The sequence below is a fragment of the Camponotus floridanus genome, unplaced genomic scaffold, assembly GCF_003227725.1.
Source record: "Camponotus floridanus strain SB8 unplaced genomic scaffold, Cflo_v7.5 scaffold5, whole genome shotgun sequence".
NCBI lineage: Eukaryota > Metazoa > Arthropoda > Insecta > Hymenoptera > Formicidae > Camponotus > Camponotus floridanus.
Window position 1 is genome coordinate 4,343,941 of NW_020229658.1, and position 72,089 is coordinate 4,416,029.

The 72,089-nt window shown below is 30.7% G+C and overlaps 4 protein-coding genes and 2 long non-coding RNA genes across 11 annotated transcripts; 4 read left to right on the forward strand and 2 right to left on the reverse strand.

The window, feature by feature from the left end:
- Positions 1-520: 520 nt before the first annotated feature.
- On the reverse strand, positions 521-38,515 carry LOC105258030. Of its 3 annotated transcripts, none has more exons than XM_011269081.2 (8): positions 38,253-38,515; positions 35,903-37,078; positions 33,799-33,942; positions 25,717-25,894; positions 7,541-7,740; positions 4,307-4,398; positions 1,602-1,794; positions 521-1,270 (listed from the first exon to the last, which is right to left on the reverse strand). In XM_011269081.2, the coding sequence occupies exons 2-8, from the start codon at positions 36,885-36,887 to the stop codon at positions 990-992; spliced, it is 2,073 nt and encodes a 690-aa protein (XP_011267383.1). In that variant the 5' UTR covers positions 36,888-37,078; positions 38,253-38,515; the 3' UTR covers positions 521-989. The 3 variants fall into 3 exon arrangements, with proteins under 3 accessions (XP_011267383.1, XP_025268026.1, XP_025268027.1); XM_025412241.1 differs by having other exon boundaries at positions 4,307-4,419; XM_025412242.1 differs by lacking the exon at positions 38,253-38,515 and adding an exon at positions 38,173-38,236 and having other exon boundaries at positions 4,307-4,419.
- LOC105258029 lies at positions 18,641-20,373 on the forward strand. Its single transcript, XR_889710.3, has 2 exons — positions 18,641-18,845; positions 19,555-20,373. It is a non-coding gene; the product is annotated as an uncharacterized LOC105258029 (long non-coding RNA).
- Positions 38,516-43,052: 4,537 nt separating the features above from the next.
- On the forward strand, positions 43,053-47,712 carry LOC105258032 (arrestin domain-containing protein 17). Of its 2 annotated transcripts, XM_011269082.3 has the most exons (8): positions 43,134-43,425; positions 45,195-45,350; positions 45,553-45,776; positions 46,013-46,198; positions 46,336-46,544; positions 46,836-47,068; positions 47,324-47,452; positions 47,536-47,708. In XM_011269082.3, exons 1-8 carry the CDS (start codon positions 43,200-43,202, stop codon positions 47,550-47,552), a joined length of 1,380 nt encoding a protein of 459 aa, XP_011267384.3. In that variant the 5' UTR covers positions 43,134-43,199; the 3' UTR covers positions 47,553-47,708. The 2 variants fall into 2 exon arrangements, with proteins under 2 accessions (XP_011267385.2, XP_011267384.3); XM_011269083.3 differs by lacking the exon at positions 46,336-46,544 and having other exon boundaries at positions 43,053-43,425; positions 46,918-47,068; positions 47,536-47,712.
- A 689-nt stretch (positions 47,713-48,401) lies between these two features.
- LOC105258035 (longitudinals lacking protein-like) lies at positions 48,402-52,441 on the reverse strand. Of its 3 annotated transcripts, none has more exons than XM_011269086.3 (4): positions 52,251-52,441; positions 51,424-51,657; positions 51,149-51,338; positions 48,402-50,646 (listed from the first exon to the last, which is right to left on the reverse strand). In XM_011269086.3, the coding sequence occupies exons 2-4, from the start codon at positions 51,610-51,612 to the stop codon at positions 50,639-50,641; spliced, it is 387 nt and encodes a 128-aa protein (XP_011267388.1). In that variant the 5' UTR covers positions 51,613-51,657; positions 52,251-52,441; the 3' UTR covers positions 48,402-50,638. The 3 variants fall into 3 exon arrangements, with proteins under 3 accessions (XP_011267388.1, XP_011267390.1, XP_011267389.1); XM_011269088.3 differs by having other exon boundaries at positions 51,125-51,338; positions 52,251-52,440; XM_011269087.3 differs by lacking the exon at positions 52,251-52,441 and adding an exon at positions 51,900-52,198.
- On the forward strand, positions 52,393-67,426 carry LOC105258034. Its single transcript, XR_003123347.1, has 3 exons — positions 52,393-52,547; positions 65,447-65,587; positions 66,986-67,426. It is a non-coding gene; the product is annotated as an uncharacterized LOC105258034 (long non-coding RNA).
- LOC105258033 (CCAAT/enhancer-binding protein) lies at positions 55,460-58,199 on the forward strand. Its single transcript, XM_011269085.3, has one exon. The coding sequence runs from the start codon at positions 56,013-56,015 to the stop codon at positions 57,060-57,062; it is 1,050 nt and encodes a 349-aa protein (XP_011267387.1). The 5' UTR covers positions 55,460-56,012; the 3' UTR covers positions 57,063-58,199.
- Positions 67,427-72,089: the final 4,663 nt, after the last annotated feature.

A 72,089-nucleotide genomic window follows, 5' to 3' on the forward strand; every position in this document is an offset into this window, starting at 1 on the left:
AATCAGGTATATCCATCTGTGACCTTTTTCCTGTCGAGGCACGTTCCCAAGGGATACATTGCTTGAGTGTGTTTTACAAGGCTTAGTAATATATACGTATATTTTAATTCGTAATTTATTAAACCCATCACGAAGACTCATCTATTGCGAATAATATTAAATAATATTAAATAATAAAAAAAATTAATTTTATTATCAACGGGTCTTATTTTGTAGTCATTTATATATCAACGTATAAAAATAATATTATTATACTTTATGAAATTTATTTATTATAAAATTAAAATTTTTGTGAGCTGATAATAATTAAAGTAATCGTAATTTTATTATTAAAAAATGATATTTTCTGATGTATATAGTTACAGAAAACTTTAGTATTGTTAATATGTTTTAATATGTTTAGTATAGTTTTAATCTTTTTCATATTAGAAAGTCCAAAAAATAATAAGAATATTTCATAAGATAATTTCTTTGCCTGTATCTCTTCGTCGTTTATTTCATTTTAATGCCCAATTCGCAGAAAATTTAAAAGAAATTAATGATATATAAAACAAAGTTTTGTATGTGTTTGATATCAATGCGAATTACTCTGCAGGTGTACGATAGAGATACATCGGATAATGTCAAAGATCTATTGCAGGAACGCGCAAGAACAAAGATCTGAATAGAACGTATACGACCTATGGGTCGTAACAGCGACTCCTTACCAGGACACATAATCAGTGCGCAAGCCGTAAAATCGTTACGATCTTCTAACTGGCAAAGTTTTGTCCAAATTGGAGTGGCATAAACCTCATAATATCCGCGAAGATAATAAAAAATGAAAATGTCAATGTATAACCTTCGCAGAGAAGCGTCGCGTTTACCTCTTCGATCTCAATTAGCATTCGTGTTTCTGCTCGAGAAACATTCCTCGAGAAACATTCCTCGTAAAAGGGATCCTTTCTTGTCATTCCTGCTTTCCCTTCTCTATATCCTGTCGCAATATTTCACAGCACGTGTAAATTCTCACAGCTCTTGCTCTTACTATCATTTAAGCACATCTTGTTGAGAATTTCCCTAGCAAGATTCAGACTTAGAACGGTTTTGCTATTGTGTAGCCTCGACAATAGCTTGCTTTTGCTGCCCTGACGTCGAAGTTTCTTTTCACGGGTCTCTCTAAGGCGGATTTGCTTCAGAACGCCGACCAGAAGCTCGTCCACATTATGCTTGAGCCCGCTAGATGTTTCAATAAATTTGCATTCGCGCGATGTGGCCAACTGCTTCCCGTCTTTAACAAATTGCAATTTCAAAATAATTGAAATTCCACGCAAAAAATCGATAAAATCCGATTATATTCAGTCGATTTTAAATTACTTATGCAAAATCTAAAGAGTGGATAAATCTAATAAGAGAGAATATATAATCAACATACACAATTATTTATAATTATAAATTTCAAATACTCTTTTTTTGCATGTAATTCATATTAACATTATTTACTGCAAATTAAATTTTCCATTTCTTAAATTAAAAATTATATATAACAAGCAAATAAAATAAAAGCATAGAAATGAAGTAAAAGCATTGTCTACAAATTTTATTCGCAGTATTTTTTTTACCATTTGCCGAAATTATCCGACTTCTCGCGAGGTCAGACTTGTTGCCAACAACGATGACTGTATGTTCCTGAGTGTAATGTTCTTGCCACAGATAATTTAGTATCTCTTCAGCCACTTGAAAGCTCGTACGTGAAACAATTGAATAAACCACGATGCAAGCATGTGGCTCGTATGTCGACAAAGAGTTTTCGACCTAAGAGATTTTTAAAAAATTTTTATATATATTCTGACATTCATCACATAAAATGAGATTAAATGACTTTAAACGCTTACAGCTATAAATATTATGTGAATGTCTTCTTTTATAAAATTATAAATAATTTTATTTACGATGCTATCTCTTTCTCTTATTTTTTGTTATTTAAAAAAATTTAATCAAATTAGCTGTTAAAGTCATAAGTTAAAATAATAGATTATTAATCCACATAATATAATTCAAAATATATTTGCAATTATAAGTGACAAATAGCATTATAAGTTTGATACTGTATTCATCTTCAGTAGATCTTCGGAAGAAATTGAAAAAATGCATGACAGAAGATTTTAAAGTTTGACTGAGTTAAAACTTCAACCGAACAAAACTCCTTAATCAAGTAATAATGCGACAAGTTGCAATATATTGTAGACGAGAAAACAAACTCGACAAAATGTTTAGTTTAAAAACTTACATAAATAATAACTAATAAATAATAATTTTGCGAAAAAATATTTTAACGATTGTTTCAATGATTTTTATGACAATAATCATTTTTATCAATCAAATTTTACATATTACACAAAGCAATATAAAACTTTCGAATACTTCAATTATGATTTATATATTATTCGTATAATAGCTTTTTTATATTGTAATTGTTAAAAATTGCCTTTGAAATTGTCTTTGATTTTCTTATCAATGTCGTTATTTATAATATCTATATCGCGTTAATATAATATCTATATCGCTTCTTGCAAAATCAAATTGCACAAATACAAGTAATTTAGTGAACTTTGCAACTACAATATTAAAGTTACAATCCTCGTCGATTTACGACTTGGTACATGAAATTCGCATTAACGCACGCTGAGCGGACTTGGATAGGTAACTCGACAAATCCCGAGAATAATTCAGATTAAGAAAGTCAATTTAACATGGATGTCGAAGTATAATTCAGGATGGATTTTGTTCAAAATTCAATTATATAAAAGCAAACTTTTAGAGAAAGTTAATTTCGTTTGTTACAATTAAATTACAAATTATTAATGCGCGTTTATATTTAGTTTTAAGAAATTACATCTATTGATATGCTATTGTGACATAAAAAAAGAGAGAAAAACGAGGTAATCAACAAAAATACATTAATAATTATTTTCTCTAAAAAGTTTCAACTTTAAAAAAATTTGATATTAAAAAACCACTTTATATTTACAAAGAAAAGAATGGTATTCTTTAAAATAAATTATAAAATGCATCGCTTTTGCAAAAAATTTCTCGCAATTTCTTTTGCGTATTTCTCTGAATTTGATTCAAGACTATCACTATATTTTATGTTATTACTCTCTAATTCCATTCTTTGATCTCTTATCAATTTTAATGAGTTTGCTTTTATCTAATTTCGTAGCAATTACGTAAAATAATCTGAGAATGTCATCCTCTCGTCATCGCGATAAGAAATAGAAATAATTAAGACATTCTAAAGGCAAATAGAATAAAGAACAATTTTCACCAACAATGGTAATGGCAATAACTTTGCTTCTCTCACCGACAAAGTACATAATATATAACTAAAATAAAAAAAATATTACTTAATCTCTTAATTTGACTTGATAAAAGAAATAATCGTGTCTTTAATTATAATGAAAACTATAAATAGAATATGAAGTAATAAAATTTTAAACTGAAATCGAAAATCTTCAAATAAAAATTAATTTAATACATAATAAAGGAAAAAGAAAAAGAAAGAGAGAAAAAGAAAGAGAATGAAAATACAAGTATAATTGATAAGAATAATATATCCTGTACATATATTCACTTTCTCTTTCTTTTATCTCTTTTGTATTATATTTTTTAATTATAAAATAGCACACAATTATAATGCGTCGCATTAATATGAATTCCAGAAAAATTCGCCTGTGACACAAGAATTGCGAAATACACAGATACAGCAAAATTCATCATGTTTAACGAGAAGAATTTATTGAATGACATTCTCAGTCATATATTGTATGAGAAACAATTCTAAATATCACCACGAATCCTTCATTCATAAGCAAAATTATACATTCCGACAACACTGCACAATATATTGAGTTAATGAAAAGATTCTGCTTTGCAGATAATGCGTAAGATACTTTAAGATATTAAAATCGAAGGAGTAGTTTAATATGCTAGCAGTCAATATTTATCTAAGCCCAAGATTGATGAAATTGTAATGCTATGCAAAATTTTCCTAAGTTCTATAGAGTTTGTTAGGTACATTAGAATTAGAGACAAAGGTCTACCTCAAGGCTTTATATAAATATTAATTAACTAAAGATATAAGAAATTATGTGCATATTGTACATATAATAATAAATAATGAATAAATAAATTTAAAAAAATATATATACATAGATATAACTTTATTATACTAATACTGCTATAACTTTATACGCATAATATAATATAATATAATAAATAATAAGATTATTGTTTATATAAATTTTAAAAATAATTTAATACTCACGCTCATTTCAACATGCGGATGATCGATAAAGATCATTTCCGATTCCTCGCCATCTAACAAAATAGAAACGGTTTTCTCTCCGAACTCATCATCTGCAATATAAAAATGAAAGTCTGTGCTAAATGTTGTTGAATATTATTTAACTTGTGATTCATGCCATATAAAAAGAATATATCAAACATTAAAAAAGTTTTCATTCTATCTCATAATCTTTCTATGCTATGTAATGTTTATTTAAAAATATATTATCATAAATGTTTATTTAAAAGTACATTATTATTCATTATATATTATCATTCATTATTATTATTCATTATATATTATCATTCTAAATATATACGTACTCATTTAGAATGTAAATAATTGTAAGCTAATGATAACCTAATTTGATATCATTAGATGTGCTTTACAAGTCAAACAATAGTAATTAATATAAAATTCAATTATTGTTCTTATATATTGTTCTATTCAAGTTATTTAGTGAATTTTAAGTCATTTAATATACGTATATCTTATATAATTTCTAATAATAATAAACAGATGTCCACTTCTAAATAATTAATAAATAATTGAAATTTTTAATTGATGAAATCTCTTAATGATCAAGATTGTATGATATACATACATAAATATGCATTTAGGTCACACAAATAAGCAAACTTGCTTTTTGAAAAATCTATTTTATTAAACTGGTAGACACATTTGAAAATATATTATTATTTCTTAATTTGTGATAATCTTAACCCACGATTCATTAATTTTTCATAGAAAACGTTCAGTTTGACAGTAAAATAATTTTATCTCTATCTATAAAGGATCAACCATTGAGTTGAACTATATTTCGTGAACTATTTCATTACTTATAATGATGGCAAATCGATCACAAGAACTCTGCAAAAAAATAAATTGCACTGAGATAAATATAAACTATTTTGATCTTAATGTCGATTTTAATTCAGAGAAGGAATTGAAGAAAAAAATGTTCATAGAACAAGAAAGAGTGAAAAATAAAACATAATGAAATACTGCATAAAAATTATCATATAAATACAAATTTAGAATAGAAATATTTATGAGCTTATTTTTTTCTACTGTAATATTTTTATTTAAAAAAGATACAAAAATACATACAATTATTATTCATAATAATTATAGATAATCTCTTTTTCTTTTTTTAGAATATATTCTAGAATATATTCTAAAAAAAGAAAAAGAGATTATCTATCAAATTTTGTCCGTTTTTTTCAATTTGTAATAAAACTAAAATGATCTTGAACTCTTTCTTAAAATAAAACTTTATCGTATAAAATAATTATCTAACTAAAAATATTTAAATAACTTACATCATAGAAGACCTAATGGAACTGATTAAAGTTTGAACAAGCAGCAAAAGTTTCAAGGAGGAATGTCAAACTAGTTTAGTATAGTTAATATGCTATACAAACTTTACAATTTGTCGCATACAAGTTTAAACATCATTAGCGATCCCAAATTATGACTTATTTTTACGAATCCATATTTTCTCATTATTCCCGATCGACCCGAAATATAAATACGGAATCAATATACAAGGTATTTTGAAACGATTGTGTTAAACAATTTAAAATCTATCGATCATATCTAACCAGATACGATATATTCTCCTTTATTTTCCAGCATTTTCTTTATCTGAGAAAAACGAATCTATCATTGATTGTTTCTCCTTAAACTTTTACATTTCCAGATAGCGATAAATTGAATTTACTTGTAACAGACTATATGGAGTATTTTGAGTATATAAAGTAGATAAATAAACACGCAAGGAAAGAATATAAGTTGCATTTCAGCTACAGCAAAAGAGATTGTACAGATGCACTTTATATAAAATGGCAAATGCAGGGAATAAACATGTATTTTATTAAATTATCAAAGTATAGAAAAATATGATATTATTTGATTTACATTTCTTGTTCACAATCATAATTTTAATAACAGACTATTCTTCTCCTAATATATCTTTTTAGAAAATATTCTCATATGTATTAAAAAAATATTAATCTGTCTTTTATATATAGCAAAATATTTAAAATATTATAAAAGAAATGATTTCATAATTTTCGCTAAGACTTTTCATCAAACACAAATCCAATAAAAACGAAGAGATCTTGCAAATGAAATATCATAAAAACATTACATTAAAATAATAATTTGAAATAAAATCTTTCCAATAAAGTTATTTAAAGGTTCGACAATGACTCATGTAATGCGAGGCTCTTGAATAACCAGGATTAACATGATGAAAAGTTGCATGCGAGAGGGATGCATCCTCGTGAACTCTCGATATTGCGCACCGCGCGTTCTTACACGTGGCGTTTATGCACGTGTATGACCGTTTGCAATCACATAAGGGAATGAATATACGAAGCGCAGTATTGCGCTTGTGTGCAAAACCCCGCTTCGTACACTGGAAATTATTGGTGCTGCAACATGCTGTGACCGGAATTGCGTGAGGACGCAGAATTGGCCTCTTCATGCAATGTGCCTGTCGAGTTTCAAAGCCGCGCGATCCAGCGTGGTGCAAAACGAGTAAAGTGAATTTTTCTCTCCGCGTTATTATTAACTACCTTTGCTTTTCAGAGAAGTGGGCGTAACGTGTCTGCGCCCCGCGCAAACCGAGAGATTGGTTACACCATATGTCTTTAAGCACGTTAGTTTTAATTAAAAGTTAATTAAATCAGAAAAGGTTAATTAAATAGCAAAAGTTCCATTTGATCGATTCTATTTTATTATCGCGCAACAAATTTGCGTGCAAACGAAGTATAAAAATACAATAAACATTGGCGATAAACTTCGAGAGAACAAAATCTTATCTTTATCAACTGGCATTATTATCTTAACAAAGGAGAAATTGTTCAATATATCTGTTCTGGATGTGTATTTATGTAGAAATATATAGGATGTTTTAAATTTCTTACTTTTTTGGTAAATAATAAAAAATTAAAGAGAGAGGGAATTTAAAAACTTCGATAAACAATTACGTCTATTAAAAAGAGAAAGAATTGCTTGAAATTATTCCAATGCATAACCATCCTTTTGAAACACACTTTCAAGTGAATTACATCAAGCGTCGTGCTGCAAAATCCTATATCACAGGTAGAGGACAATCTATCCTTTTAATGGAAAATCTTAACTCCCCACGTTTCTTGTTGAAGGATATCGCGGTATTGTTTTACGTGCGAGGATGCACAAACTTACCTAGACTGGCATCATACGTATTTATGTATTCACTCGTCATGAATTGCGAGACCAAAGCGGTCTTTCCCACACCGGAGTCTCCCAGCAAGATTACCCTATACTTTGAAATAGTTTCCTCAATGTCGCTATCGGTGCTAGCGTCTTGCCCGCTACAACAAGAACCTTCAAATGGTGATTTCTCTCCTGACACGTTGCTATTTCTGGAAACAGAAGGAAAAAAATATTGAGACTCGTGATAATCACATATAATGAAATATTTAAAATATTAATGGAGATAAGTGTTATATAGATTAATGCCAACATCATCAAAATGAGAAAGAAAATTATTTTTCTAATTAATATCTATTCGCTTGTAAAAAAGAATAAACAAATTTATTCGTATTCTCGTAAAACGTAAATGTTCTTATAAATAAGTTTTACAATGATATCAATCTTATCAGATAGAGTTCTTTTTATTTATAAAATAACGATTTGGAGAATATGAAGTATATAATCTTTCTCGTAGTAAATCTTCATATCTCTATCTTTATATCATATGTTTACTTATCACATTATTTAAATTCATGCAGAATTATTTTGCTCTTGCTTTTATCTCTTGTATCACGTCGAGAATATGAAAAATGCATCCTCGTTTTTTTCTATCTTTCATATCCCTGCCTTCCACCTTTACGTCTTATGCAAATTTGTCCGCAAAAGAAACCTTTGCTAATGTATAATATGATTATGTGTATTCTTTTGAACATAGATATACATAATATACATAAATAATAATTAAATTTTTTATTTAGATAATTAATCGTCACGATTTTCTCTTCAATCTTTTCAGAATTATCGCATTTTATTCGTCCGCTAATGTACAATGATATATGAGTTGCTTCGTGTATTCCTTAATACCTATACATATTTATCAATGTATGAAAGTATATACAACTAATGCAAATAATGTGTTTTTATATACGGGTAGATTGTATTCGCTTTTGTTAGAATAAGAATTCTTCCTCAATATTATATCACAATTTTAAATAATAAAGGAAAAAGTTTTTTCTCGAAAGTTTCAGCGTCGTTTAATCCTTAGATTTTTTTATTAAATTAACTACATTAGTCTTTCAAAAATTAACTATTTTGACAAAGTCATTAATTCTTTACATTAATTTTTCCTAGGAGCCTTTTAAGTATTTTGGAATCTCATAACCATTATATTCCTTTATTAAGTAACATTGTATACATTTGGCCGAACATCGGTTTAATCGCACAATAAATGCTATTGCAATAAGCTACCGTCTATAAGCATACATATATACATATAGTATACATATGTACATAGGTTGCATATAACATCATTGTTCGAACAATACCACAACTTCGAGTTAACTATTGGTGCCACCTGTAATAATTATCGCGTTTTACTCGTTTGCCAGTGTACAATATCAATCCGATGGATTTCGGCGTCCTCCAATGGCCGACAAACCGAAGCTTAACTTTGATAAGTTCGCAGATTACAAATGTCAACCGTAATACTCGCGCAGAAATGATATGCAATTATTCATAAATCAAATTTTGAGAAGAAAATTTAATTGTGCATACAATCAGTGCAGTATATTTCATAAATACGTATTAATAATCAATCTCGCGATTATGAAACGTTTTATATGATTAACATTATTAATTATTATTTTACAGAATAAACTAAAAAAGAGAGCAAACAGTAGTTCAATTTATAGTAGAAAAATGTAGTTCAATTTATCGTTAAATCGCTTGCTCGTTAAAGTTACAACATGTGTATATACCCGAGACTATATACAAGAGCCATCGTTATATTTAAAATCAGACAGTAGTACATAAATAACACAAGTGCTGATGTTATATCAAAGTTCCTACACGGGATTATTCTCAATAATATGCTTGCTACAGTAAGAACACGGAAATAGAAGCAAAAATATGTCTGTTATCAATCAAAATAATCTTGTCGATAATATCTTAAAATGATTCCTCGTTAAATCGTTCATTTAAAGTAAAATTCCTTACAAACATATATATATCGATCATATTTCATCATGTTTTAATATTTTAAATCTATTATAAACTTGCATGAGAAATATAAATATAAATATATAAAATATAAATATATAAAATATATATAAAAAAAAATGTGAAATATATATTTTCTAAAAAATGTATTTAAGTAAATATACATTTTAATATCTGCGCATATCTATTTATTTAACCATGTTTAATAATGATATATGTATAATGATATATGTATTCTATTAAAATTATATGTTGTTACTTTATATAAATCTACTATAATTTACGCATATTTTTGCAATTATATACTAGAGATTAGATTTGCTATTATTAGATTTGCGTACAAAACGTCAAAAATAATATTGTTAATTTAATTATTAAATTTTTATTCTGTGAGCAACAATAAATTTTATTTTATCTTAGACAAAACATGTATTAAAGTATCGATAACTCGAATTTAATCGATATAATAAGATTATGAAAATAATTTCTAAGAATTTACACATGCGAAGCCAACACTTAATTTTCAGTTATGAAGTCAAGACTACAAATCTCAATGAATTTACATTATATTTCCAAGAACATTTTCCGCCTGATTTTCTACCCATGGCACATTTTCTGCTCATGGAAATATCCAATTACGCGATTTACACGCAGACAAATCGAAAGATATTCACATTTCTCCAGAAGCTAACAAGGCTGTGTCCCTTCTCTTCATCACTGCTGTTATTCCGAGCAGATGAATATGATATAATATCTCAAAGTCATTTCGTTTTACGTAATTTTCTTTAGTGCTTCCCTTAAAGAATCAGATAATATATATATCAAATATTATTTTTGGAAAAAGTGACGCGAATTTTTACAAAATAATAGATGCAGTAATAAATTAATATTAAAAAATGGAAATTAAAACAATATAAATTGTAATTAAAAATAATTTTGAAATTGTGTTTTATTTCTTATTTTTTATTTTTTACATTTTTTGCATTGTTAATTTTTGTAATAAATAGAATGAAATTCCATTTTTTTTGTAAATGAATGAGTTTGTAGATCAGATTTGTATAAAAATAATAATAGAAAGTATTAAATAGAAAACTCAACAAAGCTTAAAAGTAAACATTTTTCTAATGTCTTCATCAATGCATTTCCATCATTCTCGCAACATTTCTTTTCAAAAAACCTATCTCGAGGCAACAGCATATTATCCACACCAATATTATAACTCATCGTAAATTAATGTTAAATTATTATAATGTCGGAATAGAAAGCTTTGTATTGCAAAACAATGATTTTAAAATAGTTTTATATTTTCAATTTTTCTCTATCAATTTGCTATTTTGTTATAAAAAAAATCTATTTGAATTAAAAAGAAGAATGTGAAATCGCGTCACTTAAGGAATTAAAGAGAAAGAATTAAAGAGAATTTTGCAGATTCCTTCAAAAACGATATATAATTTTTTTTCAATAATTCGCAAATTCATGTTAAATTAAAATCCCATATTGTTTGCGAGCATAAAAGCGATGTTTTTCCTAGTGACTTCACATCAATGCACTGACATCAATAAAGTTTATGATTCAACTGCGGAAAAATTCTTCGGAATATCTAAATAGCGTGAAGAGTAATGGTGTAAAAGCTCAGCAGAACCCTCGATCAAGCCTCACAGGTATACGTCGACCCGATCGTTTGCCTCAACTGAAATCAATTTTTCCTACAATTAAATTTGAAGATCACGAAGTACATTAAACATTTATGAGTTTCTTGCCATAGACACGATAAGTGAGTCAGCAGAAAGAGCCGAATTTCTCTCCCGGAAATATATTTTGTTACTCTGCGCAGTAATGATCAAATCTGTATATTACATATGAGAAAAACCGTTATAAAATATTATAAAATCAATGTCAGTGGTAATATTTAATACTATTTTATTAATTATTTATTATTTGATTAAAAAATGGTAATATAAACTATCTTTGTCAAACGCGAATACAAAGAAACAAAAGCGCGTATATAGATAATACGAATTACACGACTGCATGAACATCTATTATTAATCTCACTACAAAATCAGAAGTAACAATTTCATCACTCACCGTAAAATAAAATCTCTTGTGAATATTCACATGTGTTTCATTTCGGCGAATTCATTTCGCTGTATGCGTAACATATTGTTACAATAACGATTGTCTCTTCGACTCGGATGTAAAACAAAAGAATTCATTTTTTTGTTAACAAGACCACTAAATAAAAATGTCGGATTTATTGAATATAACGTTGAAAGTAGAAATAATTCCTGAAATCTACCGATTGACTTTGAAATTCAATTAAATGTAACCATTACGTCATTAAAATCTTGTCTATAAAACAAGTTAAGTTGAATTTTTTGCTTATCTTGAGATTTCTATTGAATATTTTATTCGACATACACACACAATTTCTATTTGTATTAAAATAATATTAGCGTAATATAATAATAATCTTACAGTTATAAAAGAATTTAATGAAGCTATTAACGATCTTTGCAAGAAGATTTTAAAATTCAATATAGCATAATACTTAATTTAAAAATAAGCGATTTTTTTCAGACATTACACTGATGTTATCATAGATCGTGCGTACAATTTTAAAGAAATTATTCGAGCAGTAATTTATAATTAGTGGCAAAACCTGATACTGCAACTAAAGAGATATGCGATATAGTTAAATTTCACCGTATTTCCTCGCTAAGCTCGCTGATCCGTAACCGCTGTACAATCCAAAAAGGCTATTACTATAGAACCCCCTGGGCTGGATGGGTTATACGATCGCCAATGTCCATGACCCGAAAAGGTCGCGCGGTTGATCTATTGTTCGTGAAAGTTACGAGTCCGAAGCGATCTATGTATATTGCGCGTCAAAAACCAAGCGTGTGCTTTTACAAATGATTTGTATCGAAAATATTGCACAAAATAAAAACTTCAAATTTTTTATGAGAGAAAATAAAAATATAGGGGAAAAATCTTTCAAAATATCAAACAAAAGTAAATTCTTATTGAACGATTCTTAAAGTCTCCCAACTAACGAAAAATATATTATTTAATCAATAACAAACTCTTAAAAAATTATATTCTTATGAAAGTTTGTCAAGTATATATCATGTGGTCAAGTATTATATCATATAGGAATTTAATAGGAATAATATATATTTGGGAGAAAGTATGTAATTCAAGATGCAGATACTAAAAAATATTATTTTACAATTTCATTTTCCTGTTAGATAAAAAAGAAGCGTACCTTTGAGAATTTCTATCACAAAGCGGAAATGTTCAGCACACTCAGATTACAAATTGATTGCGCGTATCGGATTAATTTTTTTTTACTTTAATTTTTTTTATCTTTAATATGAAACATGAAGAATTGTTGCCCATTGTTGCTTTGTGTGTGTAATGTTATCAATTTTTATTCACTTAAAATAGAAAAATATATAATTGTAAGGAAAAATCTTCTAAAATAAAAAATTGTATATCATTAGTACTAAATAATTAATGATGTTAAATGATTATTGATAATATAAAATAATTATTGATGTTTAATGACGTAAAGAATCTCCACTGCTCCTAAAGCAACTCTATTATCGAAGGTTAATTTCGCTTCTAAGAAAATAGTGAGCATGGCTTTCGAAGGTTACCGGAGGTGGCAGATTAATTATGGCTCCAATTAAAAGACGTTGCCCGCCCTCGATGCACTACATATCTTCTGACCTCTAGTTCATTTAAGAGTTTTCTGGTTAAGTATAAACGCGTATTTCAGCCAAAAACAATTCGCAGCAGTTATGCTTGGCACGTGGAAACATACACGTGAATATGTGTACTTGAGCATGTCAAAGTATATGGAAAGAAAAAGAGGAAGAGAGAAAGATGGCAAAGAAAGAGGAGAAAACAAACGCAAATATTTATCTCGTCTATTTGGAGAGACGTGGAAACGCATCGGCAAGAACAGAAAATCTGCGCAATATATTAAGCTTGAAGATAAAACAGCTGTCGTTCAAAAAATTTCTTTCATTTTAGCGTTGGTTACAGAAAAATCTTATTTGCAATGGCAGATTGTATATTTTAAAAGATTACATTTTATAAAATATATTCGATGAAATTAATATTAAATTATTAACTTTTATAATATTAAGTTTTCACATTTCCAAATTCGATGTTTCTTAGCTTTAATTAATTAAAAGAATATCATTTTACAGCCTAAATTATGTAAAATTTATAAAACTTCTTTGGAGATAAATCTTTAATATCATATAGAGGGTGTATAAAAAATACCGGGACGGTGAAATATCTCGAAAACTAAGCATTTCAGAAAAAAATGTTTCAGATAAAAGTTGTAGGATTTCAGAAGCTCTATTTACTGACGCTATGAGTTTAACCTTAGGTGGCGTCGCCAAGATCAGAGCAAGATTACATAGAATTTTTTAAATGGGATCCCTTATTTTTTATTGCATATTCTTGCAGCTTATCTCGAGAGTTTTCCAAAACACTATAATTAAGTTAGTTTTTATTAAATACTTTTCGAGTTATAAAGCTTGAAATAATTTCTTAATTTTACATAAACCGTAAAATATCTTGTAAAATATTCATTTTTCGATTACTTTACCTTAATACTTTTATGTACAAAATAATGAGAGGAATCAATTGATGTAAAGAAAACACATAGTTGTTTCGAAGAAAAAATATATAATTTGTAACAATTACCTGTTAACAATTACCTACTTTTTCTTCAAAACAACTATGTGTTTTCTTTACACCAATTGATTTCTCTCATTATTTTGTACATAAAAGTATTTAGGTAAAGTAATCGAAAAATGAATATTTTATAAGATATTTTACGGTTTATGTAAAATTAAGAAATAATTTCAAGCTTCATAATTCGGAAAGTACTTAATGAAAATTAATTTAATTATAGTGTTTTGAAAACTCTCGAGATAAGCTACAAGAATATGCAATAAAAAATAGGGGGTCCCATTTAAAAAATTCTAGATGACCTTGTTCTAACTTTGGCGACGCTACCCAAGGTTAAACTGATAGCGCCAGTAAATAGATCTTTGAAATCCTACAACTTTTATCTGAAACATTTTTTTCTGAAATGCTTAGTTTTCGAGATATTTCACCGTCCCGGTACTTTTTATGCACTCTGTGTATAATTTTCTTATGAAAACATATAAGTTATATATTTGTTAAAAATATATAATTGAATTATTATAATTAATTTTGTAAATTAATTGTGAGATTGAGGTCAACTTATAATTTTACGCCGAATGGTGATTTTCTTTTTATTCAATGAATTCGTGAAAAAAAGCTTATTGCACAATATAAAATATAAAAATATATATCGTGACGTCCATAGAAAAAAGAGGATTAATGGATGATTTTAACGCAAAAGAGAAACGAATAATAAATGATTGAACAGTTTTTCGTGGAAGCGACTACAATAAAAATGCCTTTTAACGCTTTTATGAGTTAAAAATATTTCTTTTTCAGCTTACATCTCACCCGTACAATGAAAAAGCCGGTCGGTAATAAAACTGAGCTTACAACGAGCACCGGCAAAGTCGTGACTATTTTGAGAGACGCGCTAACGAGATGTTACTCGCTTCGTAGCAAGGCTGGTGATGTTCGCATACCAGAGGTTGGATACAAGACGAAGTGGACGTGACTATTAAACATGTAATTTTTTTGCGCACTAAAAAAGTTATGGATGAAATTGCTATTGTATTTTTCCCTTAAAAAATATTATTTTTTAAAATAGATGTAAAGGGTAACATTGGAAAAGTTATATTGCTGTTAATATTAGCCGTTTAATCGTTTAATCTAAGATTATTGTAAAACTTTGAATTACAATTGTAATGATAAATTTCTCGAACAATTTATTAACAACGATATGTTGTTAGAAAAAAAATTTGAGATTTTAGTACCATTCGCTGTTTGTAATATGCTATATTGATTTATAAACAATTTACAGCAATCTCGCAACATTAAATTCTTTATAATATAATTCAATTCTTATGATATAAATAAATTTGCAACCTTCAGTACCAAGATAGCGCATTGCTACGGCGAAGTAAGCCGAGCAGTTTATCTCACAGTTAGTGTCACCTGCAAATTCCGCCGAGAGAAAATCCACAGTTAGACACTCACACGTCGAAATAATGACTTGAATAATTATTATATTTCTCAACATTAGCTAACCGCAAGTGGCGTCGAAATTCATCGTCTGCATCGTAACACTATTTTGGACGAAATCCATGACAATGTCAAATTTTCTAAGTTAAAAGTTCTCTCTCTAGTCTTAGAATTCTAGTATCTGAATCATCGATGACGATCGCTACGCGAGACTCTGTTGAGAGAATTGGCAAGAAACAGTACCGTGAGTCATCCTTTCCCGGGAAAGAAGAGTGATCGAATCAATGATCATTGAGTCTTAAATGGACGATGACTACAGTTTTGAAAAACCGCCTCACACAAGAGAACTCACCCATATATTTTCATAATGTATTATAAACACTCAATGTAAGATCGCATTAAAGAGTGACAAACAAATCCAAGCGAGAAAATACAAGTGTGACTATTGATTCATCAGTGACGTTTCGCAAGTCAGTGCCAAGAAAGCTGCGAATACACAGTACAATACACAATATACACAGTATAATTGCTCAGTTTGAAAGATGAAATGCATATTTCGCATAAATGATATGCGCATACCGAAAAAACTCAATTATCTTCAAACGAACTATTCTCTCTATAAAATACAAAATATTAAAATATTTATTTTATTTCTTTTTACCAAACCTATCACGAATTGAAAAGAAGCTTGCATACGTGTATTTTAATTTTTCATAATGCCATTTCTCCTTTCCATGCATTTTAAAACTACCTTTTTGTTAGAAACTTTTGTTAAAAAAATGATCTTTGTTTTGAAGCTATACATAATTTTCCGCAAAATTTCCCTTTACATTGTATGACATTTACGTGTCGTTAAATTTTAAGCGCATCATCATCATATGCGAAGAGAATATCTCAAACATTCGTGATAGCTCCGCAAACTCTCCGAGCGCGATTGAATTCTCGCGGATTTGCCATAGTAAGGACCGTTTAACGTGTTGCTTTCTATTCTGTTGACCGACGCCGTAACTTTTCGCTATTATATTCAATACAGAAGTATGATATCCATGAGCTTTCGTTTCAAAAAGCGTGCGATGCGACATGACCGCTTGTTTACCGAAGAGATTTTCGCGGCACACGTATATATTGTACACACATACAATATATTTATTCTCTGGCATGTATAACTCTACGTTGCATTTTAAATGCGTTCTCTATTATTGAGAAAAATAAAAGTTTTAATTTTGTTATTAAAATTTAGCTCTATCAAATTTATTATTAGAGATTAATATGTCAGGAAAAAAATAATGAGCAATTATTACAAAATTTATTTTTCTCTATACAAAATTTATTTTTCTAATAATCTCGAAGCATTACAATTAAAATGTAATTTCCTGACGATGACGAATTATATATTTTACTTTACTGAGAATCTCTACATATTATATATTTTACTTTACTGAGAGTCTCTACATATTGATTTTTATAAAGCTTCAAGCAATTTTTTTTGTGAAATTCCTATTATGGGATAAGCCCAACTTTCTCATGATTTTCATTTATTTTTCGGTAGGGGTTCTGCATGAAATAATCAAATGTCCTTCCCACGATATTTCTATAATGTAATAGCGGCTACCAGCAGGATGGGGCTGTATTGACGATTTTGTGAGGGAGCAAAGCAGATTCTGGGCTGTATAAAAATAGATTGTACTTTGTTGGCTTCAAATTGTAATATTATATAGTCAAATTTTTGAAATCCGAAGCTCCTTATATCTTCTGACGACAGTCTCACATAAATAAAACATTATTGCGATATATTATTGTTTAATTATTTTTTCCTTTCTTTATGAAACATCATCCGTTACGTTATTTTGACATGCTATCTCTCCTTGTGAAAGCATCATGCTATTTTCAGGCTTTGCAGAAAAGTACACGGAAATCCATTTATTTAATAAAATATTTCACACAAAATAATTTCAATAATTTTATAAATTATATATAAATATACATATATAGACATTTCCTAGAGTTACGAATTACTATATGCAAATTATGAAATTCATTAAATTTATTATTTATCATACAGTATATAAAATTTACTTCCACTAAAAGTCCATTTGTAATATTTTCCCGGAAAACCTTTTATTTATTCATTTTATTCGACAGTTGTATAAATATGAAAATTGCATTAAAGAATCGTGTCGAGAAAGAAGCAAAGAATTGCATATTTTACGAGATGCTCGAATAAACATAGATTAGAATGAACGCTCTAGTGTAAAAAAGAAATAAGAGAACAAATAAAGCTGCACATTAGCGTGAATTACATTTCGAAAGGTCGATTAAAAGTGATAGCTATCTCGTATTTTTCTAATAATGATTAAGTAATGTATATTTTCTATGTTAAATTATTGCAACAAAAAAATGTAAAGAATACATACATACACTGAATATACACACCCATATACACACCAATCATAATTTTAAAAAAATTAATACATTCAGAAATTCATATTGTATTCACACACTTAGAAAAATTATTCACGAGTTTAATTAGATGTTAAATAGAAATTATTATAAAAAATATCAGTAAAAATTAATGTATACAATTTTAGTATTTGCTCAGAAAAAGAAATTTTTTTGATAATGGCAATAAAAAAATTGAGTAAAGATTGAAGTTGGATTTTCTAACAAATTTTTCTTTATTTATTTTTGGATTATACTTTTTTATCGTATATTATTGCTTTAGACTTTTTTTATCGTATATTATTACTTTAGTCGAATTTTATTTCACTATATTATTTCTAAAAATCGTCGGGAAAGCGAAAAATTATATGGAATTCGCAACACGTTTCATTTTAAAATGCATAAGAGCATTGACTCAGCATTGCATCCACATTGCACGCTACCACCGGTCGAGATTCCACGAATATTCCACATCGTAGTTTTTCACGTTTCCCCCGCTTGTTGATCTTTTGCCACGTGATCATAGACTTTCCCTCTCCGCCATAGTGCTACCAGTTTAGAATAACCTGAAGCTCCGACATCCGTACCATTCGTGAATTTAATCTCGTATAGTTCGCGTCCTTGTGTATTGCCTTCGTAAGCCCCATCGAAAGCGCCATAAGCTTCATCATGGAAGTTGCCAAAGGTAGGCTTACAACAAATTGGATTTTACGTTTCAGACAGTTCTATTAAAATTATTACAGCTGCATTTATTTCTATTTTAGTTGATTTACAATTACACTCTTAATTAAAAAGATCTCTCGCGCTTCGCATTTTATTTCAAATAGCTTAACTTTCGATAGATTTATTAATAAAAAATAATAAGAATTAATAAAAATTATTAATAAATAATGCTTGAGTCGGACAAATTTTTTATTAAATATGATAGTTTCATATACGCAATTTCAGATTCTTATACAAAGATAAGAAATATCATAATCTCGAGTAATAATGTGCATAATTTTTACGACTTGCAGATATCTATTATAGTAATATTATCTCTTTTATTTTTAATCAATTTGACAAGCTCGCATAGATTCTGTATTTATTCATAATATATAATTAGCTGTGATCATTTCTAATATACGTATATTATCTATTAATTGATTCCTCCATTACTTATTTATTTTATATCACTTTTCACACATCTCTTATTATAATTTTAAATTTACGGTAAATTATATTCCTCCTATTTTCAGATATAAATTATTCGCTTCAAACCTATTAACCATGTTACAAGTCCTTAAAAAAATGTATACAATAAATAAAACTGTCTATCAATCTTTTTATACAAGTAATTCAAAAATCTTTTAAGTATTCAATCCGATCGTGTGAAAACTATGTGATTCTTTCAGTGAACGATTCGAACAGCAGCCTCGTCGAGCAATCAATGAATATAACGTCAGCATCAAAATCTGTCTTGGCGGAAAAATCTGTACAAAGTATCCAGACGAAGTCAGTCGTAGAGTCATCGACCTCGATTAAATCCGTCACTTCCTCATCCACCAGATCACACCAATCGATGGAATACGAGGAAACGATCGAGTATAACGATTAGTGTAATTAGAAAATAACATAAATCCTCTCAATAAAAAAAGACTTGACGCAGGGAAAAGCTAAAAACGCGATAAGATTCGGCTCAATTTGATTCATCATTTAAACATTCATCCTCGAACGCTACTTGACGCTATTCCTCCTGCGAAAAAAATAATCGTATCATATCAAAAATAATAAATATTACTCAAAATCGTAAGAAAACGTCGAAGAAAAATTAACGATGGAATTCCGTGACCTCTTCTCCAATTTCGACCTCGAAGATCTACGATCGATAATCGAGCGGAAGAGTCAAATCGACCGATTCAGGCGTTCAGTTGCAGGGCTGTGCACCGAAATAACAAGTCTGTCGCATGCACGGTCTATGCAGCAATGCGACGAGAAGAAATTCCACGAGTCAGAGGAGACAGACAAGAAGAAATTGAAAATGTGCCCGTGAAGGAACGTTCAAAAGCCTCTGGCTCTCATCCAATCGATGTGGTTCGCCGCCAATTCAACTTTTTCTTCTTTCTTTCAAATTTTTTTTTCCTAATCGACTCATCGCTGTCGATCCTCGAATAGATCGCTTGACATGTGTGACTACTCATTTATCTTTGTATAATGAAGTTTTTAAGACATTATTAACGCATTTGTTCATTGACCCTTTTTCACTTTTTAATAATTTATAATTAACTATCTTATTTATTAACTCATTCTTCCTAATTTATTAAATATGTTCATAAATAAACTACTTAAGATATACATATATAATATAAATATAAATTGACATAAAAATGGATTATACTCGTATTTAATATTTCCATATATTTTAAATATTTGCGCATATTTAGATGGAAATTAAAAATTAAAAAAAAAATATTTCCATTCTTATATTTCTTAGATTTTTTAGAAGCTAATATAAAACTAATATATGTATATAAAACTAATGTATCAATGATGAGACAATTCTAGTCGTGACACCAAAAGAGCAATAAAGTTCTATGGCATTAGTTAGCACAAAGCTAATACCGAAAAAATTTAGAAGGAGGTAGTCTGAGGAATAACTTATTATATGTTACTAAATGTATAATAATGAATCGCAACCTTCTCATATCATTTCTTTTCTCTTTCTTTCTTTCTATTTCTCATTCTTTGTACTCTTTCATAATAATACTAAACCGAGCTGATACGTACGACTATGGCCTGGCAATGATAGGGAGAACTGTGTCGAGGAAAGGAAATATAATTTGAGGGAAGACGGATATCGAGGATGGTAGGGCGATAAAGAGAAGCTATCAAGGGGAGGGGGAGACACCCTTTTAAAATTAAATAATGCTCTTAATTGCTCTGCGGAACATGCAATAAACAACGATGAAAGTTTTAGAATCGCGCGCCAAGTTCAGTATAACACCCTTTAGAATTCACTGAGAAATAACTGTTTCCCAAGGGAAAGCGCGTATGGGAAAAAAGAGGGAGAAGAGATTGGGATCTTGGCACGGCGGTAACAGAACAGGGGTTTCAATATCCTGTCGTTCACGCAAATGGAGCAAATACTCGGGAGGATATGGGAATTCTCGAACGCTTTAGCAACTGCGGAACACGAATCGAATGATCCATGTGAAGCGTTTGCACTTTCGCATCTTCTAGCGAGTTGACTTCTGTTTGACTTCTGTTTCTCACGATTGATATACTTTAAAAATCCACATAAAAACTGATAGAAAGAGATGTTTCTTTGATCATGCGTTTTTTGATTGGACAGAATCATATGGTGGATTAATATTTGATGTGAGTAACCGCAATTTCATGAATTTATGATTACATCATTTTATATATATATATATATATATATATATATATATATATATATTCTTTACAAAAAACAATTGTTACAAATATTAAACATTAATTTTAGAATTTTCAAGTAGCTCTTCTCATATTTTATTTATATTATATTTATATCTTATAAAACAGAAAATCAAATCAACTACTGCATGCAAATTTTTATAGAAAATAGCATTAAGAATCATTAAGTTCTCCAATGTATATTTTACTTGAATTACATTTCTATCGAGTTTTAATATACTCGATCACAAAAGCGAGATGGATCGTTTACAGAAATCCTCGCGAAAGCAGGTCACATATATCATCGAGACAACTTCCATTCAGAAATTCTGCACGACGGAAAGAAATAGATCGCGAATCGTCGGTAACATTTTATTTGATGCATCTTTTATGCGACCGAATATTTAGTTTTGACAGAAACGAGATGACCTTTGTAAAGCGATATTCACTTTAAATTAATGCAAATATCCTTCATAAAAGAAAGTCTTCGCAAAGTTTGATGTATTTTGTTAATTTCGCTATAAGCTATTTTATTCGAGCTTCAAGAAATACGAGACTGTATATCTAAACGTATATTTGGAAAAAGTTTCTCTTCTCGAGCGAATATTGTGTGATTTTCTTGACGCCTACAATCTTTTAGCCATATCATGATAAACTTTCAGATTTATCATGCTGTAAATACAACTTTGGAGAATTATTTCATTCTGAATGTCAAAGAAGCCCCGCTGGCAAGGGACAATATCTATCTCGTTTCTTCCAAAATATACTTAAACAATCCATCATGTTATATCATAACTGGACAGGATTTTAGTTTAGGCAAGTACACATATAACAGAAGTAAAATATGTCGATAAAAGAAACATTGAGTAAAGATAAAAATCGATTTTCAAGAAATATTCAAACAGTAAAAGCTTTCATTACAAAATTGATCCATCAATTCAAGAACAAACAATAAAAATAAAAGACAAATATTTTCGCAAATAGAAGGACATGTAAAAATTACTAGTCTTGTTCCTGTAAAGACTATTTACCAAAAAATCTTTCGTGTCAAAATGTTATTCTACAAATAAACGTTCGTCTTCGCGTACATTTATCTTTACTTTTCTTGTTGCGGCAATCGGGAAATATATTTCTTTCGGATATTTATGCCAAATTGAAACTTTATCACAATTTTATCATACCATTTCATAGTTAAGGTTTTATAGAAGACTTCTGTTTTCAAAAAGAAACAATAACAATATCAATAATATATAATCAGTGTATTTTGCTTCTTTGTTTCTTTAATCTTTAGCAACTCTGCTTCAATAAAATAACCAAGATCGCTTCGTATTTCTATAATCGATATAATATTCTACATACTCTTATGCTGGTTATCTATTAGGTATAACGAGTGTTAGAATTTCAGAAAAGATTTTATGTCCGGATTATTTATTTATTTTAAAATCTAATTTCTACTTCTAATTTCTATTTTTGAAATATCACAAAATATGCTCCACATTTCTAATTTATCTTCAATATATGATATACATATATGTATATATGTATATATGTGTGTGTGTGTGTGTGTGTGTGTGTGTGTGTGTGTGTGTGTGTGTGTGTGTGTGTGTGTGTGTGTGTGTCACATGTACGTAATAATAATACATATAATACGCGCACAATATGTATCATAAAGAAAACTGTAAACGATTGTTTTAAATTGCCATTATATATATATATATATATATATATATATATATATATAAACACATATATATGTATATATATGCATATGTTGTAAATTGAATGTGTGTATAAAATAAAAAATGTATATTCTCATAATCTTCACTATATCATCTTTTTAATTGTTTAATTTTATAGAATTTATAGAAAAATTCAATATACATACATATACGGATGTGTATACAATGTGTACGTGCAAAATTGATTTACAAATATAATAAAGAGAGTTAATTCTCTCCATAAATTTCTCTTAGGAGACTCACATCTGTAGATTTGAGAGATTTTTTTATAATATGTATCTTATAAGAATGAACTGCGACATCCGAGATTTCAAGTTCTCAGATGACATATTTATATTATCACAGTGTCCGTTCTGTGTGAAAAAATTTTTTCAGTTCATGGATACGCATTCTGGCCATCTCCGTTACGGTTTATTTATGAAAGTTATTCCGTTTCCGATACAATTCACAAACAAAAATAATCTAGTTGCAAAACGCTGAACTCTATCTGCAATATCCGCGTAAAGCAGTTTACAAACTCGCTTCGTTCAATTTCCTAAGTGGGGAGACATTAAAATTTGAGTGCCGGAGATTTATTACAAGAAGTTGCTAAAGGTTCTCGGGAAATAAGAAGTAAATTGATACGCGCGTTAAAGTGAAGCGATTAAAGTTAAATAAAATGTTAATCGTAGAAATAGCAATTTGCTTATTTATTCCGTATCTTTTAAGTTTGTTAAAATTAACGGTGTAGATAATTTATGACGAAAAAAACTGAGTATATTAATAATTAATCTTATTACAAAACTACTTATAAAATTGAGATAATAAATTGATATTATATGATCGAAGTTTTATTAATATAATGACTGATATTTTCTAAAAATATAAAAATATAAAAATTTCTAATGTAATTATATACAAAAATAAAATAAAGTTATGGTGACTAAAATATCCAATTTGTACCATTACTATTAAAAGATATGGGAAAACTTCGTTTATCTACTGCTTTTTTTAAGGCAAAGGGAAGAAATTAGGCCGACCTAACAACTTTCAACAAGTCGCAGGATTAGATCCCCTCGTAAAGAATTTTCTTTCACCTTCGTTTCGCTTGCGTGCTTCCCCAAATTGGCAGCATTGGAACTAAGAGAAAAATAGAAAGAAAGAGAGAAAGAAAACAGTAGGACAACTTCTGTAAGGATAAGAAATACGAAAAAATATTTTATTGAAGATAGTATATCACGTATTTGAGATTAATGTATCTTTACTTCGATTCTCTGTCGATGTTGTAAGGCTCCTTTCTGTCATCACCTTCCCCTTTCTATATCGAATCCTCTCCTTTTTCCACGCTCAGAATAGCATGTGAAACGAATGAGACACTTCGTTTCGTTCAACTCCCAGAATAAATATTGACCCGAAGAAGTAGTCGGTTTTTGGTATCAATATTTGATTTTCTTATATCCGAAGGAACACACACACACACACACACACACACACACACACACACACACACACACACATGTATGTATGTATGTATGTATATGTGTGTGTGTGTGTATATATATATATATATATATATATATATATATATGCGCGAAATTTAAGTATGCAGTCTATCTTGTTAAAATTTATGGTAGATATTATGTTGTAAAATATAAAGAACAAATCATAAAAAGAATTAAATAATACTATCTTTATAATATAAAGTATATAAAGCAAATTGCCTCTAGACGCTAGTTTTCATTATTAAATCAGTTTTGTTTAAACTCAGCTTATAAACACAAACTGACTTATCTTATAACAATAATAATTAGTGAATGTATTAAAATAGTTAATTCCATATTAAAGAATTTAGGAAAATTTCTGGATCTAAATAGATAAATTTTCTTGAAATTTTATACGATTAATATGCGGCTAAATATATGTATTATAATACAATATTTATAATATTGCATTATATGAAGAAAAGAGAAAATTATGATAGTTATTTAATCAAGTCTGATTTTCTGAAATCTCAAATATATTAAAAATTTAAACAAAAAAAATGAAAATAAGATTCTCTTCATGATTATAATTTATAATTGTATGCATTTTCAATATAAGCGTACTTCTAATACATACATTTATCTTCTACGAAATAATGTAGCATGTACTTAAATCGAAAGTGTATATAGCGTAAGTATGATACATTTCATACGCTAATGTATTTCCCGGCAATATCTTCTTGCAGCTTACTTAAGATCCAGTAGTCGTCTATCATTTATTATATAATATGTTCGCGTATTTCGAATTACATAAATACTCAATTTATGTGCCATGTAAAACAAATGCATAGATGTGTGAATACATCAAACAAGAAAAATAATATAACTTTAATTTATTCCGTTCGCGCATATCAACATCATAGAGAGTCTCAGTCAAACTCACCTGCTACTATTGACGGAAGTATTGCTCCTGCTGCGTCTGGAAATGATAGAATCACCTCGATTTACGACACCCTTGTGAGTGATACTAAAAGCTCTAAGCCTGTACAAGTCATCGCTAGCCCTGGGGTTATACGCTTTTTCCGGTAGACTGTGCACACGTGGTCGTATGTGATCCGGTACTGTAATATAATAAAAAAAATATTAAAATTTATTTAAAAAATTTCTAATAATTAATATCTAGTATAATTAAATATGTGAAATCTATTTATGTAGATACAAATATAAAAGAAAAAAGTATATAGCTATAAATATATCTAATAATTACATATAATATTTTAATATAATAATTATATTGACAGTATTGATTATTTAATAATATAATAGCAGCAAACTGTTAAATTATTTATTTCAAATAATAGAAAGAAAGAAAAAGAAAGATATAAATCGTATATATCTATTCCGTCTATTTTTATTTTCATAATAATTATTTTAAAAATTCTTTTTTTATCTATATCTAGAGTGCGCGCAAGAGATACGAATCATGATGATAAACGACTTTAACGTGCCTCATTATATTCTCCCAATATAATTTAAAAGTGATTGCTATGAATAATCAAAAGCATACAACGGCTTATTGCACACATGATAAATATTGCGGCTTTTGATAGAATTAAAATCAACGGATTGATCTATACATCGACATACGTAGACAATTAATCTGTATTGCGCGAAAGCAAGTTACAAATTTATCCGTTGTAAAATTCTTGACTTAAAATATATCCTTTTATTCTGTTATGTGTATCGAACTTATATCCATTGTAATTAATTAGCCAGCGATCGTACGCGTTACTAACACTTATGTCATGGGAAACACTTTACAGCGCGTATGACAACGTCCCGACTTTTGTACGACGTTATTACACCGTTAACACGACTAGATAAACGACAATCGATGATAGCTAAACCAATATCGTCGAGTTAAATATTCAATTCCATTACCGAGCGATATCGATTCAACGTCGAATATACTGTATATTACATAGTAATAATTTTAGTATGCAACTCGAGTACTGACCATCTCGCATAATTACTAGTCAAACACTGAATGTTCATCAAAAGTTATCAATTATCAACATGTTGTTTTGATTCATTTAAGTTGCTTCTCACATTTTTACTGAAATATTATATACAAGTCGAATACGAAGCAATAATACACAAAAATCAGCGTAAACGGAAGAAATATAGTGTACGAAAATGAAAAATAGGAAGAGAGAAGAGACAGACATACAAATGAGATACCGTTTCCGAGTTCATTTACTTTCAAGCATGCTATTTCGCTCGGATAACGAAAATGAAGCGGGTCAACGTGGGCGACCGCTCGCTATAATTTGTCACCCAAACGTGTCGACGGACTTGGATGATTAGACAGCGGAAAGAATTGCCTCGTAGCTGCTTTGTCGTACAAAGAATTATTGCGACGATATCATAAATCGTACGAATATCATTGTAACAAATGTACTGTGAATTCCACGATATAATCAGTTATCCCATGTAATAAAATCCTACGTCGGAACGGATCTCGGACACGTAATATTACCAGTCGCATACTAATCGATAACCTTCCCAAACAAACGACGTATGTAATTAACTGAACACATAATTATCGGTTACAGTTTTTAAATACGACAAATATGAAAGATTTCAGAGACAGATTATTCGTATTAACTTCGTATTAAATTATACAAAATAACTGACAATATGAATACGCACTGTGAAATACAGATTTAATCGTGGCGTAAAAAATGAATTAGTACAACTTGTTATATACGTTAGAATATAATCAAATATATGGTTTAAACTTATATATATATATATATAAGTTTAAACCATATATTTTATAATCTATTAACGTAATACCATAATCAACGAAAATTGAGATATAAAAATAACTTCAAATTTTTATATCTTTTCACAACTTTTAGCATGTCAATTTAAATATCTTTATAAATTCCTTCCAAATTAAAATTTTCTTAAATAAAATTGATCGTTCAACATTATATAAAGCCTAAAAATCTTCCGCATCTCTCACTAAAATTTAATTCACAAAAAACTCTCTAAATCTTTATTAAAAATTATTTTATATAAAAATATTTCACAAACTGCACTTGTATTTAGATCACACATTAATACTCTAGAAGACAATCCGGGCTTCCATGTAGAATTCGATTAAAAGACCTCTCAAACGAGAATGAACTAATCAAGACGCATTTTTCAGGATTCAAGATCTCATTCTTTTATCAAGACCGACCGCTGAGTCGAGTAAGAAGGAGGATCGATCGATCGATTCGGTTTAGTTAGCAAGTTTAATTGGATCGCTACTTTTATGACCGAACTCAACAGACTTGTTTCCGATTTACAAGGCTTTTCAAATAAATAATATCGCATGCTATAAAAACTGACCTGGCGCGAGTGACGTCGATCATTAGCGATCTTAACAAAATGATTTATAGGATTTATTATCCTTATAACTGCGCAAGTCATCTATCACTATACTTCCTATCTTATGCATTCTCATTTATGCTTTTTCTATGCAATATATGAAAGTGACATAAATAAAATTATTAATAAAAATAACTAAATTATTCTATCCAAAGAAAATCGAAGCTGCGAATTTTAATTTGTTTGTGTTTTTGATTTCTTGTACTCGTAGATTTATGCACGCTGTTGGTATCATGTCAAAAGACGTGTCTCATCATTTTAGTTGTTGAGAATCGCTGTAGTTATTTTGCACAAAACTTGCATCTATTTTCTTAACGTATTGCGATAAAATTATGCGATTAAACTAAACAATACAATAGAATATGCATATGCTTTTTTCTTTTTTAAATTAAATATCTTTTTATTATCTAAAAAAATTGTTTATGTTTAATCTTATCATAATATTGAAATCATTTTTATAGGTTAATTTAAAAAAACTGATATATTTTATTTATTGAATAAAATTATGAGATATTTCTATTCTACTGTATCTTCCAAATTTCTAATAATATCACATTCATAAAATTAAATATTTGACATGTTTGTATTTTTCATTATTGATATTGTTTGACACATATTGTTTGACACTCTACTATACATAATATTTCAAATAGCAGTCAATCAATGCATCAATATCAAATATCAATCAATAAAAAAATATATATATTTATAATTCATATTGTGTTTTAACCATGCGATAAGGCAAACAATATTGTCATATAACTCAAACATTTCTCAATCAATCTCGCACTTATAATTATGTCATATTATTTTCACATGTATTTCTGTAGATTGTACTTGATAACTAGTAAAAGTACACATCTTTTGTCTATATGTATTAGAGCATTTCAACCTTTAATATAGTTACATTCAACTGGACATTTAAGAAATTTGAAACACATGATACTTGACAAGAAATTCGTAGTTATGTGTATAAATATAAGTTAATATCTAATTAATTTTATTAATTATTTAATTAATTTTATTAATTATATAATTAACTTATATTTATATCATGTCTATGTCAATACATCTTCGTTATTGACTTTTGAAAATGTGCATTGTTATCAATTATACATAAAATTAACAATAAAATATAAATAAAACTTAAAATGCGAATACATGTTTTAGCTTCATATATATATTTAATTTCTGCAACATTAAATTCCGATAATCTTTTTCAAAAGTTTCAAATAAATGATAAAAATCAATAGCTATTTATCAATTTATCATATTTTTCTGTGCATTTTTTCTTGGGTATTCTCAACAATATTGAACAAAAATCGAAAGTAAGAAATTTACATTTTAATGTGCATAAAAAAATTAATAATTCACGATTATATAAGACGATCAGAGCATTATATCTGTGCTGCCGAAATTCTGCTTCACTGGAATCCAATCTTGAGAAAGAAGAGGGTTTATAGAAAATGGTGAATAATAAAACAGATTTCGTCGAAGGCAACGTATTAAGCGACGGAGGGTAGAAAGCATCCTATCAGAAAGACTTGTAAAGGAACGACAAATCTTCTTTTTATTTTATTTTGCCGCGTACACTGTTCTTATCATTACTAAGGTAATTTCATGCAAGGCGAAAAAATGCTATCTACCCAAAGAATGCAGAAGCTTCTGATTTCTGGAAATTTCGTATTAAAATTTTATACAAAAACCATCGCGAAAAAAATATATTGTTTAAAATAATATATTCTTTCTTAAATATTGTAATATATTCTTCATCAATTAAGATTCTCCCATATACATATGATAATCTAATTTTCGAATTATATATTTTCACATCTTTAAAACTCTCTGCTTTTATAATCAAGTTTTTTTTAAAGAGATTTGTAATCTCCTAAAACATTTTTATATAGATCATCATTTTTTAATTAAATATATAAGATCTGTTTGCATGTGTGAATTTGTGTGAATGTGTATATCTTATTAAATATAGAGATTGTCTTAATATAAAAAAAATAATAATAATATTCTGATATAAACACATTGAAAGAAAATCTCTGATGATTAATCTTTTATTGTCTTCATTCCACACGTTGCGACTTACAATCACAAATTACTTTGCGGCAAGGAGTCTCATGCTGTTTGCACAAAGTATTTACGAAGACGATGAGCGAGTAATTAATTTCCGGCGTGTTAGGATAGCTACTTCGAATACCTGGATAATCCGACAATTTCATGTGGTTTTCAAGTTACACCAGAATCAGAGAGTTTTTGATCAGACAGGACGGTTCATTCAAATAGCTGCCGGCTATATATATAAAGCTCGAAATAAAACATTCGATAAATTAAATTACTTTCGATTTCAAAGATTTTAAATCATTCCCAGATTTTCAAACTAATAAATGCATTAACATTTTATATTAATTAAAAAAGACATTAAAAATACTTAACTATTATACTAGTGTTATAATATACAACTATCAAAACGTGAAATTAAATCAATTATTATATTTCATAAAACAATTAGTCACATATGATCCGAACAAGATTACAATTCAGATATGCATTCGCAAGATGTCGCAATCTACGAAATTGCTCTACACGATGAGATTCGAGCGACCGATATTAATTTTATACTTCGCGCACGTATATTAAACTCAATATTACGGCTTCAAGTGCGATGAACGGTTAATTAAAGCATCGCAGACGGCGCGACTGCCATAAGGGTACAACTTTTGCGTTGTTATAGAGGAAATGAAGAACTTTGAGCTTTCAGACTATATATACTCACTCCCCTTCTCCGTTTCTAGAAATGCAAATGCACGAACAGCTTTCGTCATTCTCATCCGCGAGAGAAAACCCGCTATTCGCATAAATAAATCTAGCTCGAAAGTAGGCCACGTTTAGAAATTAATTTTGCGGCAGTTACACGTGCAGGAGACATTCATAATTCCTTTATATCAACTCACTATACCGTAAATTTGACACGCGCGATACGCACATTTCACGTGCTAAAACAACATCTCGCGCACATCCGTATATATTAATATGTAATTATTTTATTTAGTCACTGTTGGATAATTTGGAGATATAACTACATTTACATTTATGGTTAAACGTAACAAGAAGAACCGTTTTAGTCTTTTACTATTCATTAGGCAAAGAAAAGATTATCGCAAAAGCAACGATATTAAAGCTGCTTCACATTTGTATAACATCAAAGCATAAAATAATAATAACCGATGGATCGTGCAAATGAGAATAAATATCGTATTAATTTCTTATATTAAATTGTATGATATCGTTATCTTTTGCCACAATCAAAATATAAAAAGTGATGTAGGAAAGTAAAGCTAGTATGTCAAAATGACAGTTTACTCTCTTTCTATTTGTTCTGGAATTCGTATAATAAAAATTCGTGGAAAGTAAAATTTCAGAAGAATAAATGCATCGTGTGCATTTTTTAAAAATAAAAATTGGAGTCAGTAGTACAATATTAAAAATTCGATATTGAATAAAATTCATTTCCACACAAAGTCCAATAAATTGTACGATATTTTTGCAAAATGTACATAATAATATTGTATAGAATGTGCTCACTCTTGAATATTGACAGCGAATTTATCAGCAATCATGGAAAAGTAGTAGACTCTGATCGATACATCGAACTATTCATTTAGAAATAAATGACTTCTGTCAAGCCTTGTTCACATTGCAACTTATCAAGAGTTATAATGATTTTATTGTTAATAATCGTAACATGTCTAAATCATTAAAATTTTAAATAAATAATTGATTGAGAATTTAGTCAAAATTTATTATTAAAATAAGTCCAATTTTCTCTAACAAAAAAATTTTAATAAAAATGTTTACGAGAACATAAGAAACAATAAGTTATTAAAACATTAAATATAATATAATAAATTAATTTGCTTTTATCTACACTACTGCATAATATTTTTAAATAGTTATGCTCGTGTAGTTACAATACATTCTGTTCTATAGGATATTTATACGTTATGATTATTCGTAAACATACTAACAGCAATGTCGCTGGTCAACATGTCGAATAAATATTCAATCATGATTGATACCGCAGATTATGCATATTTGGATTTCAAATATGAAAGCTATTGTCGGTCTCATATTGAAATCTGTCACTTTAAAGTTTCTTTAGAAAGGTTGAATTAGAAATCACATATTGAAATTTCTCAACAAAGATTATAAATATTTAATTTATATATATGTAGATATATGTATATATATATGTGTGTGTGTGTGTGTGTGTGTGTGTGTGTGTGTGTGTGTGTGTGTGTGTGTGTGTAATATATGTATACATACATACATACATATAAATTAAAATGTGTTCAATTCAATTTTTCTAAGACTATGCATGATATATTTTAAAAATATTAGTTTAATTTAATTATTAAACTCAAGTTTTTTTATACTCGATGTATATTCGATATTTTTAATATTCGAAATGCTGTAATTTTTTTATATGGTTTATATATATTGTCAATACGCATGAATTTTTTTAATGTCACAAGACAAATTTTCTTTCACACCAATCGGCGAACTCACAGAACGCGTTTATCTTATTGTCGCTGATGTTTCCTTTGATGAACAAACTATACATTCAAAGTTTTAACCAGGCCAAACGTAATTGATGACGTCAAGCTTTTGATAAGAGGTCAATCCGATAAATAGGCATACATGGAAAAAGTATACAATACGAAACTCTAAAAATTAACACGAATATCATATAAACTTTATATATAAAATTGTTTATATATAAAATATATAAACAATTATAGTCTGATGATACGTTATAGTCTGATGATTGTTAGATATAATTAGAAAAATATCTTTAGATATCTTTTATGTAGCAGATAAAATGTGAAGAATAATAAAATAGTTATAGATATATATAAAAGAGAGTTATCTTATTAAACAATATATAAAAAATATGCGTAAAAAATTGAAATTTTTGTCAAAGAAAATACAAATTTTAATAATTTTATAAGTTATACATAAAATAAATATTAAATTTGGTCCAAGCAAAAACGTGATCTCTCTATTAAGAATATCGGGAAAACATACAAAACAAAAGGTACCATAATTAAGTAAAATAATTAAGTAAAATAACAGCAAAGTAAAGCTTTGCCTTTTATATCGTCTTATGTAACATTTTGCCACGTGAAAACTAGTTAAGAAAAAACTAATTATTGCAAAATCTTGCATAATTTCTTTTATAATTTTAATATTTTATACATATACATATATATCTTATATAAATGTATTATATAAATGTTATGCTCTCTTTTGTATTACAAATCATAAATCAAAACTAACTCAATTTAATCGAGACATGTTAAATTTTTTTGTTATATTATAATTTTATATTACAAATATATATAAATATATTGTAAACATAAACCTTTCTTTTGTGCTAATGGAATAAACCATTTTTAATATATCATGATTATTACTTTAATTCTTCAATTCTTAAAAAACTCAGAAAATATATTACTTCAATCTTGAACTTTAAACATAGATATACATATCTGATAATTATAAATGCACTCACCTGGTAGCTCAAGAAAATTCGAAGTTCTGCGTTGTCGGCCACGCGGATGAGCGTTAAAATTTAATGGACCTACATCTTCATTGGTAACGTTGGATATGTTGGAACATTGACTATCGCGGGAGCCACGTCTGGATGCCAGATATGCTGTAACATAATTGCATACGAGAGTTTCGTGAAAATCTAACCCAGCCCATTTGCATCGTGTGTTCAAAAGGGATCGTCAAACAGTAAACCGCATCATGATGCGCCATACTATTTCGGTGTGTATGTTACATCGTGTACTGATATATTGTTGTGAGAGCGCGATGTTTGAGGAAATGTTCATCATCAATGTTATGTTATGCCCATTAAATTTTCATGATTCCAGAACACTCGCAAGAATAAATTTTTGATGGTGAGAAATATGAGAGTGACATCTCTTTACGAAACGAATATACGTACATCAGGAATATACATTTAAAAGTCACTAAACAGTAATCTACTTTCACATTAATTTCAATTTCACTAAACAGTAAAATAGTTTTATATTAAGATACTTTTAATATTTTTACTACTACCGTGATATTGAAAGATAAGTTCTTATTATTCAAGAATTATAAATAAACTCCCGCAAAATATATATTTCAATAAAATGTCATCTCAATTCAACTAACCGATATTTAATTTTCCTCAAATCAAGTAATATTTCAATAATGTCTCTGACGTTCGATTACATGAGAAATATCTCGCAAATCTGTCAAATTTATAATTTCACACGTGTTTCACGGGATTATTTTCCTACCAATCTAACCAATGAAACTACCAAACTAATGAAAGTCGAATGGCCAATAATCGAAGAGAATTGGAGGATTAAATCTCAAGAGTATACTACAGCTTTTTCATTTAGCTTTATTCAGGAGCGAAAAGACATAATAAATAAAGAAAAGATAAAGAGAACGCAAAAAGCGGAATAACAAAAACGAAAAAAAAAATCGGAAATAAGAAAAGATTCAAAAAGAAGAAAATATCAAAATAAATAAAGAGATTGAATCAATTTTATTTATTCTCTTTGATCTGATCACACATCATATAGATTCATGCCAAAAAGCAATTATGAGAGCTTCTTGTACATATGTATGTATACATATATGTATATGTACATGCGCGTATATAAATTACAAATGCGTTTAACACATAAATTACAAAGCTTGCATTATGCCCATTATTAAAGTGCGTTATGGATTTTCATCAATAGAAGAGTACTCGGTTGGATTAAAAGAACAAGTGATTCGCAGACTACGAATTTTGCCATGGCAAAATCCCAAATTTCACTTCCACGGAGGCCAATTATCGGTAGCTAGTGCACGTGCCGAGATTATTCACGTGTCGTCGTCGTAATTCTCGTTTCCACCCGAATCGATCTGCGTCACGCTCGCTATAGTAAGGACTTTAATCACAATATCCCACACAAAAAATCTACTGTGATTGTGATGACCGCAATATTATAAATATTGGAACACAAAAAGTTTGCATTTTATTAGTATTTAAATTATTTATTTTAAATTATTATATTATTATAAATGTGTACGCTATCGTAATGCTTGCAAATGTAAATATTAACAATATAGTTGTTAATAATAAGTGAATCTTAGTTATAATAAAGTTAATATAAAATTAACTCAATTATCAAAATAAGAGAGAGGGAGAGAGGAAGAGTTAACGAGAGATTTTAATTTATAAAATTTTTGAAAATATGATATTAAATGAACGATATTAAATTAAAGAGAGTAAGAATATCGTAATTGTTAGAAATTTAATTGTTACAAAGTTATTAAAATTTATCACAAAATTATAAACATAAAATTATAAATATTTTTATTTACATTTAATTTTATATATTAGTTATTAAGCTACGTTATATAATATCTTTAATCAAATAAAAGTCAGAAAAGAAAGAGCGAACAAATAAACGAACAAATTTCGTGCCTCTTGAAAACATCGGCTGTCGATTATTGCCAAAATCGAGCCATCCATACAAAAATAAGAGACAGAGAAAGATTTAATCGAAAAATATCCTTTGTTAAACGGAGATGAAAAAGTTTCGTGGAAAAGAGAAGAAACTCACCAAGACCGCCTTTCATAGAGCCTCTCCTTCTGGGGCTGGATAGCATAGTGATCTCAGTATCAGCCTCGCCCATATCTGTCAGATCGCTGGTTGATCGTCGAGATATATTTTTTTCGCCCCTTCTATGTTTCGAGCGCTTTTTTAAACCCTCATGATATTCACGACCAACTTCGTCCAGGCATCCTTGACTCTTATTAAAGCGGCCGTTCATCTTTATACTTTTCGACCTTTCGCCGGTTACCTCGGTGGCTTTTTCGTGCATACCAAGAGAACCCTCCATAGATGATGTTTTGCCCATGTCGTTACTGTTGTATCCCACGATCTCTCTGCTGACACCCTTCTGATCCACATCCGGACTTCGATCCGTTTTGGTCGGACTGGTCGAGTTATGCGACGTCGGCATTACTATTGTCGGCGACATGGGACTCTTCAAACTCATCAGGCCGAAGCAGGAATTTCTTCGCCGATCAAAGGGTTTCGGACTCCTCTGACCATAACTGCATGATGAATTGACTGATCTACTACGATCGATCGTCGATGACGAGGTCGTTGACATTGGGTAGCTCGCTGCTTGTTTCAAATTCTTGCGCGGATCGCAGAACTGAAAGATGGGCGATTTGTGGCCAGGTGAGTGCAGTATTTCGCTGTTGGGAGTCATGGGACTTTGCGGTGGACCCGTAACGCGGGTATAGTAACTGGGACTCCTGGGGCTCCTGGGACTCCTGGGCCCGCGCTGCTGCTCGAGCTCGCCGGCGCGCCCAAACTCGTCGAAGTCGAAGTTCGTGTTGGGTGTCTCCGGGTAGTACTCGGGCGGAAATTCGAAGACCAGCGGGGTACCGGGCGACTTGGTCAACGATTGACCGCGAGTCGGACTCCTTTGTTCGGTGATCGGCATCTGCTGCTGATTGCGAGGTAGCGCTGGCAATTGCCGCGGGCTCCTCGGAGATTTCAGATGAATCGATTGTCCGGGACTGTTCGTCGCCATCTCCGACACAAAGTCTCTCTGACGGATTTAGCTTCCTTCCGGATCGCGTTATCTCTGACAGATCGACGCTCTGAGCCGGATACTTATCGTGACTTTGTCATTGTCGCGTTGCAGAAACGATTGCCGTCGGCTTTCAAGCTAATCCGTAAATGTCGTCTACAACAGCCGCTCTTCTCATTTCAATGGATTTGCTGTCAAATTCAATTTTTATATAAATCTACATAATTGAAAAATGTTGCGGAATAAATGCGCTTAATTATCGTTCTAGCTAAATAAGTTTTCTGGATTGTCAAACACAAAATTTAATATTTATGTTAAATAAGAAGTATAATTGAAAAAATGAAATTATTATGTATACATAATTTTTTAACAAATTTTTTTCATATTATATATATATATGGAGTTCAGTAATCAATAGTTTTTTATTTACATTAAAATTAAAAGCATAATATATAAAGTTTAAGAAAAATTTTCACATATAATTACTTATTTCAAAGAAAATTTTTCTCTCTTTCACACACATACACACATACACACACACAAAGAGAGGAAAGGATACAAAGAGAGAGAGAGAGAGAGAAAGAGAGAAAGAGAGAGACAGAGAAGAGAAAGAGTTTAAGTTTTACATACACTTAATCATTTTATATTTCTTTAAAACTTCGATTTTCCAGAAAGTTATCTTAAATAGATTTAATTAAACGAAAAATTACTTCATCTCATATTTAATCGATTTCTGATTAATTAATTATGATGAAATTTACGCGCGCGCGATGTTACTCTGTAATATAGCGCGTGACCTATAATCGCAAGGTTAAAACGCACCTATGTCAAGTTCACGATCAAAATCTGTTGAAAATTATATATTGATGTAAATAAAATAAAAAAAGCATAAAATATTTTAAATTATTACTTCATTAGCATTGCTCTTTTAATCAAAATAAAAAGTCCATATAATAATTATTATGTAAAATAATGAATTTATTTTTTAAAAATTATGACGTTTAGTTAAACAAAAATTCAGTGTTTCCTAAATAAATATTTCTAAATATTTTTATTTCAGTCAAATTTTTTATATTTACTGCTGATTTAGAAAATCAGAAAATATATAATCTTATGACAATAAAAAATTTTAACAAAGGAAGATTGATCATTCAAAAAGTTATTTTCCAAATCATACAACAGCATTTAAACACTAATTGTCACGCGCACACATAACGTATTGTCTATGTTAAAATATGTAATAAATGATATGGATAATAAATAATAGGATACATGTGTCAATTACATCGTAAAATAAATAAATACGACGATATACACGAGATCATTGGCCAAAGCGATACACCAGTTAGCCGATTAGAGATTAACCTGTTGATCGTCGTTGTCGAAGAAAATCACGTTATCTAGTTGCGCCAAGATGTCAAACGGTAACGTTGTGGTGCCTGAAACGGCGAAATGCGAAATCTCGTATCGCGCTGATCAAAAAAATCTAATCCTAAATGGATAAACGCACTCGTCGAGTCGGACCAAATTTTGCGTCGCGAGGAGAACGAAACGTCGACACGAAGATGCCACTTCGGCGATGGCCGGCACGCTACTGAGGGGTTGCAATATAGAAGTTAACCCCGCACCACCCGCTTCGCATCCGCCGCAAGCCACCCTTCCCGCATCCAACTCGGCCCTGGGGCAATCTGTTGTTTTCTCTCTCGCATATACTCTTTCAATAATTCGTATTCGCGTTCGATGTTATTTACAACTTTAACGATTCTTATAGGGTCTTTATGATTTTAAAATATTTTAAAATATTTTATCTAAAAATAACGTCATATTTTTATTAATTTCATACTAGAAAATTTAGTTCTTTTGTTCTTTATTTTATCACGCGTTATAACATGTTTTCCACATTTTAATATTATTTATTATATTGTTAACAAAATTTATTATATAACAAAAAACTAAAAATAAATTATGTGAATCTATTTTCTTATCTTTACGCAAAGATATCTTTTAAAACTTGTAAAAAATAAATAAGTTTTGTAATTTACATGCGCAATTAAATATGTCATGTTCATCACGTATACTAAAATAATAAATTTAATAAAATCACCAGAGTCTTTAAGTTTTAATTAACGCTCTTTCTGGTCTATAAAAGTAATAAAGTCTATCGATAGTCTATCAAAAGTTATGTTTATGTCGAGGAAATTCATGGAGATACTGTGGACTTATTGAGGTCTGCTACGCAACAGTCTATCTATCTAACAGGTAGACGTGTAGTACATGTAGGTATATTGCAAAATCTAATATGCTTTAATGTTGGTTCAAGCCCGTTTACAGTTCGTCCTCTAATTAGTAAGGCACTATAGTACGCACTATGAAAGTGCGCGTGGAGGAATCTGATTTGGCCTTCTCATCAACAGCTCATCGATTGGCACTACACTCTCTACGAACACGTCAGTTTTTGGCAAGAGCTATAACACAGAGAAGCTTCGAATTGAATTTAGACGGTAGAGACTAAGTATTTGAGATGTAAGAAGGAAGAAGAGAAGCAAATTACATAATTTTATATTTAACATCGTTAAATAACACTTTCAATGAAGCAACTAATCGCAAAAAGCAAGATTCTGTATATTTCGCTAATATTTTGAATTTCCATTTTATTATTTGATAAATTCAAAATTGATTATCTACATAAAATAAAAGAAAATAAATTATCTATAATAATTCCCATGCATTAACTCTACTTAATTAAATTTGCATATTGAAAACTCAATGAAAATTTAATCAATTTTAGAAAAAAGATTATTAAAAAATATATGCCAATAATATAGTATTGCTTTATTTCATGATTTTTTTCAAGAAAAAATTTTCATAATTTATATTAAATTGTTAAAAAAAGAGTTGAATTAAAATTTTTAAAAAATTATCATGTTGGTAACAAATTATTTTTTTCATTTGATTTATATCATCCGAGCAATGCGGGAAACTAGTAATATCAAAGACCAGTAGAGAGCAGATATATACAGGGAAAATACCGATATCCAGATCAAATTGTGTACATATCACCTAAGCAATAAATTCTTCGTGCATTTCCAATTTATACGTATAGTATAATCGTCATTACAATATCTATAAAATAAAATTTACGTGATTAATTTTATAATTTAACATCTTAGGAAGCTTATACTACCGAATACTGCGACACTAGAAATATTATATTATTATTCTTGATATTTTTACTATTTGATATTTATTAATAATACTTCTACGTCATACGCTCATATTATTGATTCGATCATATCAAAACTGAAGAATCCAATGATAAAAAAAGAATTCACACTAACTTTTCATATATATATATATATATATATATATATATATATATATATATAAATGTATATATATGAAAAGTTTAGTCTCGATTCTCTTTCATAGAGCAATCTTATTATTAGAGATTCCTTTTCTAGAAATTATTCGTTCCAATTAAAACAGTCAAATACTTTTCGATTTTTAATTTAAAAAAAATATGCAAAAAATTGTGTAAATGTTGTGCAAACATGCGTTGTATAGTTGATAAGATAAATTAAAATATTTCTTTTTGCTTCGATAACAAGTAATGTTATTTGGATACATCCGTTTGTGATAAATATCGAACGCAATGAAAATATTTCAACTGCTTTTAAGTGATTAGTATTCAAATATAAAAACGCATTAGAGTTTCTATTCATGTCTTCCTATCTTTATCACTAATAATTATTCAATAATTTAAAATAAAAACCAGTTATTTCTTGTTTCATGTTGATAGAAAACGGACTTGCTTTAATGAAATTGTTTGTAGTTGTTAATAATTATTTATACCATCCGTGACGCCTTAAACGATAAATCATTTTATGTAAATATTTCTTATTTTTTTGTTTCGCTTATTTCATTTGCATTTCCGTTTTACTAAATTAATTTTTTATTAATTTACGTAGAAAGTACCAATTATTCATATAACAAATATTGTGATGAGTCAGCAGTATATTCTATCCATACATAAAATATAAAAAATTCAAATGTTCAACTCTAATGTAATAAACATTTTTTTACAATATTTTATTATTATTTCATAATAGCATAATATTTCAATGCTTAATGCTTTATATAGTGCAATATACTGAATTATACAATATAACATATCTATAGAATATTATTATTATTAGTAAATTTTATACAAGTTGTTTTCTCATTCTTAATCGCTCTATATTTCCATTCAATACATTCTTTACTTTGAATCCTTGAATTATTGTGGCATGTCGCAATCCCTCGTTCCAAAGCTATATAGAAACTTATCACGCTTCTTGTTTTTTGTGATATCTATTGAGGAAAGTCTAAGTATATGTATTAATAAAATTGTTACACCTAAACATCCAATCTTTACATTTCTAACATTATATATGAAAAATATAATTCTGCTATATATATTGTATATATGCTACAATTTTATATTATTTTGATATATTAGATGTTTATTATATGATCAATATTTTACTTATAAAGTCACCTAAAAAATATTTAAAAAAAAATTAATCTCATTATTTCAAATGAAATACATTCATATTATTAAATTATTTCTGCTTAATAGAATATCATTGAGTTACAATAAAAAATTTAAAAAAATAAAAAAATTAGAAAAAAATAAAAATTTAGAATTAAAAAGAATTTTGTAATTCTTATCTTTATTTTATATTTTGTTGAAAATTTTGTTTCACGTATATCATAGAGTAACGCCTAGAATGTGTAAACTACATTGGCACAATTGTAGTTATTTCTTTATGTTTCTTTTATATTTAATTTATTTAATCTAAATTTCTCAACATTTTATTCCCATTACAAAAAGAATCAAAAACTGAAACTAAAATATACCAATATTAATCAATTGTTATAAGAAGATAATAGTGTAATCATTTAACATAAATACTAAAGCATATCATACGAGTGGATGGAAGTTACATAGTAGTATCAGAAATCGTCAGATAGCAGATGCATACAATACGAATTTGAAATGACGAGACACGTACTGATGAGAATCATTATCAAGCAATCTTTTATTTCAAAAGAATAAAAATTTTCGCAATATATAAATATAAATTCAAAAGAATTATTTGATAATTTATCTCATTGATTACTTCAACTATTTTAATTTGATAAGCAATCGATTAAAATAATCGAATGACAGTCTGTAATTTGCAGCTTAATAAACTTGCATAGAAACGCTCAACATGCGATACAATTCCGCGTAATCATCGATTTATCATTAATAGATCTGTGAAAATCATTTACGAAAGTAGCACAATGATTCGGAAAATAAAAATACATCACGCAGAATTCTCAATGAAAGCAGGTACATGTCGCGTAATACATTAAATCATCTTATCTCTTAATGACATTTCCTGTCTAGATAAAATAATTCGAAATTTAATATTCGTAATTCGCCTTGATTGATAATTTTCACGTTATTACCATGATACATCATGTACAAAGAAATGATAACCTTGTACTTGATATTATATGCCACATTATAGTAATAATTCCTCGTAAAATATTGACGTCTGAAAGATTCTATTTTTATCAAACTACAGTAGACGTTATATATTATACCTATATGACGTATATAATTGTACATTGACTCACGTTTTTAACCTTTATTAACTTATTTAACATTTTCCATGCGTGGTTGATGATTAGATGACTCAAGTGTTTTGCAGTTTTATATATATTTAATAAATACATATTAAATCCATATTAAAAACTATATATTTATATTAATATCTGTATTAAAAGCTTATTTACTAAAATTTTGCTAAACATATTCAAAATGCATATTTATATAGACTTATTTTTTATCCAATTGTTTACACACACAATTTTTCTTTGTTAAAATGAAATAACACATTACTTTTTTATCGCAATGAGAATAATATTTTATATCGAATATTATATCGAATATTCTCAATGCATTAAATGCTTCATTATTTCTAAATAATTTGACATGTTTTTTTATATGTCATTATTTTAAAAAGTTATTATTGTAGTATTTTCTGTTAATGTTACCTATTAATATCTTATCATATTATAATCTCCTCTAGCGATTTATTTAAAAAAGAAAGATCAGGAATGAGAAATCTCCTACTACTATTGTATTATCATGAGGGAAGCGACATGGCACGCTCTCTGATGACGTTTCTATTGCAAACTCACCACCCACATATGATTCTCGACGCTAGCTCGACTGGCAACCAGTCATGCGGTACCAGCGTCGCGAGAGGATTCATACTCATGTCAGTCGTCCATTCTGTTTATTTGTTGGGCTTAGGGTTGCCTTCTTCAAAAACACATGCTACTCGACCTCGATCCAACTCAAGAAACAGCTCAATATATTCCCAGATGCCGTCGTTGAGGACTTTTCGCATTGAGTTCGATCGATCAGGCGCTACTTATGCACCTGGCGAACAAGTCACCGGCAATGTTATCATCGACTTGGCCAGGGAGAAATCTATCAGAGGTAAATAGTGTTCAGCATATACGTGTTGCACGAGATCAAATTGTAGTATTGAGCGATTATACCACAGGCGCCGTGTCGTCGGACGTCAAAGTGTGCACATGCGTGTGAAAAATGCGTGAAGCGTGAAACCAGTGTCGTAAAAAAGAGGCGCCGACTTTCACGAGAAATGTGTCATTGTGTGATTTACACATGATAAATGAATATTTGAATATCTGTTATATGGATGAGTGAAATTCAAATTGAGAAAGCAGAAAAGATTGAACAAGTACTAGCAAGATTGGAAAGAGAAAGAGAAGTACTAGCAAGATTGGAAAGAGAAGTCTTGGAAGATTATTTTTAAACTTCAAGCTTTGTAGTTTCATAAAAAAAGGATAAAAAATTAAATTAGATGAAAAAAACATTGATTATCAAGTAATAAAAATTAATTATTAGAAATTTCTCATCAAAATACAACGCACTTCAATTAATTAAATACAGTTAATTAAATACAGTTAATTAAGTTGTATTTATAGAAATAATTTCTGTATAATTATAGATTTTATATCTTCACAATGTTTTTATATTCAGTTTTTTTATTTCTATTCGGTGCTTTTATGATGAAATAAATAAATATTGAATATAATATTTTTTTCGCCAATTACGATAAGTAAATATGTGTACATACTTATAAAGTTCTGTTAGTCATAACTTCTTATCAGATGCTTTTGTTATGACGTCATTTACCAACATGAGATGCACTACATATGCCAGATATATCGTTTTATGTTGTTGGCCATTCTATAATATAGTAAGCAGCAATGCTGTGAAATTTTTTATTCTGCATACTATACTTTATAAAAATAAAGAGAAATAATACATTAAACAATTACGTAGAATTAAATATCAAATGCGAAATGTGAATGAAAAATGTCAATTTAATATGCAGTTATTATCGATTCACAGAAGTGTGTTATCAGAACGATGTTCTGACAAATAACATTTTAAGTAGATCTACTATCTAGGAATATACTATCTTAATCTCACATTCATTTTAGAAGAATGAAATTATAATGATTAAAATGCACAATTATTTTTTGAATAATATTGAAATAAATATATGAGAATTATATTTCCCAAGACTCTTTTTATCACTCGTGTGATATCAAGTCATATTGTAAAATAATTGCCACCTATATTTCTAAATCTTTTGAAGATTAAAATTATAATATATACTCTATACAATCTACGTTTTTAAAGTTGTAAAGATTAAAAATAAATTTATTAGAAGATGATTCCAGTTACTGAAATCCGTTAGTTTGCTAAAACTACTGATATATCTCTCTATATAATGTGAGACACAGCATAGCTTTACCATATTCGCGTATCTATTTTTATATATACTGACTTTAGCCGGTTATGCAACGCATATATGTATTTAGAAATTCTGTTGATATGTTTTTAATTGACACTGAATACCAAGCGCTGTAAACGTAATATTGTTGTAATGTGAAAATTTCTTTTCTAAATCATTTGTTTCATTTTTTAAAAATTGATCTTTTTTTATTTTTGTCAAAATTTTTAATCTGTTATATAGAGAATAAAAAAAATAATTACTTTATAAAAAAATAATTACTATGTAAAAAAATAATTATTATGTTTGATTGTGATGATCAAATTTCAATATATAAAGAAGAGAGCGATAAAAAGAAAAGATCAATTATTTTTTAATATATAACATTTTAATGTAAAAAAATAGAAAATAAAAAGAAATATATATTTTTTTATCGCAGCTCTGAAATTATCGATTAAGGGAGAAGCTAATGTTAACTGGGAAAGAACGAGAACTAGAAAAGATTCTCATGGACGCAATCAGACTGAGGTTGATCATTTCCGAGCAAGCGAACATTATTTTAACTTAACTTATTATCTGTTCGGAAATACAACAGGTAACATTATCATTTATAAGATTACATCGATATTATCAAAAAATATGATAATAGTATCTGTAACCGAATATTATGATAAGATATTTAAATGGAATGATTAAATGGGTTTATTTCAACAATTATTAATTCGAATTAATTGCAGGTATACATGTATAATATAATAGTACAATAAGATATTTTTAATTTATCAAATATATTTCAGGTTCCTCAAGTGATGGAGAAGTACGGATGCCAGCAGGATTTCATAAATACCCTTTTACTTTTTCACTACCCTCCAATATACCATGTAGCTTCGAACATGTAAATGGTCACATCAGATACACGACGAAAGCGGTTATTGACAGACCGTGGAGATTCAATCACGAGTGCAAGATTGCGTTTACTGTAGTCTCATCTTACGATTTGAACAATCACAGTCAACAATGTGTGAGTAAAATCAATATGCGAAAGTTATATATGTGTATATCAATATGCGAAAGTTATATGTGTATATTTCTTTTATCTTGATATTAAGCAAAAATAACTTTGCGATCAAACTAGAAAATGACGATATGCAATACAATATATTTATCGATATTTGTTTCTCACACAAATATATAAAAAAATAATTATAATTATAATATTAATTATAATTATATTTTTATATATCTATAATTTTTTAGCTCGGCATAGATGACGAAACGAGTGATAGCTTCTGTTATTTCTGCTGTGTCAATATGGGTTCGATAAAAACACGTATTAAAATACCGACAACGGGATTCGTTCCAGGCCAATCGATAGAAACGATGATCAATTTAAATAATACCAGTAGTGTCAATGTGACGAAGATCTGCGTTAAATTGGAACGGGTAGGTTTAATCGTTGTCATCGCGTGTCATAATTCACTATAGCCATATATCATTTGCCTATACATATAATCTATCCTATCAAATTAATTTTTACCTATAGAATATAATTACATTTTTTTATAATTCTCATTCCAAAGTCCTTGGAATTCCATGCGAAAACACCGTATAATTCGACTAAAACGGATAAAGCGGTCATAAAGGCCGGACATAATACGGGACCATTCAGCCAATATGACGATATTATATCACGATTACAAATTCCACCGATACCACCATCCCAATTGGAATATTGCAATATAATAGATCAGAATTATATCTTACGCATTACAATTCACGTCTCAGGAATGTACGTATATATTTCTCCTAAATTATGTGGATCTTAATTTATTCCAGGTAGCAAAATAACGTCTAAAAACGTCTTAAAAACGTCTTAAAGACGTCTTAAAGACGTCTTTAGACGTCATTTTGCTACCTGGAATATACATGTATAAATTCAATCATACGTTATAAAGAACTTGAAAATTCTTTTTAAAATTATTTTACATCTAAACTCGCAATAAATTTTTTATTTGATTGAATTAAGATAAATTTATGTTGATTGACGATTCGTTAAAAATCAATTCAATTTCTGCGATAGGCATTGCAGTATCACCAAGACTTATCCAATCTTGATCGGAACAATCCCACTGCATTCTGTATCTCATACACAAACTATACAGCCTACAGCTCCAATGATGCAATACGATGATGATCCTCCTCCACCAATGCCGACGTCTCCAGACTATGCCTCACCAAATTTGCCTTATCCAGGATCTCAACCCATAGGTTTTACAAATCAACCTAGCACTTCGGTTAACCAATGGGACATACGTGAGTAGAGCTGAATAGCTGTTTTTTTAATCATTAAAATTTCATTGAGATATATACATAATAATCGTTTTCAAAATTTAATAATTAATCTTAAAAATAAATGTATATTGGATTATATTTTGTACTATATAAATGAATGTTGCATGATTTCATGCTGTAAAATTATTATTAGTTATGATGTATTGTATGTGCATGTGTGTATATAAAAGAAAATAAAAAATTACTATAAATTTTAAAAAATTTTTCTTTTTTTAGCGCCGCCATCATATGAAGAATGTATGCAAAGAGCGGATTCTATTAAAGATCACGATGAATCTAATTACGTGCACGGGGCCAACGAACCTTTCGCACCCAGATATCCAGTTTTTAATTTCTCAATGCCTTGTAAGAACGAAACATAATTATTGCTAAATGCTTTACATCATTTCGAAAACGATGCGCATACCTATGCATATTTTATTCCATAGATCCATCTGGAAAATAAGATGAAATGTTTGGAAAATAAGCACAGATAAGACGGAGGAGTATATCCTATACCACCAACAAACTTATTGTTATTTGACATAAACTTGCAAAAGCAAGCATGCTAGAAAAATATAGATTTCTGATACTACCTCATATAATGTATTCGAATATATTTATATAATTATTATCATATTTAGTTTTTTTAATATAAATTGTAATTGTGTGTATTTTTATATTTTATAACTCTATACTATTACTCTTTACTATCGTCTATACTATTACTCTTTACTATCGTCTATACTATTACTCTTTACTATTATAAATGTATTACGTTTTACATCGAATAAATAATGTTTATGTATGATGTATAATGAAAAATATAATTTTGAGATACTTTATATATTCGATATTTGCGTTTATAATGGTTTGACACGTTTAAACATTGAAAAAATGTCGCAAATTAAAAATCCATAAAGAAAAATTTATTGCAGGAGCAATAAAAATAGTTACGCGAAAATGATATATTTACATAATTTATTTTATATCTCAACATCATCATATTATAATCATCATTATCGAGTTGTATAATAGCAAAAGTAATGTTAATAAATTTTTGAATTTTGAGGGGAACGGATAGTAGGAATTAACGAATAATAAAAATAACGCAATAAACAAAGGGAGCAGGAGGAGGAGGGATTCATCCCGATAACTTTTACAAGCCAATCGATTTGAATGCGGAGAATGAAGCATGGAAATTGGAGGTAAAGCAAGAGTTGTAACCAGAAAGGGCTTATGACATAGTCATGAACTTAGCACGAACGGTCACTCCTATGTGAGATTTTCTATTCTACAATAATTGTACTCCAAATTTACAGCATAGCAAATGTATATGGTACAACTATTCACATTCAACCACCAAATGCCCAGCAAACGTATCATTGTAGGAACTGAATCCATCCATCTTGAGGCATTTAATACCGCTTTAAACATTGCGAATGAACGTCGGATATCTATTGCACGATATTGCTGTCGGATGACTGCAAAAGATGATTAAGCCGGTCGAATAACTAAGTTTTTATTCCGAAAAGAGACATTCCAATGTTCGCCAATTATTCTTATACCGCAAACTCCGCTTACTGCCACTTACACGTGAATGGTCCCGTTTATTATCAGAACTTGTGTTCTTGTTAATGCAGGTATTATCGAAATCTGTATGTTTCCTTGTGACGGACCATTCTTACGACCTATGCTTTCAGTGCAATTTTATGTGTTACAGAAACATCCGAAGCAAAATCGATAGGAAATAATGCGCTAATTCATTTGCGAGATTAATATCGATGAATGTGTACGATCCTAAATAGTGTCCGTAGGAGTTTACTCGTGCTAATTCGATATAATTCACGTAATAATTGAAGTTGAAATAAATTCATATTAAGCACAAGAATAATTAAATTGTAAGAAAAATTCACATAACTATAGAGATTCTTAATGTATAATTATAAGAAACATACAGCCAGGAATCGCGAGCGCGGACTTATTTAATAATAAATAAAATTAATAAAAATTCGTATACAATATTATATTAATTTCAAGATAACAAAGAATAAAGTCCGAATAATGTTAAAATACTTGATCGCACAAAGACAAGAAGAAAAATATGTATAATATATTGATTTTTGTGTCCTTGACTCGATAATGTTTCCTGACATTTTTTTCTAAATTTTTTCATCTTGGTTGTCGGGAGGGAAAAGGAACTGTGCGCTCCGACTTTACAAAAATTTACTTCGCTTATATTACAATAACCTTCCCTCGATTTAAAACACACACATCATTTTTTTCAACCCTTAATATATTATTATCATAAATAAATTTGGTCTATCGGTAATATTGTGAATACGCCGGTACAAATACTGGCAGTATTTGGTTAAGTAAAAATCATGATCACTAGAAGAGGTAACTTGTACGGGATCGATTGCGATTGTAAGAACAATTCTTCTCGAGTATTTCATTCCTCTTTTTTTACATTTCGCGCGAACACGCACAAACGTCGTTTTAATGTCATTTTGCAAATTTGACAAAAGAAATCTGTATTAAATGACGTAAACACGCACGTTACTACTTCCAGCAAACTTGATTTAATATTCTTTAATTGTCGGAGGTTTCGCAAATCTATCCACGATAGAAGCACAACTTCCTGATTGGATGCCAATGATACTTTCCTTTGTTCAACTATCATTTATATATAATCTAGTGCGAAATAAAATCGTTAATGCCCTACGATAGATTTCTTCAAGAAAAACATTTCTATAATCGTGTCATTACTTTTATGATCATTTCCTCATTGTCAGATAAATATTCCATGAAAATGAATGGAGTACATGTAGATCGTCTATCAAAAAGAAACTTTCATTTCGATAGGCTATGTATGTACGGCTCTCAAATGAGTTTCATGATAAGTGATCAGTTGATGCGCGACAAAGGCAAAGGTATAAAGCTACTTCGTGAATAGATCTACCAAATGGAACCGATAGGGGAGTGCTGTGAGTCAAGTAGATCGGCTTGAAAAAACGGGCATTGTAACAGGTGTCCTCAACATTTCCAACTTGATCTATCAAGACTGCCCCGGTCAGCATATATCGTAAACTATCGCGACCCATTTATTCGCGCCTCGTGGCGCCTTATTTTAAAAAAATAATCAATGTTGTTGTGTTATTGTTGCCGCTGCAATGTGGCGTAATAGGTTCAAGACAAACATCAACATCTCGTCTCTACTTATGTGTACTGTCATACCATCAGTACAATCATTAACATTAAATGAGATTAAGAAAAGGCATTATTTTACATTGTCATCGTACATATGTTGATCCAAGTCATGAACCACAGGATGCTGGGTTGTGCACATGTAATGTTTATTTTATATATACATATATATCAGTACATATAATATATATATATACATATATATATATTATATATATAAAGTAAAAATATATATATATATATGAATTCATGTATGTGTTATTGTGTGTTTATGTTGTTTGTGGTATGTGTTTTGCGCAATCACTTTACATTATTACATTGTTTTTTTCTTTTCAGTCCAGCTTTTCAAAGACCTGCAAAAAAAATTTATATTTGCCCCACTTGTCTGTACAACAACAAATAATCATTACATATAATGTTTTGGTTGTTTTGAAACTTATTGGTTCTTATTTTGTATGTTCAGTAAGACACTTAGAATAAGGTCGTATATTTTACTTATATATGTATATGTATCCAAAAATAAAAATAGATTTGCACAATCAATAATCAAATAATGGACTCTTGTGTAAATGTAATTATACATAATTTTGTTGAAATCAATATTGTTATTCAATAAGTTATGTGACTCTCTATACTGTGACTAAATGATTCCTTTTTTTTATCGATATATAAAAAGCATGTGATTAAATTAAATCATTAAACAAGCATAATCATGAAAGAAAAAAAATATGCAATATAATGATGGAACAGTTTGAAGATAGGAAAGTTATATAATAAAGCTTATTCTTGTCAATTTGTCTAAGATTAACCAAATAAAATCTCAAAGCATACCATAATTACGTGCGTATCTTTAACCTTCTCTCTTAATGGCACCAGGAGCTTCAGCTAGTCCTTTAACTTTAAGCCGGTCTGCTGTTTTGAGAAACGCTGGTAACTGATCTTGTGAAACGTTCACTTCACCTGCGTACATGAATTCTAGAATGGCTTGCAAATGGCTGTATGCAACATCCTTTAGAATTATGATAGGATGTTTGGACGGATTTTCCTGTAATATCAAACAATGAATTCGTTTAAAATTACTTGATATAATAAATTATTACCTATCATTTATCGCAGAATAAACAATATACCTCTAACAAGGATTTGAAGTAAGGACTACAGGCGGATAAGACCATTTTATGCGCTTTACAAGTTTGACCATCGCAAGCCAATGTCACATCCGTGAAACTTTTTTCATCTCGCAGGTGTTTGAACGACGACACCATATTCGATTGGAAGTCGTTCCATTTAAGAAAAAACTGCTGTTGTTCTCCCGCCATAGTGATTGCTGATATTGCCCTATAACTTCCACGTAATTGTGCAGTCTGCAAATAAGATGAAACAAAACATCAATCATATAAACAGATCAGAATTGTCTCTTATACTTATTTATATGACAAAAAGAAAGACAAAAAAATCAAATAAAGCAGGTGGAAGTGACACATTTAACGAAGAGACGCTCGCGAAGACGCGCGTTTAATCTCGCAAACTATCCAGAGTACAAAGTGAAAAACGTGATCTCGCGACAAATGCTGGCTGTCAACGAAAACAATGCGGAAGAACGAACTTTCTTGAAACGTGCAAACGCGGGAAGTCCTCGCGCCAAGTAACTCTTGTAGGTTAAGCCAGGGGATATCTCGGCGAGGGAGCGAGCGGGACGCGATGACGCGGATCGGACGAGCTTCGCCGCGAAGCGGAGCGTATCATCTCGCGACTTAACGCGGACCTAACGACTAATGGACGCCGCGTCCGCGTTAAATCGCGCACTCGTTGACAACACGCGTGCGTCCGTCAGCCCGTCCCCGTCCCATCAAAGGTCGGCGCACACGGGGCCCAGCACAACACACGGCGGCCCACAACACATCGGGATTGAAACGCGCGACGCGAGGACGAGTCTCTTGGACGCGCGATCGCTTACTTCGCGTCGTCGACGAATCCTGGACGGGGCGTCGACGTGTTTGTCACCAGCACCTTGCTGCCGAGGGGACGCGAAAAATACGCAGCGCCGAAAACTTTTTGCGCGATCACCACGATTTTTTTGTTGTGACTAATATCGCGACGACGGAAATTCGGTCGGGCTCGTGCCTTTCCGGTGGCGATCGGTCCGCGTTGTATGTACCGACTGAAATTGTTCTCAAACGCGATGTCGGATGGCGCGACTGACGCGATCCCAGTCGCTGAATCCTCGCCATTGCCTGTTTGCGGACGAATTTCGGTAAGTCGCACATTTTATGAATATTTTATATTAATATATCCTGTACAATCTCATAGATCTTAGTTAAAATTAATCCATGATTGATTGCGCCTCTCTTGATTTCTGTTTTTTAAAAGACAGAACCATAAGAAGATATAAAAAGATTACTTATTGTAGTTAACTTTAACCTATATTTATCGGCCTGTGATTTTTATTTTTTATCAGCGCGCGCGTGCGATGTGATATTCAAAATACTTTTAATATTAAATTATTTTAAAATGTATAAATATACTTACACAAAACTTATAAATCCTAAAATTTACATATGAGTTTTTCTTATAAATTTACAAGAATTTAAAAATGTTAGATTGTAATAAATCTTAATAATATTTTAAAGTAGGAAGAAGTAGTAAGAAGTGGATTTCGTGAATGAAAACTTTAATTTACAAAATATATATAAAGCACATAAAGAGTACAAATATATATTCATATTTATTTTCCTAAATTATCACTACGCTATTATTTCTGTGTGAATGTATGTGTGTCTATGTGTGATAGTCATTAACAATTAATAAGATTAATTAATATTTCTTAATTAATGCTTCTTAAAAAATATATATAAATATATATATATATATATATATATATATATATATATATATAATGTTTTGAGAAGTATTAATTAAGAAATATTAATTTTATCAATTGTTAATGACTGTCACACACAGATACACATGCAATCATTAAAGCATTTTTCTCGTGTATATGTATATATATATATATATATATATATATATATTATATATATATAAATTTGTACACAGAATAGAAATCTTCATATCAGATATCTTCATTTAGAGGAAAAATTTAAACATAAAGAGAATAAAATAACAAATGCAAAAAATGAAATAACACATTATTAGGTCTCTCACTTCGATTTCGTTCGTTATTACGTAATGTATGTAGTGGCATATATATACATATATATATGTATATATGTCACTATATACATTATATAATAATTTAATAATGCGCTATTATATAACTTAATAATGCGCTATTTCATATATTCATTTTTTTGCTTTTTTTATTTTATTATGTAATAATTAATGATTCTTGTAAAAGAATGTTAACACGATTTTAATCTCGAATCACGCATAAAAATTACTTCTATTTTTTTTGCCTTGATAGCGACAAAAATAATCCGTACAAACGTGCGTAACTTATATGCAGAAACTTATCGTTTTTCAATTCGCGCGATTAATATGCGTCAACGTGCGTTCATAGATCAACGCACGCGTAATTACTGTGCGCACGATATTAAAGATAAAAGTTCATGTTGATAAACAATCGAATATGACGCAACAATGATTCATTTATTCGTGATGCACCTCGCGTATAGAGATAGCTAGTCTTAAAAAATAAATTATCTCCGATTAAGCTGATTTAGCAATAATAACCGGAAGAGGATGAAACGTTTCAGAAAGCTGAAAAATTCTAAGGCAGTTCCGATGAAAGCATAAAGATAAGTGTTTTAAAATTATCGAAAGTCGATAAAGAGCTAAAGTATAAATAAGGAAATGAAATATATGTACAATATATATTGCTTGAAATTATATATATATATATATATATATATATATATATATATGAAAAAATACGAAAAGAAAAAGAAGAAAAAAGGAAGAGACATATGTTGGTCATCTAACTTATTTTATTTCAATTCGATAAAACGCGTTAAATAATCTTTTATTGTAAACCGTAATTATTGCCTAGAAATTCAGAAATAATATGTAATTATATAGCTATTTCACGAATTTATTTTTATTAGTGTTAGTCGATAGTCTTTAAATTTTATTGAAATGCAAATTAAATTTTCTAACTCTCTAAAGCAAGGCGCGATACTTGACAATAATAAAGATTTTTATCGCAAAATTCTTAAAGACTAACAGAAGAAAATAAGTGTAACAAAAGATTTCTGCTCAATTCTGGTTACCGTGAATTGCGCAATATCGTGCAAACGGTGACATATTCCTATCGGCTGCAACGGCGTACTGTTAACTGCACTTAATGAGTACCGATTATAGCGATAGGTGCCACAAATCACAATACATGATCTTTATTATATTGTATATGCATAAAATGTATAATATACTTTTTTAAGTATATTTAAATAACTACCGAATATAATTGCGTGTATCCCAGAATTTTTGTATTGATCCAAATTCGATTACTATCGATTCGATAATTATCTGTACAGTAATTAATAACGAATAATCCGATCGTGAATCGTAAAAATTAAATTTTTAAAAATCCGTGCACCCATCGCGAGTTGAAAGAAAGCCATCTTTCGTACGCATAGCATCGCGCGAGTAGTGTGGCATCGGGGGTTTGATTCCCCAAACGCCGAAAAACTTTTTCCATCGCGCGGAACCGTGACCGCAGCATATGTGAGGGCACGAAAGAGGACGAGAAAAAGAAAGAGAGAGAAAGAGGACACGCGACGCTTGCCTGAATCGAATGGGGAACGAGAGGGGGACCGCGAAGAAAAAACGGGCGAAACGCGTCGGAGATAAAGAGAGAGATGTGAAAAAAATAATCAAAATCGGAGGAAAGTAAAAGAGAAAGAAAGAGAGAGAGAAAGAGAGAGAGAGAGAGAGAGAGAGAGAGAGGAGGAGGAAAGACGTGCGTAGATAGCGAGCGAGAAAAGCGAGAGCAAGAGTTAGAAATAAAACAGGGCCCGGAGGAGAGCAAGGAGCGGGGAAGAATGAGAGCCGACTCGTACAAGAGCGAGCGCAAAGACGGACGAGAGGAGGAGCGCGGTCCGGAGGACGCTTCGCGCTTGCCTCCTCCCGCGGTCCTCTTTCGGAGGGGACCGAACGTAAAGAGGAACGTGCGGGAGAAACATAGCGTCACGCGAGCGCAAGCGCAATGAAGTACAGTCGCGCGGGCCACATTGAAAGCTTGTAACATGCCGCCGAAGCGAACAGTCGCGCGCTAACTTTCATGCGGATTGTTTCGCCGCATCGGGCTCTCTCTCTTTCTCTCATGTGTATCATGAATGCGAGAGACAAGAAGTAATACAGAATCGTTGCGCGTGTGGGCGTCAGTAAACCGCGGCGTTTGACGTGGAGCGGACACGCGACTAAAGTTAAACGGACAACAGACGGAACGTGTGATCGTCGAGGTCTTCGTGATCTCGGAATATATAATCCGTTATAGCCATTGAGTATTTGGAACAGTGTCAAAAGCTACGACGCGCGATTTCGAGGAAACGACGAGGTCCATTTATTATCCGCGACGGTGACGGTGTGGATAACGATAGCGGATCTCGTTCTTGGATGACAGTAGTACGCGATCGAGGAAGAGAAAGATAAGGTAAATAAAGTAGAAACAACGAAACGAACGTGGACCAAGACGAAATTTCTACGCACGGACCTACAGGTGGTTGCGAGAGTCCTTCCATCTGTGATGTGCGAGTGAACAATGGAATCACCGGTTATGTACGATTCGGCGGCCCATCAGGCCCAGGCCCAGGGTACGGCCGACCTGAAGAAGTCCCAGGTGCTCAATAACAACACTAGCAATCAGAATAACAACAACGCCGCGACAAACAACAATAATAATTCCGCTCTGCAGATCAATCATAATCATAACCATAACCAGCAGTTGAATAGCGCGGTGGTGAGCAAAGTGGCCGCCAGTAAGGCGAGCTTGCATCAGCAATACGCCGAGCATTGCGCCGCCGCTGGTGAACTCACCGATCTTAACACCCCGGAGATCTCGCTGGACCTCCAGCATCTGATCGATGACAATCACTTCAACGACGGCTTATTAGACATGCTCAGCGCCAGCAACGGGGTGAAGCACGTGAGACCGGGCAACTATAACACGCGCACTACGCTCGCATACATGCCGCAGCCAGTGCACAGCGGCGCGAATTATCATCAGGGCAGCTGTAGCGATAGTAACAGTTCGAGCTCGGAATCGCCTAGTATCAAGGAAGAACCGTTGGATCCGGCGGACTATCGACGCCACTGTCCTCAATATCCGCCGGGTTACAACCCGGTGACGAACAATCCGTTCGCCAATGGCGGCCAGACATTTACCACCCTAGCACCGTCCACGATACCCGGCAATCATCCCGGCACGCCGATTCACCAACCACCGCCACGGGGCGGCCCTATGAAAGGACCGGTGATAACTCATCAGCATCACGCCGCCGCCAACGTCGCCAGAAAGCAGACCAAGGCCATCGACAAGGCGAGCGACGAGTATAGACGACGGCGGGAGAGGAATAACATCGCCGTGAGGAAGAGCCGCGAGAAGGCGAAGGTACGATCGCGCGAAACCGAAGAGAAGGTTAAGCTGCTGGTTAAAGACAACGATCTGCTGAAGAAGCGGATCGAACTCCTCACCGAGGAACTCAACGTCCTCAGGTCGCTCTTCGGCAACAGCATGCTACCCGAGCATCTGCACCGCGAAATCACGAGGCATCTCGACCAATTCCAGCAGCACGCGGTTGGACCCATGTAGCAGCAACGCGCGGACATAGCCGCGCGATGATGACCGTATGAAACGACGTCGTTTGACTCCGACGTCGACGTTTACTCGCGTCCCTGGCCTATCAGGCTGCTCCGATTGCGAGGCGAAGTCAGTCGCGTCTTCCGCCTTCCTCTCGCGTCTCCGCGCGTACACGCATCGCGTAAATCTCTCGTCCTCTCGCGCTCCCTGCCTCCCTCTCGCTCACTCGTTCCCTCTTTCTTCGTCTTCTTCTTCCTTCTCCGTCTTCTGCGTCGTATCTTATGTCTCGCTCGATTCGGAGTGCGCGACGCGAGCGCACGTGCATGCGGACGTCGTTGTCGCGAAGCCGCGAGCGTGGGAGGGAAAAGAGGGGAATCTACGAGTCGCGTAGGAAGACAATCGAGAACAACGAGTTACTCAACGCGAGCTTTGCAGCGACTTTGCAACTGGAGAACGCGATCGGCACGATGATGATGCGCGTGTTCGAAGACAAGTGCCTCTATCCGTGGTCCTTCGCTCTCGAAAGAGTGCTATTCGGGGACTAAAAGAAGACGAAGGGGTCGATAACCGAAAATAGATGACAAAATCAATTGCGTGGACTGCAAATGATAACGTGCGATCTCCCCTGATAAAACCGATCGAGAATCGTGGAAAATTGACGAAGGACGCGAAGAAAAAGGCTGTCCGATCTTTTCTTTCTTTCTCTTGTTTATTCTTCCTCCGTTACTTCCTTTTAACGTCTTGTACCGTTCTCATCGTTCTTTTCTTCGCGCTTATGGACTACATAAGTAAGACTGTCGCTCTTATCAATCTAGATAATTTCGGATTCCCCTTGACGCGGACGCGCAGAATCGCAACACGGAGGTGAACTCTGCGAGACATCGAACAAATTATGCCTCTCACCTTAATTGTATATTATATACGTTTCGTACTACACATACATATACACACAGACACGACGTCCGACACACCTTCAACGCGAAAGACACGTACACACGGCGTTGTATTTAGAATCCGATTCTTAGATAACGTTAAATTAATAAACGTAGACTATATTGCTCTTCAATTACCACGTACCTAAAAAAAAAAGAGTCATGTTGAAACACGACGATTTTTATCAATGTGGCTCGAATCGATGTGTATCAATAAGAGAAGTCGATGTTTATTTTCTCTCGATACGTATTCGCTTCCGCGCTCGCCGTGCTCGACAATCAAAGTACAATCGAGCAAGGCAAGTACGAGCAGTCTATTCGCGCCCTTGTGTATTATAGTTCTTATAGTAATTTTATTATTACATACAAAATGTATATATATATATATAAAGCTAATATATTTTGTAGAAGAGAAGTTGATACATATATATGTGTATATATATATATATATATATATATGTATGTATGTATGTATGTATGTATGTATGTATGTATATATATATACAGGGTGTCCCAAACCATCCGTACACCCTTTTTAAAATGAAAATAAATGGCTTTTATCAAAAATCGCGAACAATTTTTAAATAAATCGAGTACGCTCTATCAAATGGTGATATTTTCAACTTTTGATTGATTGAATTTTTTGAGAGGAACATGATACTTTTTATTACAGATTCGAATTGTACGTGAAAAAATAAGAAACTTTTGTTTCTTGTATGGGTGGTCCGGGACACCCTCTATATATGTATATGTATACAGGGTGAATCATAATGGATGTAACAACCTTTTACCATTAGAGATCAATTATCGACTGCAACTGTAATCAATTGAATGATTTATAGATGACAGCTGCTTGGATCGACCGTGTCTGCAGTAACGTACAAGCGAGTTAAATACTGTGAATTAAATAATATACATATTCCATGCATACTTTTCTAATATATTTAACTCTTTTATGTACATATTTTGCTTTCTACACGGTTTTTTTCTAATAACGTGATTTCTTATTATTGTGAAACGTATCTGCCACATAAAAAGAGATATCTTTTGCATTCGTGTATTTTTTAATACGATTTTTTTTTAAATAATGATTTTTTAATACATAGAATTTGACGATTTTTTTCATTCTTACACAAATCATTTTAACGCGTAAAAAGAGTTGGATTGGTAAAGATACAAAAGTATTCTTTTTTTATTTAAAAAAATGCGTAATTCTGCTTTCTACAAGAAATATTCTGCTGTAGATATTAAGAATGTAAAAGTTATAACTTAGAAAATTAATAATAAGTAGAATATCTGAATATAGAATCTATGAATTATTCGATTGATTACAGTTGCAGTCGATAATTGATTTCTAATGGTAAAAGGTTGTTACAACCATTATGATTCACCCTGTATAGAATGCTCGCGCGTGCGAGTATGTGCGAGAGAAACGGCTGGAGAATCGAGAAAATTGTACGCGTGCATACACGCGCGCGAGGGAATTCGTACATCAATATCTGTATGAGTACCTGTGTGAATATATGTAACATACGTATGACTGTATAATCTCGCGTGCATGAATGGGTCGATAGGAGACAAATGAATCAAACGAATTGTTATAATTGCATATTTTATTAGTGGTAAAAGAGAGAGAGAGAGAGAGAAAGGGGCCGAATCATACCTGAATGTTCTATTACAGGCTTACAATCGTATAAAACAGAACTTCATTTTCATTCATATGTAAATCCGATGCCTACGACACAATGACAGCAGCAGCAGCCGGCGTATACCGTGCATTTGTTACGGTTGCATGTATCATATGTGCATTCGCGCGCGAGCGATTTAATTACGGGAAGGCGCTCGCGAACACGGCGTGTAGCGGGTGTGAATGTGACGTACGGCACGCGTGCCTTGATGTATGACTGACGTATGATATTAGGATACGAGATTACCTGTCACAAATCACGGTCATCTTGTCTATGCACAAATATATTTTGATATGAAACGTACGCGCGATGCTTGGTCTCTGGTTCCTTCTTTGTCTCCGTATCACCTCACTCGATCCGTCCACCTTATCCTGCGTCTCGGTCATAAATTTTATCCTTTATGATATGCTTTGAAATTTTCGATCGCATAAAATTACTTTTTATGAGAGATAACGTCAAATATATATAATATTAGAATTTCAACAAACTGTGTGAAATTATTTTTTTCACATTATTATTATGAATGTGTGCTATATCTCATCACGTATTAAACAGATACATGCTATTTATCGCACAATATGCACCACGTAAATATAAACGTCAATCTTTTTAATTATTCTTGTATGTTCCTTAGCACGCATGTTTTGATTTTGAAACTTTTATTCAATAAAAAATAATAATCAGGAAACTATACCACATTCTTCCTTCAAAAAGAGAGAGATTATTATAAATAAATTGTTCAAAAAATTATTAATATAAAATGAAAAATTTATTACTTAATTGTTTAAAAAGACAAGATTCAAGCAAAAGAATTATAACAAAGAATCGAAAAGAATTGAATTAATGGCGTCACATGCGCGATTAAGGCGAGAATGAGCTCCGTGTCTAAGGGAGATTTCTACAAAGTTCCACATCCAAAAAGGGACAATAAAGTAGCCAATTGTTAATCCTCCAGAAAAATCCATGGGCGCGTACATGTTATACAACGTGCAAATATACAAATACAAATACAAATACAATATATATAGAATATACGTATGAAAAGCTATCTGCGCTCGAATCCATCATGACTACTGGTCAGTGAGTCAGAAGATAAGTTTGTTGTTAGATTAAATAAATTAGCAAGTATCACGGAACAGGATACGGTATTTCACGTGTACGCGCGAACGCACGTGCTCGCACCTAGAATCACATAGCAGGCGATGCGCACGAGGAAGCGCATCGCCTGCGCGACGTAATTAATAAAATGAAGTTTTCATATCATAATTTACAAAATTCTAATGATATACGCGGCTAAATTTATATATCTCACTTATGTCAATTGAGAATTTAATAATATTGCTAGAAATTGTAAAAAGAACTGAAATGCAGAAAAAAATTGAAGTAAAAATATTTAAATTATCTCTTCAAATTATTCAAATTATCTCTTCTCTACTAATTATCATATAAGAGAGAGATCGCATTGACATTTCATATAAAGTGTACATCTTATTTCTTTCTTTCTATTTTATTAAAAATTGCAATAAAATAATGGAAAGATTTTGATACAATAGTTCAAGAATATTTTAGAAATTTGTAATTAAATATGTACGTTAATGTATATACAACTTAAACGATTTAAATCTCTGATATTTATTCTTCAATTTTGCTATTCAAAGCTATTCTTAAGAAGTAGAACTCAGGAACTTTGGTGTTCTCCATTCATGTACAATATTCACGTGAATTCGCAAAGTGGTTTGATGATTTTCCCAAACAATTTATTATATTTCTATGTCACACAATGCACAACTTGCATATTGTGTGTATTCACATGTCAAAATATATATATATATATATATTATCCGGACAAAATTTAAAACATAAGTGTACGAGAAATATAGAAAGTATAATGTCGGGGGTGGAAATATTTCCAAAGAATTGAAACCGATATTGAAGAATCATAAGGCTCAGACGTTATCAATATAAAATGCAACTTATAATCGGAGAAATATAATGTAAACATAAAAAATTACATTAGCAATTATAGTACAATATGGGGAACATCATTCAATATTTAATCAGTATAAATTATATTAAAATCATTCAATAAAACTAATTCAACAACTATAAATAAAATTCATTTAAGATAATTTAAGATAAGTATAAGATATATATATATATATATATATATATATATATATATATATAAAAGAGAAAAAAAGAGAAAATATTATTATCTTACATAAATTATCCTACATAAACATAAATTATTCTCCTATGATGATATTCATTTTTCTCGTGCATCAAATGATATGTTTAAAATTCTTAAAATATATATGTTTTTCAGATCTATGGTATTTTATGTATCGAATCTTAAACCTTGTATCTTCTATTTTAAAATATAATAATCTTTAAATTGAATATATTAAAACATCGTAAGATTATCAAAATGTATAAAATTTAGAATAGAATTTAAATAAAAATAATTTTTAAGGAAAAAATAAGATCTATATGTACATAACAAAAATATTCTAATATTTATTTCATTTTTCCTAAAGGTAAATGGTTTGCATTTTAAATCTATCATTAATTTTTCGAAAGTGACTGTTAAAATAATGCTTAAAATATTTAACCAATGTCTTAGGACAAATTTTAACAGTCGGAGAAAGGAAAGTAACGTTTCTAAAAATTTCTGAAAATTTCCATATTAATTATATTAAGATTGATAAAATTTATCAATTAATAATTAAAAATATATTCTCAACAGATTATCATTTTCAAATATTTCTTGAGAAACCACCAAGTTTATATAATAAATAAAAATGTTAAAATTTGATTTTTAAATTCATAATAATACCAAGAAATGAATTAGTCATAGAGATGAAAAACCGACTAATATGATTATAAAAAATTGTAATATTGCTTTGTAATAGCATTCATTAAATAGATTGCATTAGAAAATTGGCATTTAGTATCTAAAAATTAATTTTTTTTCATCTGTTAAAAAATTCTGAATCTGTATATATATCTACAATATATTTAGACAATTCTAATTCTAGACTTTTGTGCCAAACTAGTTATAAGGTTTTATCACTTTTATTCTTTCAGTACTACATATATATATATATATATATATATATATATATATATACATATTTTAATAAGAGATGTATTCGATTAATAAAACTGCTCAGCTTTCTATTATCTTATAATTTTTTCTTATGATTAAAATAGCGTAGGTTAGGTAGTAAATCATAAATAATAAAGAATAATAAATAAATTTTGTGAATTTTCATTACTTCAAACATTTGATATACAAAATGTAAATTTGTATATCTTACAAAAAAATTTCAAAGTATCGCATCTTGTGCTATCATATATTTATGAAGATTTCTTTTCATTAAAAATAACAAATTAAATAAACAAATTAAATAATTTTTATAATTAATTTTGTGACATTCGACGATATTTTCTCGACAACGTCAGCAGTTTAGCTTTGTTGTCGCATTAAATTTCTGACATAATATGCCAAGTTTTGACGCCTAAATGTCTACGTGCACGTGTCGTCGACGATTCTAGTTTTAGATACAAGCTAATGTTCATACACGGTACATCTATTTTTCGAACGTTCCTTTGAATTGAACAGTAACTTCTAGAAACGAGTAAATTCGTCGAAACGATTAATCGTTTATATATATATATATTATAATTATATATATATATATATATATATATAATTATAAATATATATATATATACATATATATATAATTAAATATATATATATATATAATTCTTTTATTTTTATCAATATTTCTTTCATCTGACGCTAGAATATACGAGGTTAAGACTAACTTGTGTGATATACAATATCTGTTATTAGTATTTATCAGCGACTTATCAGTATCATAAAGCTTCGTTTAATTCTTTACATTTACGCAGCTACGATTTATTCACATTCTCCGAGTCAAACACTAATATTTACTCACAATTGATTTTATTTCACTTAATTTTCTTAATTTTTTAATTACTTTCAAGATGTAATTGTTAACATAAATATATTTAAGATATAATTGTTAACATAAATATATCTATTTGTTTTTATTGTCAGAATATTTATGTTTTCAATTGTTATACATATTTAAAAAATAAAAATATAATTATTATATAATATAGTTAATTGAAATATCTCTGTTAATCTCAAATGCATTTCTCGATATAATGATATACGTATGAAATTCATCGCGCAACGGAACGCGCATTAGCAGTAATTTAATACAGAAAATTTTACTCATATTATATGTTACCTACACTCTTATTATCAGTTAGCTCTTTGTTCTAGCTTCAGCGATCATGGCATAGTGCCAATTTGAATTATAAGAAATATAGTAATCTCTAATTCATATTAATATTATTATTTGCTTCTTTCTATAGACATTAAAAGTATCGGTATCATTTCAGTTTATCTTACAGATATTATAAAGGAAATAGCCTATAAAATTCTGTTCCTCCGCATTAGAAATAAAAATATAAAATAAAATATTTTACTAATAAAATACTTGCAAAATTGTGGCAAAGTTAAGCAATTAAAATTAACGATATTTTTTAAAATTCTCTCTTTTAAAGCCACAAATTACAAAAATATTCCTAAATTAACATTTTCTAAGACCTTATAAATATACTTAAAAAATTGCGAACCGTTTATAAAAACAAAGAAAGAATATATCTATATTTACTAATCGCCATTTTATCAATATTGTCGATATTCTAAAAAAAAAAAGTGGAAAAGTCTGATAAAGGCGCGCCGTCAGCAACACGATACTTTGCTTTCCCGGCCGTGTGTTTATAGTTACCTGCGTTCCTATTCGTTCGCGACCGCTTGGTCTCTATTCTGGCTACGATGGTATATGGGTTAGGGCCAACTCTGCCAAGACCGCCCCGCACCCACGCCCGATTCTCTTTTCGCACATATACGACGAACAAGCCTCACGCAAGCGAACGAGCGAAGCCGCTCGGCTCTCTCGCAAACTTGTATTTCGCGAGTTGCATCGCAATGTTGTGTATAACACGAAACAAAGTTGTACTTGCTCGCGCATCCTCCGGATCTAACAAAACTTTAATATGGTCACTAGCACAACGGATGACATTGAGTCGACCGTTCGTTGGTATACTCGTATCCCGAGCCAGATTCGCAAGATGTGCAGCGGAAGCGGTCTCCGAATTAGTCGCGTCGCGTCACCTCGCAACATCTTAGCCCCGTCAACGTTTGTGACAGCATCTCATCTATTAATTTTAGCTACTAATGACCGAGAATGACAGATGTTATTTATGTTATTAGTTATTAAAATGTTATATACATAGAATAGTCCATTACTTTAATATTAAAAGATGCTATAGATAGATCAGAAAAGTTGTAGATGGGAAAATGAAAAGTAAAATTAGATGAATATCGTGAAGAGTTAAATTTTGGAACGATCTATCCTTTCACAAAGATGTATAATATAATATAATATGCGTAATTCGATGTATTCATAAATCAGTATCAAGTTACAAATAAAAAGTTCCCTAACTTTCAAAATAAAATAACTTTCATTTTTAGTAGTTATTGTATGAATTATAAAAGTCTCATTATAAAAAAAATAAATGATAAAGATAATGAAAATAATATTGTAATGAGATAATTTGATAATATGTATCGAAAAGCATAATAGGACATAAAAAAATTAAAGAAATGTTGAACATTTTTTAATTAATTTTCTTAAAATTAAAGTTTGCATATAAAATTTTTATTTTGTAGAATTTCAGTCGGATGGAAACGCATCTAATCCGGAGTTAAAAGGGGTCTGCCGTCGATCGGCATCGCGAGACTCAAGCACGATGTGGGTGTGACCTGGTTTGCAAGAGTTTCACTTTCCTGTAACATCGTTGCACGGAGGAGGTAAGGAGGATTCGACCCCAGAATTACGTCATGCATTGTTATGCCGGCCGTAACGGCTCGTAGTCGTACGTGCGGAACTCTGCGAGAATGAAAATTAACGAAAGAGACAAAAGAAAAAGAAAGAGAGAGAAAGAGAGATTCGGGTCCCGCGCGAATCGATTGTCGCCGATGGACTGTGGCGATCTCTTATACATTATATTGTTGCTGTACATTTCAATCAATGTCGTTCGAACGATGATCGTAACTTAAAACTCTTCGAGATATCTGAATATATACAAATACAAATTCCCAATTAACTGGAAAAAGTTTTATTACAATTGAACTTTAATAATTCTTGATTTGTAGATCGGAATTTTCATTATTTTATAATCAAATTACAAAAATTATTATACATATAATTTATTATATATATATATATATATATATATATATATATATAAATTCAGAATTAAAAATCTCTCAAAATTCTCTGACTCTCTTAAAATATAAAATTGAAGTGTAAGAATCAAAAAATTGACAAGATGTTATACATATTTAGATACACACATATTTATATGCTTATTATAACATATTTATTCAAGAACACATATAAATCTTTTTCGTCGAGTTTCTTCAGAAAAGATTTTCTATACGGATTTTTTCACAATAATTTAATATTCTCATTAATCTGCCGTGCGAACATGATAAGACATCGTGTCGAACTCAGTACGTGTATGCGTGTACTTATGTGAATGTTGTAACTATACGTATATCCTCCTGATCTTTGAGTGTCGGAGTAACAAGTACATAAAAGAGCGCTCTAGCGTGCGACCTATATTCCACGCCTGCATCGCTATATTAGACGCGTACGACGCATCAGGGACGCGCCTGAAAGCGCCTCTCTCTCTCTCCCCTTCTCTCTCTCTTTCTCTATTTCACCTGCTGCCAATCAAATCCAAATTCAAAAAGCAATAAATAAGTATATTCATAGCTTACTTGTATATTTAAACAAAGGAATTAGGAAGGAAAAAAGATAAATAATATTAATATAATAATTGAACATGAGATAAAAAATGAGATTTAAAGTAATTTATGTAAATCTGTGAATATAACAAAATGAAAGAAGATTTAAGGTAATTTATATAAATCTGTGCGAATATTCATATTTCTGACAGTTGGTGTTTATTATTCTTCTGTGAAATTTGCTTTGATGATTTCGATGTGTTTTCTCTTGCATCGGTTTTAGAAATAAATAATCAAACGAGGAATAAAAATTTCCTCGAAAAATGCACAAATTTGCATATTTGGTATCGCATAACACCTGGACAATGAGAGTGACAAATTCGTCACAAGCGCATATTTATAGTGAGTTATGTATGTACTACACGCACGAATAATGATGCATTTATTTTTCATGAGAGAAAGATCGTTCGATCGAGCTCTTACGAATTCGGACGTGCAGCCGGTTCTCATCCCACGCAAACCGATGCGCGCGTGACAGCACGCGTGCACGCACGATGCGCGTTTACGCGAGGAAGTCGGAGGATTTATTTTCGTCGCGGCCGCATCCGAACGCACCCACTCGCTCTCAGGGAACCGCAGGCACTCTAAAGGCCACACACCGGTATCTTTATACGGTCGTTTACTCTCCGAGACAACGGTAAAACGGTAGGGACACTGCCTAAAAGTTAATGAAAATCACTTCCGCATTGGCATCTTATATGCAAGCAATGCATCATAATCTGATTGTAGGATACGCATACCTCGGAATCGAAATAATTAAGAAGCTAGTTTTTTTTAAGTGTAGTATTCTGTAATTTCTTATATATATTTATATTCTCAGTTTTATACGTGCTTAAGGAAAATACGTCAAATTATATTTATGTGAAATGATACTTATATAAAAATTTAAATTATATTTATATAAAAATATATAAATCTTTATACACAAATATTTTTAAGTTATATACTTTGCATAATGAGAAAATTTTAGTATCCTGAAATTTTCTCATTATACAGTGTATTTATTTTATATATGTTGTAACGCATTTTTGATACAAATTTATTGCATGCGGATTCACGTTAAATCAATGCACCGAGAGTATGCGAAAAAGTAGTCCTTAATTAAACTTAATTAAAGGGGTTACAATTATAGTTGGATGCTACGGAACCTGGATAATCAGTATAGAAACATTTCAAATATGCATATCGCTCGCGGCATAAAAGGGTTAACGAGAGTGTTCTCATGAGTGGATTATGCCATTCGCTTAGTTAACGCCGCATAAATCTAGCAAATGATTAGTATGGTACTCTGTGAATTGATGAGGATATAAGCATTCGCGTCGTGTCATCACTATAAAAGTTCGATTCGCATGGAAAACGTAAAACAGAAAATTGAAAGATTCAATACAAAAAATGACAAAATTCATAATATGTGAGGCGCATTTCAGTTTATATATTTATTTAACGCGAGATTTATAAATCTATCTCAGTCTTGCTTTGAATCCTTTATATATTTATATATGAAGGAGAGACGATTGAGTGTGCATTGTTAGAGTTTTTAAAGAAATTATCTCAAAAAATATATTAATCGACAAATATATATCCTTGACATGCTATGCATTGATTGTATTTTTAAGAAGCATCATCAGATGCATATCGAGCAATCGATTCAATTGGCGAGAGTATTTTGCGAGCAGGACAGCGTGATATTAATAACCGGCCGAGAAAGAAACCCGACGATTCCATATGGCCAACCTAAATTCTATAAGAGCTGTGGATATAACTAACACAATCTAACGGTAATAAGTTACATAGAAGCAACGGGTGGATTAGGTCCAATTAGAATAGTATATGTATAATACATGTGATTCGTGATACTCTAAAAAATCTAACTTTTAAGTACATATACCAAATTTTTGAAGAAAAATTTAATTTATAAGAATTTGGAAACTTTTTAATTCTCTTTTTATATAGGCTTCTAGTTTTACATATATATATATATATATATATATATATACATTTTATTATTATTCGTGAGATATTATAATATATATAATAATTAATACATAATTATAGTATTTTATTATATATTTATTTATTATATATTTTATTATATTTATTATATATATATATATATATATATATATATGTATGTATGTATATAATACATAATATAATAAAAATAATAAATGTTTATTATACATATTTTATATATATTAATATTATTTTATAATATCTCACGAATACTATAAGTAGACAAACAAATTACATAATGCTCAATCTTAATTGTCAATCGATCGCGCAAAAATGGATTTTGAATGCACTTTCCTCTTGCAGAACCACGAAATTGGAGATACTTATAATTGGAATTATAATGACACGCTTGTCCACGCGAATTTGTTCTACGATCGAGAAATTCGTGTTTGCATTCGATCTGATCGAGATATTAAAAAATACGTCAATAAACCTTTGCGACTCAACCGTCGACAGCGCGCAGTCGATGTCCTCTACCCGTCGAAAGACCGCGATCTCAGCTCCTCTCATTAAATCACAAATGAATGACATTAGCGGTGCTATAATATCGTGCCGCTATTACCGTGACGGGTATTACGTGTCACGAGGCGCGTTCTCTCTCGTTCTTCTATCTCTCTTGTTCTCTATCTCTCTCGCTCTCACTTCCTCTTTAGCCTCGCCACTCTCTCTTTCCATCTCCCTCCTCCTTCTCCTCCTCTCTGGAAACGCTCTTACTGTTGCATGCAAGGAATCAGGTCACTGCGCTGCAAGAAAGCAAAAGCCGCGGCTACGCGAGAGAGCGCGGATTAGTATTATCGAATATACCTATATCCTCCGGAAAGGGACGATGACTAAGGCGCCGTTTCGACAGAACTTTCGCGGCACGCACACGCGCCGCGTCGAGTCGCGAGCCGCGTTACACTCGGTATCTCATGCGTGAAAACTTTATCAGTCATCACGCCGTGCGTGAAATACGATTTACAATTATCTATTTTCATTTTCCTTTCGTCGATCGAGCACTTCGGAAATGTATAAGCACACGGAAGAAAAATTAGATACACCAAAAAAAAATCATTTTACTCCAACTTAATTTTTACGTCAATCATCATCATTTTTGTCATAACGTGATCTAATTATATCTTACCGTGTTATTCTACACACCAGTTATGAGATTTGTCATATTTCGTGCAAAAATGTTAATAATTGAATAAATTTTTAATTGTGAATATGATTAAACTGGAAACTGACTGAACTGACGCGCGATCAGCTGATGCGCTTTGTGTACAGGAAGCGAGAGAGCAAAGAGAAGGGTCGTTCGCGCAGGTCATGGTTCAATTATTGTATGACGCGTTACTCACATACGGCCGCATCTGCATACATACGGTCATCCCAAATGCTAATGGCATTCTTTGCGAACCTTTCTCTCGCACTGTATATTCCGCGTTACTCTGCACGCGCTTTTCTCATACGCGTTTCGCAATACGCTGGAGCCTGCATCCATTTGTCATTCGAGCGTCTCACAACAATTACAACGGTATTTTGTAACATCGCTGCAATTAGCAACTGTTTGATTGCGGAATAATCTAAATATACAGACTGATTTAAATGCGCGAGAAATACTTTCTTATTAAAAAGAATTAATTTCGTAGACAGCCGCGCAGGATTTACGGCGACACGTCGGTTTAACTAGAAAGTGAAAACAGATGTTTGTATATCATGTTAGTTGAATACGCAAAGCGTAGAATATCGCTTTCATAATTAACTTTTATACTCTAACCGACAACTACAACTATATATATAGTCGAAAGATTTCCATCTTTCCGAGTGCAGACAGTTAATTAAGGCACCATCCATCTTGAATGGTAAACAAGTTTATGTATACTTTTGATATTCGACTAATATTTAAAAAATTAAAATAAATAAAATATTAAATTAAATATATATATATATATATATATATATATATATAATATTAGCAAATTAGAAAACACTTAAATATCAATAAAGTATAAATAAAAATACGTATGAGAGCTTTAAGTGTTAAACATTGAGCGAGTGTTATTCGTACATCGATCATTCGGATCCTTTTGTTGATCGGAAAATGCGACCCTTTGGCCTTTTATAAAGACTTTCACCGCTTGGCTACCTTATCTCCAACTAACACATCGTTAGTTATAAAACTAATCATTATCTCGCGCGTATCTGACGAGATGCGGACGCAAACATGCGCGCAAAACGCGATATAAATTACAGGTGACTGTGTCAAGAAAAAGAAGAAGAACCAATGTATTTTCGCTACAGGATACTGCGAAATCATGAGATGGGGTCAGTAAAAGTAGGGCCGGTAAAGACGGGTCGCGGTTCAATGTCGTTTAGTTATGCGCATCGTAAATGCATAATTTGCAACGATACCGAAGTGTGCGTAACACACTTCGCTAGGATAGAAAAGGAAACGTAGAGATTACACTTCATTATTTCTTAACTATCTTGTTTAACGAATCATAACGAATTAACCGTTTGCTTCTAAAAAGATATATGTCGAATTTATGATAATCTTAAAAATAAAAAATAAAAAATTAATTAATTAAATGCATTAGAACATAGAAAAATTTTATTAAAATTTGGAAATTTTTTTTATACCACTCCTAATAACTTGTATCTTTAATTGCCATATATGTGCCAAGAGAAAGCAGAATCTATAATTCCGTAGAAATTAAAATTCGAATGTTATAAAACGCAAAATACCGTGAAATACTAAGCGCTGAAAGAACGCAATCAATTAACCAAAAGAATGTCTATAGCTATATCGCTCGGTGAAATTAATCGATTTACCGCATAATTATTATGAATGCGATTAATCGATTGAATAGAAAATTACGAAATATCAAAGAACCACTAAAATATGTACGATGTAAAGGTTTCAGTGTCCAATATTAATGATGATTTTAGTGTGATACCGGACGTGTGCGTGAATATATGCGGCTCAATCACCCTCGCGCGAACGCTTTAATTAGAGAATTAAAGCAATTGTACCGCGACGGCCTGCCGCGTTCTTACTTTCGCAAAGTCACGATTCGCGTAATCGACTCGCTATCACTGCTGACGTTGTTTTAATTAAACGCTATACAGCACTTTTCGGGGTATTGGAGCTTCTCATCCTTTCACCTTTCCTTACTCGTATTATTACGAGATTTTGCATTACATTTCGAGAAATGTAAAGTTCGTCACGCATATCGCGAAGACGAATGTTATTTTTTTTCTTTTAAGACATTTTAGACAAGTGAAATATTTGAGAATATAAAAGCCATTATATTATATAAACAATTTTAAAATATACGAGCAAACATTCTATATTCTGTATATGTAATATGTAATATATAAAAAAATTTATATATAAAACAAGAATTTCTAAATATTTGTTATCATATATCATGTTATTTATTACATATAGGTTAGTTATATATATTGTCATATGCATTAGAGAGTATTTTATTTAATGAGAGAGAGT

What these genes read in the sequence shown, in the direction of transcription:
- LOC105258030 (XM_025412241.1), bottom strand. Translation starts at nt 36,887, where the DNA reads ATGGCGACGAACAGTCCCGGACAATCGATTCATCTGAAATCTCCGAGG. An exon ending in CTCTATGAAAGGCGGTCTTG is followed by an intron (nt 33,943 to 35,902) that starts GTGAGTTTCTTC and finishes ATTATGTTACAG; the next exon opens with CATATCTGGCATCCAGACGT. An exon ending in ATCCGCATGTTGAAATGAGC is followed by an intron (nt 1,795 to 4,306) that starts GTGAGTATTAAA and finishes AAAATCTCTTAG; the next exon opens with GTCGAAAACTCTTTGTCGAC.
- LOC105258032 (XM_011269082.3), top strand. Translation starts at nt 43,200, where the DNA reads ATGTCAGTCGTCCATTCTGTTTATTTGTTGGGCTTAGGGTTGCCTTCT. An exon ending in TCTGTTCGGAAATACAACAG is followed by an intron (nt 45,351 to 45,552) that starts GTAACATTATCA and finishes AATATATTTCAG; the next exon opens with GTTCCTCAAGTGATGGAGAA. An exon ending in ACAATTCACGTCTCAGGAAT is followed by an intron (nt 46,545 to 46,835) that starts GTACGTATATAT and finishes TTTCTGCGATAG; the next exon opens with GCATTGCAGTATCACCAAGA.
- LOC105258035 (XM_011269086.3), bottom strand. Translation starts at nt 51,612, where the DNA reads ATGGCGGGAGAACAACAGCAGTTTTTTCTTAAATGGAACGACTTCCAA. An exon ending in ACTTCAAATCCTTGTTAGAG is followed by an intron (nt 51,339 to 51,423) that starts GTATATTGTTTA and finishes TTGATATTACAG; the next exon opens with GAAAATCCGTCCAAACATCC.
- LOC105258033 (XM_011269085.3), top strand. Translation starts at nt 56,013, where the DNA reads ATGGAATCACCGGTTATGTACGATTCGGCGGCCCATCAGGCCCAGGCC.